General features: G+C 48.4%; 2 protein-coding genes and 1 long non-coding RNA gene across 3 annotated transcripts; 1 reads left to right on the top strand and 2 right to left on the bottom strand.

The window, feature by feature from the left end:
- Positions 1 to 18,826: 18,826 nt before the first annotated feature.
- Positions 18,827 to 55,514, bottom strand: LOC136470322 (uncharacterized). Its single transcript, XM_066468207.1, has 5 exons — positions 55,302 to 55,514; positions 54,592 to 54,876; positions 19,200 to 19,352; positions 19,003 to 19,116; positions 18,827 to 18,889 (listed from the first exon to the last, which is right to left on the bottom strand). Exons 1-5 carry the CDS (start codon positions 55,512 to 55,514, stop codon positions 18,827 to 18,829), a joined length of 828 nt encoding a protein of 275 aa, XP_066324304.1.
- On the bottom strand, positions 20,405 to 21,102 carry LOC136474285 (uncharacterized). The gene is made up of 3 exons (XM_066471877.1): positions 20,876 to 21,102; positions 20,552 to 20,788; positions 20,405 to 20,470 (listed from the first exon to the last, which is right to left on the bottom strand). Exons 1-3 carry the CDS (start codon positions 21,041 to 21,043, stop codon positions 20,420 to 20,422), a joined length of 456 nt encoding a protein of 151 aa, XP_066327974.1. The 5' UTR covers positions 21,044 to 21,102; the 3' UTR covers positions 20,405 to 20,419.
- On the top strand, positions 45,685 to 46,599 carry LOC136474284 (uncharacterized). Its single transcript, XR_010762891.1, has 3 exons — positions 45,685 to 45,986; positions 46,060 to 46,359; positions 46,448 to 46,599. It is a non-coding gene; the product is annotated as an uncharacterized lncRNA (long non-coding RNA).
- Positions 55,515 to 71,790: the final 16,276 nt, after the last annotated feature.

Raw genomic sequence — 71,790 nt, 5'->3', positions numbered from 1 at the left:
ACCTATGGCAATTGTAACTGGCTAGGATTAGTTTCCAGATCTGTAACCCTGCCCCCTGGACTATATAAGGCAGGTAGGGGACCCCTCTAAAAACATCTCTCATTGACATACAGCAATACAATCAGACGCAGGACGTAGGTATTATGCCTTCACGGCGGCCGAACCTGGATAAAACCTCGTGTCTGTCTTGCGTCACCATCTTGTTTGTAGCTTGCACATCTGTCTGCCGACAATCTACTACCTTGGGCATACCCCTAGGTAGACTACCGACCATATTTCATCGATAGTGGCGCGCCAGGTAGGGGGTGTGCGTACTGCTCTCCAAGCGAACAAGACGGTCATCATCTCCGGCTCCATGGCTAAACCGAACGGCCTCACGTTCACCATCAGCCAGATCACCTGGACCACTGGCTCCGACGACTTCATCGCCATGACCACGAAGGAGGCGCAGATTCAATCTACGTCGACCACTGCTTCACCCGCATCGGCTATGGCTCCGACCACGCCCGCATCGTCTTCAGCCACGCCGACAACCCGTTGACCGCTTCCTCGCTACAAAGGGAAGCACATTGACAACACCGACCTGCTCGACTCCATCGATCGGGTCGGCACCAAACTTGCTGAAACCCTAGCTCTAGTAAGTTCAATTCAAAGTCAACCTAATGAGCAGGTAACTGCTACCCACAACAGATCTACCCAACCAGCTCGGGCCAGTCGTCCCGCACGACTCGGTACGGATCTCGTGGTCACATCTACTCATGAAGGGCGTTCTGCTCGTCGCCGGCCAGCCTCCACGACGGGTCTCCGGCTCTCCGAGTACGAAGCCTCGATGGAGAACTACCAGGCCCAGCCCTACGGCCTGCGCAACTTTGTCAACATGGTCCGAATTGAGGATTATCAAGAAGGATCCATCCACACAGTTCAAGAGGGTGGCTCCAGCTCCTCGTCTGGCATCGCATCTAATGCCTCCGTCCACACCGAGCTCCAGCATCATGATGATGAAGGCGTTGAATACGATCTGGATATCCTAGACCACGCCCCGGGGTTCCCACAATTCTTATCTTTCCCACCAAGGCGAGGGGACTTGATCAATGTTGTCAGTAATGACGAACCACCGGCAGTTGGCGAAACAGAACAAGAAAGGCTGGCATGTGAAGCACGCAATATTGACCAGTTTAATCACCGACAAATTGAAGCCGAGGCAGAAGAGGAGGCATGATGCATAAGGGTCCAGCCAGGCGACCTTAACAATGCTTTCGACAGGGTGGGGGACAAACAGGTCTTCAGGACTCCAAGTGCCAACGTAGCTATTGCTATGGCGACAATGCAATGACTACCCAATACCCTGGAAACCCAGGCAGTTCGCGATGATATACAAGCTTACCTGACAACTGCTATGGCCTAGACCACAGAGATTGTAAATCAAGCCCGAGCTCCATCCGTCTCAATCGAGTCAAGCCACAGCCGCCAGTACTCAAGTCGCTCACAACCACCCAACCAACGTGGCTAGCGCAATGATGACCCCTCAGACAACCGTCAAGGCGGAAATGGTGGCCATGATGGTGGTTGGGACGACAACCACCGCAACTACCGGGACAACAACCATCGAGACAACCGTGACAATCGCCGTGACAACCGCAGTCGTAGGGCTAACCAGGGTGGCAACCGGGATCGCCGCGATGGCAATAACGATCTCCGCCATTACCTCGGAGAACATGATCTACGTGATCGCATTAACTAGAGAGCCCACGATCGTGCATCCCACAAAAGCTACCGCCGTATGGAGTACGATACTACCCACGGCCCTCTGGGTTTGAAGCAGTTTACTTCTCACCTTCGCCAAGTCATATGGCCCAAGAACTTCAAGCTCGAGAAACTTTAGAAGTACGACGGCAAGGAGAACCTCGAATTATGGGTTATGCTCTACAAAACCGCGTGCAGATCAGCCATGGCTGACGAGCACGTCATGTCTAATTACTTCCCAGTCGCCATCGGCCATGCAGGCCACCAATGGCTGGTCAGCTTGCCGGCGAACTACTTCGATTCTTGGCAGGAGCTCAAGCAAGCTTTCATCGACAACTTCATCGCTACTTGCGAGCAACTGGGAAACAAATATGATCTACAATGGATTCGAGATCGGAAAGATGAGCCACTGCGCGAGTACGTCCGGCGTTTCTCGGAGATGCGCATCAAGGTCCCGTCAATCTCCGACAACAAGGCAATTGAGGCTTTCATCACTGGCCTCCGCTTCCACGATGCCCTAAGGGACAAGCTCCTCCGCAAGGGACCTGAATCAGTCACAGCGCTCCTAGCCACCGCTAAGAAATATGCGGACACCGACGATGCTAAAAAGATAATCATCGAAGAAGCAGCAAGGGTTCCACGCTCCGACCACCCCCCACATCGCGATGACTACCGCGGCAACCATGGTCGGAACGACAATTTTGATCGCCGCAACCAGCGCAATGACTCCCGCGACCACCGTGACCAGCGTAATCAGCGGTGTAACCACCGTGATGATTATAGGGCCAAGCGTGCTCGGGAAGACGACAGCGAGGTCAACACTGTTAAAAAAGGTGGCGGATGTCGTAACTACGAAGAAGACTACGCCAAAGCATTGAAAGGGCCCTGCCAGCTCCATCCCAAGTCAAACCATACCATGGAGAATTGCCATGTTCTCAAGTCTATCTACACGCGTCAACAGGCTCCGGATACATCCGACAAGCCTAACGACGTAGGGGAACAGCGCAACGAGGACAACGATGATGAAGACGCAGATCCCCGTCACAAGTACGTCAAGCCAACCGATCGCGTGCACACCATCATTGGAGGCAAAGTGTCCATCGAGACCAAACGAGAACGCAAGCTGCTCACCCATGCCTGCTTGAATGTGGCCAACACCAACAACCTCATCACCGATCCATGACTCCCTCCTTGGTCTCACCGCAAGATCTCCTTCAGTAGAAAGGACCAATGGGCTGCAATACCCGAGCCAGGACATTTTCCCCTAGTCCTCGATCCTTGTATCAACAAGGTTCAGTTTGACAGAGTGCTGATTGACGGCGGCAGCTCCATCGATATACTGTTCAAGAACAGTCTGCCAGCCCTAAAGATAACCTAGGCGGATCTCAAGCCATACGAGGCATAGTTCTGGGGTGTTCTCCCTGGACAGAGCTCTACACCTCTTGGGCAGATCACGCTACCTGTGCAATTTGGTACCCTAGACCACTTCCGCACCGACTACGTTAACTTCATGGTCGCTGACTTCGACGGCACCTACCATGCTATCCTTGGTCGACCGTCGCTCACCAAGTTCATGGCCATACCTCACTACAGGTATTTGGTGCTCAAGATGCCTACCGAGAAAGGGGTTCTAACTCTCAGGGGCAATGTATACGCAGCTTATACCTGCGAGGATGACAACTTCAAAATAGCAGAGGCTCATGACCTCTCTATTCGCATGGCCGAGACCATGCTCGACACCAAGAAGACCTCAGCCGACCACCTGGAGATCCTAGAGCTCGAGGCTCCATGCAAGAACATCAAGTCCAAGGAGCACAAGGTGATCCAGCTAGTCGACGGTGATCCCAACAAAACGGCCCTTATTGGGGCCAACCTGGATCCCTAATAGGAAGACACGCTCGCCAGGTTCTTGAGGAGCAACGTGGATGTGTTCGCATGGAAACCTGCTGACATGCCCAGTGTACCTCGGAACTTGATCGAGCACTCCTTGAATGTCAATGGCAAGGCCAAACCTATCAAGTAGAAGCTACGACGGTTCGCTCGCGACAAGAAGGAGGCGATTAGGGTAGAAGTTACATGGCTTTTGGCAGCCGGATTTATCAAAGAAGTGTATCATCCAGAGTGGTTAGCCAACCCGGTTCTTGTACGCAAAAAGAATAATGAATGGAGAATGTGCGTTGATTACACTGATCTCAACAAACACTGCCCTAAAGACCCCTTCGGCTTACCTCGCATAGACGAGGTCGTAGATTCAACCGCCGGTTGCGAGCTGCTTTCCTTTCTCGATTGCTACTCTGGTTATCACCAGATCGCTCTAAAAAAGGATGACCAGATCAAGACATCTTTCATCACGCCTTTCGGCACCTACTGCTACATGACCATGTCGTTCGGGCTCAAGAACGCCGGGGCTACCTACCAACGCGCCATATAGGCCTGCCTCAAAGACGAGATAAAAGATGACCTCATCGAGGCTTATGTTGATGATGTAGTTGTCAAGACCAAGGAAGCACATACCCTTGTTGACAACCTAGAACGCACCTTTGCAGCCCTTAATACATTCCAATGGAAATTAAACCCAAAGAAGTGCATCTTTGGTGTTCCTTCTAGTATACTGCTTGGCAACGTTGTCAGTCATGACGGCATAGGCCCTAACCCAGAGAAAGTCAAAGCTATCTTAGACATGAAGCTGCCCAAAAAGTTGAAGGATGTTTAGAAGCTTACCGGATGCATGGCTGCTCTCAGTCGTTTCATATCAAGATTAGGAGAAAAAGGACTACCATTTTTCAAGCTGCTCAAAGCATCCGAGAAGTTTGAGTGGTCGGAGGAAGCAGACGCTACCTTCACACAGCTGAAACAATTCCTTACATCACCTCCGGTCCTCACTGCTCCCAGAGAAGACGAAACCCTCCTACTTTACATTGCGGCAACTAATCGAGTGGTCTCCACTACCATGGTGGTCGAGCACGATGAGCCTGGCCACACCTACAAGGTACATCGACCAATCTATTTCATCAGTGAGGTACTCAATGAATCCAAGACCACGTACCCATAGATTCAAAAACTGATCTACGCCATACTGATAACATCCCAAAAGTTGAAACATTACTTCGACGAATATCATGTGGTGGTCATGACCGAGTACCCTCTGGGAGACATCATTCGCAACAAGGATGCGAACGGGTGCATCGTTAAATGGGCAATGGAGCTATGCCCTTTCTCCTTGGAATTTACAAGTCGTACTACAATCAAGTCTCAGGCACTCGTCGATTTCATCATCGAGTGGACAGACTTAAGCCCACCTGCCTCTCAGGGGCTCGATGAGTATTGGAAGATGTACTTCGATGGCTCTCTCAACATCGACGGCTTAGGAGCAGGAGTCCTTTTCATGTCACCATCCAAGGAGCAGCTCTGGTACATTCTCAGGATTTATTTCCCAGCATCTAATAACGCCACCGAGTATGAAGCATGCCTACATGGTTTGCGCATTGCGGTCGAGCTCGGTGTCAAACGTCTCTATGTCTACGGAGACTCGGCTCTGGTCATTAACCAACTCAACAAGGACTAGGACACGACCAGCGAAAAGATGGATGCATACTGCAAATCGATCAGAAAGCTAGAAGGCAAGTTCTACGGCATCGAGTACACACATGTGGTCTGGGACAAAAATCAAGCAGCAGATGCGCTGTCAAAGTTAGGATCATCCTGAGCCAAAGTCCCACATGGTGTATTCATTCAAGACCTGCTCATGCCTTCCATCGAAGAGGAAGATCCCACAGTCGACAAGCCTCTAGACCAGCTATTGGTGGCTACGGTTCCAGCGTCAAGCACCACCGAGCCACCTCCGACCACTAATGAGCCCGACTGGAGAGTACCTTTCATCAAGTACCTGATAGATGGCAGCGGTTACACTGATCGGACAGAAAATGAACGCCTGATGCGTCGCAGTAAGCAGTATCTGCTCGTCGATGGCAAATTATGGTGCAAGAACGCAAAGGAGGAAATCTTGATGAAGTGTATAACCTAGGAGGATGGCGAACATCTCCTGGACCAAATCCACTCTGGCTCCTATGGCAACCTCACGGCCTTGAGAACGCTGGTTGGCAAGGCTTTCCGAGTAGGGTTCTATTGGCCGTCAGCTGTAGCCGATGCAGAGAAGCTAGTCCGCCATTGTGAGGGTTGTCAGTTCTTCACCAAGAGAATCCACGTACCAGCACACAAGATCTAGACAATACTAGCCTCTTGGCCCTTCGCATGCTGGGGACTGGATATGATCGAGCCCTTCAAACCGGCTCCTGGGAAATTTACATGTGTCTTTGTGCTGATCGACAAATTTTCTAAGTGGATAGAGTACATGCCTTTGGTACAGGCATCCTCAGAAAAGGCTATCACGTTCATCGACCAGGTCATCCACCGCTTCGGCATACCCAACAGCATCATCACTGATCTGGGTACTCAGTTCACCGGGAACGCTTTTTGGGACTTCTGCGATGAAAGGAGCATAGTAGTAAAGTACGTCTCGGTGGCGCACCCTAGAGCTAATGGATAGGTCGAGCGGGCAAATGGTATGATCTTGGACGCACTAAAGAAGAGGATGTACAAAGAAAATGACAAAGCTCCCGGAAGATGGCTTAAAGAGTTACCAGCCGTGGTCTAGGGCCTCAGAACCCAGCCTAGTCGCAATACCGGCGTATCGCCATACTTTATGGTTTATGGTGCCGAGGCAGTGCTCCCAGCAGATATAGCCTTCAGATCAGTAAGGGTAGATAACTTCGACGAAGACAAGGTTAATGAAGTGCGGGAGCTAGAAGTGAATAGTGCAGAAGAGAAGCGGCTTGATTCTTGTGTATGTATAGCCAAATACCTTGCTGTTTTGCGCAGGTACTACAACAAGAACGTTAAGGAGTAGTTCTTCATGGTCGGGGACCTGGTCCTGAAGTGGAAGATGAATCAGGCTGGTGTCCACAAACTCGCAACTCCATGGGAAGGGCCCTTCATGATCAAGGAAGTTACATGACCAATGTCTTACAGGTTAGCTCACCTTGACGGTACTGACGTACCCAATTCATGGCACATCGACAAGCTTAGGCATTTCTATACTTAACTACTAAGATATGTACTCCTCTTGTACTTTCGATTTAATTTAATAAAGCTATTATGATTTCTCCGACCACTCTAATGTGTCACTTCGAAGTCTATGGTTATTCTAACTCAACCAGTCAAAACTAACCACCATTCCTTTCTGGGTTTTCGGAGCAGGCCCTGTCTCCGGTTCCTCCCAATGCGTGCATGGGATCTGCTCTCTACGCTACGAGTGATCGGCAGGTCCACTCTAGTTTGACTTGTGTGCATCTACGTGTGCACAGGCCACGCACCTCACACTCCAACCACATGGCAAACCAGGGTCATACAAACCTTTCAGGATGACGTGTCGACTAAACTGGTACAACTAAATAGAACACTAACATGTTCTCACTTAGTTACACCAACACAAGTTCCAAGCTTAAATACGTTTTATACAAAACAAACAAGCTTATGCAGATATACAGTTATGTTATTACAAGCTTGCCTGAAAAGGTCCAAGTTTACAATAACACAACTACATCTTCTTCTATAGCTATAGCCTATCCTATTGGCTGGTCGGGGCACGCGGCACCTGCTGCTCGCTGGGCCTAACATCGTGCTCGAGCCTCGGGGACTCTTGTACTGGTCGAGCTAAAGAAGATGGCCCCACCGATGTCTGTCTGGTCGAGACCATAGGCTTCGCCGGTTGGCTTAAAACTGACAGCGCTTCCAGCTGATTTGTTGATGGCGTACCCTATACAGGTGCTATCCCGCCTCCACACAGGTTAATGTCACCAATAATTTTTGCTGACAAGTCTAGCTAGGTCATCCGAAGCTCCTCAGCCTTGTCTGGATCTACCTCCTTTGGGTATCCAGCCTCCAGGCGTTTGAGATCGATCAAGGGGTAGTGAGCACGCACCATGCTTAGCACATGTGCGCCTGTGTACTCACCCGCCTCCTTCACAAACTCCTGGAACCATCCCCATGCCTTTCGGCATCTATCAACCAGTCCGAGCTGTGGTGTCCTTGGCACGTCCTCTGTAAGTGCTGGATCGATAAGGTTGAGGACCAGCAAAATGCCTGTTGCCACTTCATGGCATCGGTTTTTCCATGTGTCCCGATCCTCGGTGATCTCTTGGCACTGCGCCTTCCAGCCGTCATGATCTTTTATCACGGCCTCCAGATGCTTCTTGGCATTGACTTTTAAAACTTCAAACCACACAAGCTATTAAAACGTCATGCCACGACAAGATAAGGCGGGCAACAAAAGTGAGCAAAGGGGTTTGGAAAACTTACTTTTCAGTTCCTCTTTCATCTTGGTCGTGTGGTCCTAGAGCTGCGACTAGTCTTGCGCTAGTTTTCTATTGTCCTCCTTCAGGCGATCACACTCTATGACCGCACGACTGTTCTCCTCTCGGAGACGGACCACTTTGGCTTCTAAGCCTACACTACAGCTATCACTACCAACAACGCAACAACACTTGTCATGCACTCATTATGATAAAGTGACTACTTACTTGTTCTTTCCTGCTCTTTGTTACTGAGCTAGACGACTAGGTTCTGGTTCTAGGACTCTTGCTCCGTCCTCTCATGGTTAGCGGCTTCAAGTTGATGGCGCAAGTGTTCCACTTCGGCCACCAGTTCTTTATTGCTTGCAGTGATCCCCTCAATCTGGTCGAAGCATTTCTTACAGTACCTTGCGGTCTTCATTAAGTCCTGTGTGTAAAAAGCTAAGTAAGAAAGTTTGGCTAGATAGCAAGATCATGTGGTGAAGCAAAGCATACCTAGACCTCCATCACCAGTCATTTCACCGCTCGTTCAACTTTCATGGTCTCTTCGACCTCTGGGATTTCCTCATGAACAACCCATTGGTCGTTCCGCCAGCGCGACACATATACATGTTGTCGCCTGTCCTGTGGACGGCCTAGGACCTCTTCTACTTCATCCTCTTCGGCCTCTTCTTTAGGTATCGGTGCTGGTCTGGAGTTAGCAGCTTCTGCGATCACTATGGCCTTTCCACGGGATGTAGCATCGACAAACGTGCTCTGTGCTATCACCTCCGGCCGTGGCTCCTTGGTTTGCGCCGTTACTCTTGGTGCTGAGGTGTTGCCCTCAGCAGGGGTAGTGCTCGGACTACTTGTGTTTGGCTCGGCTCTTCCCTCGACCACCTGCTCGAGGACTGTTGTCTGACTGCTTGTGTTCTGAGGCTCTGGCGGACCTTATGTTGTGGGTTCCTCCATGGACGGTTGCTGGGCAGTCTTCTCTGCAATTGCTGGTGGAGCCACGCCACTCCCGGCTAGTTGATCCTGATTTTTGGTGGACGCCGACCTAGTACATCTGAGATAAGTTCAGAGGGCAACCATAATCAAAACAAATTGCAAGCTTACATCAAAGTTACAAATACTTACATGTTGGAAGTGCGGAATGATCTGGCAAAGGCACGTCTCTTCGGTCGTGCTTGCTCCACGTGCTGTGCGGGTGACACTTGGTCTCCCTCTACATCCAGCACCGACACTGGGGCTTGGTGCTCGACCCCTCCGCCGCATGTCCTTTGCGCTGTAGTGGTCGGCGATGTGGGTCCCACTGGCACAGAGGACCCACCTTGCTCCGTCGACTCTAGTTGCCTCCTCCTCTTTCGAGGGATGAGTCAAAAGATGTCTGCGTTCTCTCCCTCCTCTGTGTCATCATCCGACAGAGTAAAGATCGCCTGACGACGCTTGCCGCCGACCGCTTACCAGCAGCTTTGGCCGCTGCCTCCTCTCCAACTCCGAGCACGGCCCAGTCGACGTCTTTGACCCTGGCGCTAGTCTAGATGGTTGGGTCAGCAACTTGCAGCCAATCTACACCAGGGGGTGGTGAAACAAACACTATTGCTCTATCCCGACCATTAATCTGGGAAACAAATAAGAGATAACACAGTAAGTTCCTATTACAATAAAAGACTACGGGTACAAGGCAAGATGAGTTACCTTTAGGGGAGGTCGGGCGAGCTTGAAAGCGTGCTCGATGTCGCTCAATCTGACATAATTTGGATCAGCTAAGTTAAATAGCTCTCTAATTCTGGCCCTGACTTCGATCTTGTCAAGCGCCCCCTGCCTCGTCCTCGTCGGGTCTGCGCTACCTTGGTATTCATAGCCAGGATGTACCCTCCTCTGGCAGGTAGGGCTAGATCTGTTAGCTGATGAAGCTCCTGACCATGCTCGGACCATCTAGTTTCTTCCACGGGATCATCCCAAGTATTTCTGAAATCTGCTCCAGGTGCTCGGGCTTCTCTGACCAGCTTGTCCTTTTCTCTGGAATGAATCCCACGTCGCACAGTGTGATCGTGTTCGGCTCTTCGTGGATGTAGAACCATTTCTTGTACTAGTCGTCAAGCGACGTGTTCCAAGGGCAGTGCAGGTGCTGGGCCTTCATCCCGTCATGGAGGTTGAGGTACACACCTTCGGCTATCTTCGAGCCGCCGCTTCCTTTCTTCTGTAGACAGAAAAGATGGCGAAAGAAGTCGAAATGGGGCTGGAAGCCGCCATATGCTTCACAAAGATGAATGAAGGTGGAGATAAGGAGAATCTAGTTGGGATGCAGATTGCAAATCCCAATCTCGTAGTACAGACAGAGACCCTGAAGGAAAGGATGTACGGTAACCCCAAAACCCCGCTTAAAGAAGTCTTCGAACTCCACGATCACACCTGGCTGTGGATCGGGGTACCCTTCGCCCTCCGGCGCACGCCATCCTGCTAGCTCCTTGTTGTGGATTACTCCCATGATGACGAGGTCTTTGATGGTCTGCTCGTTGCTTCTCGACTTCCACCACTCCTTCACCATGACTCCTGCTTTCTTCTGGGCGTCACTTTTCGCCATGAATCCGGCCTTGCTGATGAAGGAGGATACGGTGGAGGATTGATTGGTGATGATTTCCGAGGTATTAGGGTTGGCAAGAGGAAGAAGAAGGCTGTGGTGGAGAATGGTAATGGGGTTCGGTAAAAAGTAACTTACCAATTCTATACTATATTTAACCAAGAGTTCCGCCATTTCATCTGCCCGAGATTCTTGGGAGACGTGCGCACGCGCCGCAGATGGTTGTTTTCACAACCTCGAGATCTATGCCAATGTATGCGCCTCTTCGTTATCAGTGTATGCGCCTCTTCGTTACCAGTGTGAGAGGGCCCATGCAGACGCACCTACTTATAGGTGCCACGTAACAGTTTGCTTGAAAGGACAAGAAGGCAGTATGACGTGCTATACCCGTCTACTTTTTTGACCAGACGTGTTAGATTGGACTTGACAGAGCGAGTAAATAAATAAATACACAAAATAATAGTACAAGTGGCATTTGGTTCTTTGCCGCACCTCTCGTGCTCAGGGACTGTCTAGACCACTATCGTGCTCGGGGACTGCCTAGACCACTACCGTGCTCGAGGACTGTCTAGACCACTACCGTGCTCGGGGACTGCCCAGACCACTACCGTGCTCGGGGACTGCTCTGACCACTACCATGCTCGAGGACTTTTCTAACCACTATCGTGCTCAGGAACTGTTCCGACCACTGCTCGGAGACCGCTCTCCTCGGCTACATGTGATATGTACTCACATACAGTTGAGAGGCATTTATTTAGACCTTGCTACAAGGCTTATACTTCGCCTTCCAGCAAGCTCGGGGACTACATCGGTACGATGCACCTGCCGGTGCATCTCGTATTGCTTGCACGACGATTGGATTTTTAACTTCAGTGGAAATTCTTTTTAGACCATGGCACCACGTGCCTACGTCACCTACTACTAGGCTCGGGGACTAAGTGGGCACACTTCACCTTGCGGTGAATCTGCTTATTTTATCGACCCCTACGCTATGACTGTTCGCCAGAACTATTATTGTCCAAGGGTCACTTACATTTCTTTTCAGAAATACAAGTGGGCACACTTGATAAGGAAAGAAATATTTTTCTTTTTTCTTTAGAGCACCATGCATTCTTCGGACAACCGGAATCTTTGGCTATAATCGTGGTCTAATGCTCTCTGTTCTGACTAGAATGCTGGCACATTCGATTGGTCAAAGTTTCAATCAGTTGGAGATGACATGAAGACGGATCGCGTTAGTCGAAGGAGATCGAACGGCGTGTCGCAGCATAATACATGGTGCTCGAGGACTAGCTGTGGGGGTATTAACCCCTATACCCTTACGGCTAAGCTTGGGCCGGCCCAGATCAGGGGGTCTGGCCCACTAGAAGACGACACACGGCCCGGCCAAACTGTTCGGAATCCCACGCAAGGAATCAAGGTAGATTTGAAGATCAAGCAAGATCCTGGTCGGTTAGAATAGGAATCCTTATCCGGCCACCTATGGCAATTATAACTGGCTAGGATTAGTTTCCAGATCTGTAACCCTGGCCCCCAGACTATATAAGGCGGGCAGGGGACTCCTCTAAAAAACATATCTCATTGACATACAACAATACAATCAGACGCAGGACGTAGGTATTATGCCTTCGCGGCGGCCGAACCTGGATAAAACCTCGTGTCTGTCTTGCGTCACCATCTTGTTTGTAGCTTGCGCATCTGTCTGCCGATAATCTACTACCTTGGGCATACCCCTAGGTAGACTACCGACCATATTTCGTCGACAGATGATGACAGCACCCACACGTCCAGGCAACCGAAACAAGTGTCATGCACAAATTTTAAAGCGTTCAACACGACCAAACGGTTGCTCCTAAACCTAAACCGTCTTGACCATGCTCAAGATGGCACACGACACTACCAAATCGAGCTATAACACTACACCACCCTTTAACCCAATCTCTCATAATAAATTGCTAAACATAGCAATATTTAGCTGTCGGCAGACTTGAAAATTTCTAAGTTTTTGAGCTGGATTTGTTTTCCATTTGCAATTTCGAGGCTAGTGGAAATATTAGCTAGTAATATTATTTTTTGACTGCAAGTATTTTATTGTCATCTACAAAGTTTGTACTTCAAACTTTATTTAAGTATCACATACATGTTCTATAGCATTTTTTCTTAATAAAAATTGGTTTTAAACCCTAAGTGATATAACATGACTATCGAATCAACTTTCGTCTCGTATTTTTGTTGATCGTTTCGAGTTACAGGAATTGATCTACACACTTTATTACATGCATTAACACATAAACATGATGCTCATGACATGTTTTAGTAGATGATTTATGGTGTAACACCGAGGGTGTTATAAATCTAACCTCCTTAAATAAAATATCATCCCGAGATTTCATGTGCCTAGTGTGGGAAAAAATAAGACATAATTTCCGACAGGCTAGCCCGCGGCGGAAGGGAGCCCGCGCGTGGCATTTTTGAAAAAGCGCCCTTGCTCTTACTAGTATTAACACCGCTCTTATGCACACTATTCCTACAGTCGGGTCCTTTGCCAAAGGCCCTCGCCCACAATCATCTTTACATCCGGCCGGTCCCCAACACCACCGCGCTTGCCGGCGTGGCGTCGGCTGGCACGAGACCGCCACGTTGGTCAACCATGGGCCCTCTGACTCACCTCGGAGGCTGACCCCCACCTATAGGACGACGCATAACTTCGGGCAGTGGTTCGATGAGCCGGGACGTAGTAGAATGGCCTCTCCACGACGATGAGCGCCCTGCGGCGGCGGCAGCCAAGTTCTGGTGAGCTACGGCCTTACAGAAATTGTAGAGACAACGGGTGAGTACTAGTGACTCACCACAAGCCTGCCCGTGGAGATGGTTCGGCCGGAGATGCCCCGAGCAGGGCAGGCCACGTGCGACAGTGCCTTCCGACGGCGCTCCACGGTGGCACGGACGCGTCAGTGGCGAAGTGAGGGCGGTAGCACTTGGACGGAAGCGCGCAGGGCGAGGAGGGAAGCAGTGCGAGTGTAGTGGCGCAAGCAATTGGACGCGGGTGGAGGAATTGAGTCCTGCCCTCGGTCATGGCCAGGATGCGTCCTTAACGGCACGCCAGAGGGAAAACGCCTAATTAGCGCCTGGCCGGGCCGCCATTATGGCTGTGCGGGTTCGGTTGGCGATAAGACGGGAGGGCGAAAGTGCTGGCGCCAGTAATTGCTGAAAGGTGACCGCCTACTGGCTCACACGTGGGCGCGACGCAGCGGCGAGAACAGAGGAAGAGGAAGAGAGATGGTGCGGCAGGGCACCGCTCGGCTAGCCTTAGCGGCAAGCGGTCGGCCGGACATGCGGCTGTGCCTACGCCCGAGCTACGCGACACACGACCGGACCACGTGCGTGTGTGAGATGGACAGGCATGGCGTGTCCTATGTGGCTGCAGCTCCATTAAGGCGAGGCGACGACGCGAGCGTGGCCGAGGCATCCCACGTGCACGCGGGGGCAAGCGAGCGACCACAATGCAGCGTGGCAGTGAGAAGGTAGTGCAGCAGTGCACGAATCGCGACGATGAGGTAACGACGACGGTGTGGCTCCGCCGTGGCCTGGGCGGCCACGCAGTGGGGCAGCACGGCGAGCAGGCAGCGTCACGCCCGACGTCGCAAGCGACAGCAGCAACAGCCCCACACTACGAAGCTAAGGCGGCCAGGATGGGGCAGCCGAGGCCAGCCAAGCGTGGCAGCGCGCGCACGCGGCCGAGCTCAACGACGCTGGTGACCGCGCCCACACGTCTAGACAACTGAAACAAGTGTCGTGCACGAATTTTAAAGCTTTCAACACGACCAAACGGTTGCTCCTAAACCTAAATCGTCTTCACCATGCTCAAGATGGCACATGACACTACCAAATCAAGCTATAACACTACACCACCCTTTAACCCAATCTCTCACAATAAATTGCTAAACATAGTAATGTCTAACTGTCGGCAGACTTAAAAATTTCTAAGTTTTTGAGCTGTATTTGTTTTCCATTTGCTATTTCTAAGCTAGTGGAAATACTAGCTAGTAATATCATTTGTCGACCGCAAGTATTTCATTGGTATCTACAAAGTTTGTGCTTCAAACTTTATTTAAGTATCACATACATGTTCTATAGCATTTTTGCTTAATAAAAATTGGTTTTAAACCCTAAGTGATATAACATGACTATTGAATCAACTTTCGTTTCGCATTTTTGTTGATCGTTTCGAGTTACAAAAATTGATCTACACACTTTATTATATGCATTAGCACATAAACATGATGCTTATGACATGTTTTAGTAGATGCTTTATGGTGTAACACCGAGGGTGTTACATCAGTTCAGTCACTCTGCCACTCTACAACTCAGTCGACCTCTCAGTCACTCTGCCACTGTCACTCCATCGACTCAGCCAATAAGGCACTCAGGCAATCATCCACTTAGCCACTCAGTCATTTAACCACTTAGGCATTTAGTCATTGAGCCATTAAACCACTCAATCATTTAGCCACTTAGTCACTCAAACCATAAACCCGATTTTGCTGAGGTGGCTCCATTCATCCTTATGGTAAACCTTGTCAACCTACACATAGATAAAGCAAAGTTATATAAATTTAGTACTATTTATATTACCACACGGCAGTAACCGAAAGTTGGTGGTTCAAACATATCGCGTCACTCTACGAATGCGCATGCACAGACAACCTACCGATATAGATACCTCTAAAACTCGATAGAAAAACATAAATCATGAAACAAACAGAAGACACCTAACCGACTTATATTGTTTTATAGCTATTCAACTTGAGCTATAAAAATCCTTTGTCTAGCGCGTGTATTTCCTTTCTCCGGATTGAGTCTGGCTAGACTCCACCTTCCTTTATCTGGCACATGAATTTCCTTAGCCTCCAGACTGTTCGGTGAGTGCATCTTCTGTGCACTAAATCATTTTTGCTTTGTGTCTTCGTCGGTCTTTTGCGCCGCTTTTTTTTCTTGCATGCCAGGACCTATTATATCCTGTCTAACACGTCTTTATAGCTCATATTTCATGGACGGGTCGCGCTCTACGGTAGCGAGCGACCCCAGCCCCACGCCGCTACCCCAGCCACTCGTGCGTGACCCCAGCCCAATGCCGTTCCGACCAGCCTGACGTCAACCCCAGCCCCACGCCGCTACCCACTCGTGCGTGACCCCAGCCCCATGCCGTTCCGACCAGCCTGACGTCAGGCTGACAGTAAACCAAAAACCAAAACATTTTTCTTTCAATTGGTATAACTTTCGAATTTTGTATCCGTTTTCAATTCTGTCAGCACCGCTGTGTTCTACGTGACGAGAACCCCACTCCATCGATCCAAATCTGCTCCTCCTCTCACCGATTTGCTCCTTCCCGCAGATTGGTTGCTCCTCTCAACACTAAAACACATGAATGTAGAAATGAAACATAAAACTGAAAAAAGAATAACCAGAAACTAACTGAAATTAACAACTCTAAAACTGAAATTACCAGAAAATAAAACTGAAATAAAAAACAAAAAACTAAAGTAAAAAAAATGAAAAAAAGCTAGGAAACATGACTTGCTGCCAAACGGGGCATTTATTACAAATTTCAGAAAACATGACTTGCTGCGAACTGAAACAAAAATTGACAAACAAAAAATTTAACTGAAATTGACAAATAGAAACCGAAAACTAAAGTAGACACAATGAAAAAAAGAAAAATAACAATAAACTAAAATTACAAAAAAAAAACTAAAATTGACAACCACACAATCCAGCAAACATGACTTGCTGCCAACTGGGGGCATTTATTACAAAATCAGGAAACATGACTTGGTGCAAACTAATAGATGACATAATTTGTGGCAACTTATGTGTGCAATGGTTACTCATTTATGACAACTCATATACTGTAGGTGAGGCAACTAATATGCAGGGTTTAGGAAGGCATTCGAACCTAAAAGGTGAATGAAAACTGAAATAAAAAAAACAAAAAAACAAGACTGAAAACTGAAACTAAAAGAACACTGAAAAAAGAATGAAAACCTAAAAATATGCAACTTACACATTGTAGGTGAGGCAAATAATATGCAGGATATAGGAAGGAATTTTCGAACCTAAAAGGGTGACTGAAAACTGATCCTAATTTTTTTTTTAAAAAGACTGCAAACTGAAACTAAAAAACACTGAAAAACTAAATTTGAATTGAAAGTGCAACAAATAATGAAAACTGAAATTGGCAAATAAGTTGATACACGCTTAATACATATGTTGCTACACGTTTGCTAGTATGTATAATTTGTTGGAAGGTTAATATATAGGTTGCTACACGCTTAATACATAAATAGCTACTACATATATAACATAAGTTGCCGGTACATAAAAACTATTTTGAAACACATGCATCATAGTCTTATTTCATAGATCACATTACAAGTGGCTCAACAGTACAAATCAGTGAAAAAAATGAAACTGAAATTACCAGTCACTAAAAAAGAAATTAACAACCAAAAAACAAAACAAATAATTGAGAAAAATGAAATAATTTATTATACAACTAATATGTAGGGTTTAGAAGTGCATTCGAACCTAAAAAAGGGTGACTAAGAACAGAAACTAAAATACATTAAAAAAGAAGACTGAAAACTGAAACTAAAAAAAAACTTGACTGAAAACTAAAACTGGGCGGAAAATTCTTTTGTGGCATTTGTGTGTGCAATAGCTATCCTTTTGTAACAACTTATACATCGTAGGTGAGGCAACTAATATGCAGGATTTAGGAAGACATACAATTGAAAGTGACAACAAATAATGAAAACTGAAATTGATAAATAAGTTGCTACACGCTTAATACATAAGTCGCTACACATTTGCTATTATATATAATTTGTTGGAAGGTTAATATATAGGTTGCTCCACGCTTAATACATAAATAGCTACGACATATATAACATAAGTTGCCAGTACATACAAACTATTTTGAAACACATGGATCATAGTCTTATTTCATATATCTCATCACAAGTGGCTCAATAGTAAAAAACAGAGAAAAAATTGAAATAACTGAAATTACCAGTGACTAAAAAAGAAATTAACAACTAGAAAACAAAACAAATAATTGAGAAAAAAATGAAATAAGTTATTATACAACTAATATATAGAATTTAGGAGTGCATTCAAACCTAAAAGGGTGACTGAGAACTGAAACTAAAAAAACATGACGGAAAACTGAAATTAATAAAAAAATTTGAAAAAAAAACAAGACAGAAAACTGAAACATGGAGGCAAATTCTTATACATTGCAAGTGAAACAACTAATACGCAGGATTTAGCAAGACATTTGAACCTAAAAATATGACTGAAATCTGAAACTAAAAAAACGTGACTGAAAAATGAAACAAATAAACAATGAAAAAAAAACTACCAATTACGAAACACATTTGAACCTCCAATCTTCCTCAATTCATCACCATGTTTTTTCCCCGATCAGGATGGCAGAGACATTACATTCAGAATTTTACAAGAGATGCATCAGCACTGCAAAGAAAGATGCGGTAGTGTGCACGACTGAATCAATCAATGCTGAACTAAAGTTACAGCAATTAGAACACATGATCGAAGACGAAAACCATCAAGAAGAGCTCCGATATACTGGATGATACTTAAATATACTGAACTAATTTTAGCAGATCCGAATAGTAGCCTCTCCAATCTGCTACTCATGCCATGGGAAATCCCTCTCAATGCCCAAAAATCCTTTGGAGCATCAGGCGCACATCGAGCTGCGAAGGTCAGGCTCGGGTTCACCATGCGCACACCCATGTGTATAGAATACATAAGCGGGGCGAGCTTCGGTGGGCGGCTGGAGGCTCGGCCATGGCTGGGGCGGGCGCGCGTGGAGGTCTCACGGTCCTGCGACGGAGGTCCTGCGAGCTCCCGCGGCGGGCCATGGCGGTCTGCATGCTCCGGCGGCGGCCGGCGCGGCCATGGAACGCTGGCGGCCGGCGGCGCAGCCACGGAGGCGGGAGGAGCTCGGACCAATAAAAACTGAAATTACAAATTGAAATTACAAAATGAAATTAATAACTGAAATTGCTAGCTGAAATTAAAAACTAAAAACAAAAACTGAAATTTGGAACTGAAATCACAATAAAATAGGGCGAAGTTCTCATACCAATGCCGGATACTGCTTCGTTTGCAGTCTAACACGCCTCTTATATTCTGTAGGATCCTGCAAAGCCAAATAAAATGTTACAAACGTGATTGGCTATCTGAACTTCAAAACTAAGGAGTAAGGTTTTGGGCAAACAATATCTTTGTTGTGGTCCATCAATTTTGACTAACCTGGATAAAAAGGTGATAGCCATCTGTTTGAGCAGGGTCAGCAGGATTTGACTGATCTAGCAAGTCCTGGATACCGATGAAAACCTGCATAACAGTAATAGCTGGTCTCCAACCCTGACAGAATTTTTTTTGGAACAGTAAGGCCATGAAATCAGTATAGCATCACACAGGGCTACGAAAATGATTGCAAAGCTTACGCTGTCCTCGTTAAGGATTGAAAGGCAGACTATTCCAGAAGGATAGACATTTGGGAGGAAGAAACCCTGAGGGAACTTGCACTTGGGAGGCTTGCTGGGGTAATCCTCGCTGAAATGAAGTGTTAGAGGGAAGTATCCACCTTCCCAATCAGTCTGGCAAAGAAATAAAGATGGGAATCAGTTAAAAGTTCAAACTGCACTATCTTATTACAGACAGCTCAGTTAAACATCATCACAATAATATGGAAACAACTGCTAACTAAGTTGGTGAAAATCCTATCCTTGCACAAGAATTCAATGGTGTAACCTGACACAAATAACTAAAAGAATCCAATCACCACTGCAGACGCCCTCTTTGCTGAGTGCTGGGGGCACTCGGCAAAGCCAGCCAAGCACTCGGCAAAGGCTTTGCCGAGTGCCGCACTCGGCAAAGGTCTTTCGGCAAAGATTTTATCGGCAAAAATTTCTTTGCCGAGTGCCAAAAATCGACACTCGGCAAAGTCTTTGCCGAGTGCCAAGCCCGCACTCGGTAAAAAAATAACTGCCGTCAACATTTGACGCCGGCTTTGCCGAGTGCCTAGGGACTGGCACTCGGCAAAATTTGAATTTTTGCCGAGAGCCAGGGCTCAGCACTCGGCAAAGAAACCATTTTTTTTAAAAAAAATCTTTTTAAAAATAGTCTTTGCCGAGTGGTACCACCTGGCACTCGGCAAAATTGACCTCTTTGTCGAGTGCCAGGCTGTGACACTCGGCAAAACTGGGGAAGTGGCTGTTTTTGCAGCATTTTTTTCCAGCTTTGCCGAGTGCCACACCCCTGGCACTCGGCAAAGACTTCTTTGCCCAGTGTTGGCACTCGGCAAAGCTGGGAAATTTGCTATTTTTGTTTGTTTGTTGCTTTCCTTCGAAAGCAAACACGCAAAACTCATATATAATACATGAGACAGCACGCAGGCATTTAGCATCACACAAAACGCATACATAATCCATCACATACATCCATAATACATCACAAGCACATCCAACATCCATCACAAGCACATCCTCTTGCATAATCCATCACACGCACATCCAATGTGCAAATCCATGACAACATCTAAGAAGTCTTCATCCAACACAAGTCCTAGATCAAGAAAAGTCAATAAAACATGAAGGGGCACCACCTACTGCCACTGATCCCAATGGGAGCCTGAAGGGGCACCTCCGTGCGGTGGTGGACCTGTCTAGCCGGGGTGTGTGTGCTGAGGCGAAGGAGTCGGGTTCGAACCCGACGACTGTTGCTGCATAAAGGAGAATTGAATTCCTTAGTATCTACACAAGCTAAAGGACTTGATCAACCATATATATATACTCACCGGAGTGCCTAGAGCCAGAGGAGTAGGAGGCACAACTGGAGCGAGCAGTGACTGGGGCACCACCACACCCGGGAGAGTGGTGCCGAGGCTCGACATGAATGAGAACATGTCCTGCATCCTCTGCGCCTCGGCCGCCCTCTGGGCCCTCAGGACCTCCCACTCGGCCCTCTCGGCCTCCCTCTGGGCCCTCTCCCTCTCCCTCTCGACCCTCTCGGCCTCCATCCTCTCCACAGTGGCCTGCAATATTCAATCACCAACGTTTAAACAATGCAAATGCAAGATACATGTGTAAAAGTAATGAACGGCGAATGAAATAGAACTAACCTGGAGTGCCGCCATCTGCTGTAGTGTGCTCGCCTGCCGAGGTCGAATGGGGACGGAGGAGCTCGTGCTCTGTGCTCGGATCTGGGCGAGGTTGGGCATAGAGGTCGAGTCGACCATGTTGGAGGCCATCCAGTACCGGCCGTGCTGCTTCCCTCCTCCGAGCCTCATCACGAGGTCGGTATCAAGGGGCTGGGTGGCGGGGTCGAAGTCCTCCCCATGCCGCTCGCGGGCCGCTGAGGCGTAGTCGGTGAGCTTGATGTGGACGCTCGTGTTGTTGTACGCCTCGGGCCCGTCCTCCGGGTTGTAGACGGTGTCCGGGGTTGTTGCCTTGCCCTTGTGTGCCTTGGCGTACGCCATGAACTCATTGCATTCCTGGCCATCATGCGACTGGGACTGCGAGGAAAACACAAAGACGATTAGAAGTAATGAGAATTGAGCGTTAGAACAAATAAATAAATAAGTGCGTAGCGTGTACCCAGGCCTGGGCGTATGAACTGAGGGGCCGGTTGCCTTGGTGGTGCGCCGGCCCACCCATCTGCAGGCGGCACTCCCGACGGAGGGCGTGCCTCTCCCTCCACTCATCGGAGACCCACTTGTCCACGATGGCCGCCCAACAGTCTCTGTGGGTGGCGCACCAAGAAGGACACATCTGCATGCCATCAAGTATTAGAAATGTTAGAATATAAAATGAAGGCTACCTATTCTTCATGGAATGAGTCAGTAACAATGTTTTATAACTTACTGCGAGGTACTGCTCCCTGGTGAGTGTCATGGTCCTGGCCTCGCTCTTCCCTGGGTACCGACCAAGGACATCGCACGAGTGGTTGATGTGGCACTGCAGCCTCGCCTCATAGTACAGGTCCGTGACTCGGCCCCTGCATGCCCTGTCCTGCACCTTCGTCACCCAGGCGGGGTCATGCCCCTCCTCCAACGTGAAGAAGTCCTACATACAGACATCATGTGTCCTTTCATTATTTCAAGAACGTCTAATGAATTCATAGTATTGAGCAATGTAGTGTGATGTAGACTCACCCAGAACTCACGCCTGATCCGCTCCTGTACGGTGCCATACACGGCGTCCATGGCGGAGTTGAAGTGGTCCCACGTCCAGGGAGGCGACTCAACCTGGGCGTGGGTGACCAAACCAGGGTAGTGCAGGCGGATCAGGCCGCCGAGGATCCCATTGCACTGCTGATGATCGCCCCCGGACACAAGTTCCCAGTTCCTACAGGAGTCAGTAAGAAGAATTGTTAGTCCGCAGTTCGGTTTTCAGCATATGAACAAGAAGAGATGCAAAATGAACGGATACTTACTTGTCGCCCTTGGGACGAATCACCGGCCTCCTCTGAAACGGGATCGGCCACGCCGGGAGCTGCGAGGACCCGCGCAAGTACGGTACCGATGAGGTGCTCGAAGTGGAACCCCCTGCCACCCCCCAGAGGAAGTGTCACCCCCGCCACCCCCCAGAGGAAGTGTCACCCCCTCCTGTCTGGGGGGCCAGCTGCTGGTCCTCATCGTCAGTGGTCATCGTCCGGTCCTCCTCGGGCGGGGGGACGACAGACGACTGCACCGCCCTCCTCGGACGGCCACGGGGGCGGCGGGCCAGACAGCTCCTCACCGACGCCTCCGCCTCCGCCTCCGCCTCTTGAGTCGTCCTCGCGTAGAGCGAGTTGCAGGTCCGGGTCCGCCTTCCGCCTGGCATTTTGTCGAGTGCCTGCAAATACAAAGAGTAAACCAGTTAGCACAATATAGACAAATATAGAGATACAAAATGAATGAAACATAACTAGAAAATAATAATAATATAGTATTACATGAATTAGAAATAATCTTCAGGATCGGCAGCGGCCGGATCATAAGTGTCGTCATCACTATCAATATTGTCTAACATTTCCGACTCATCTCCATCATTGTCATCAATGGCAACGCCAAACCGTAATCGCTCAAGCAGTGCCCATCGTCCTCATCTCCATCGTCCTCATCAATGTCATTGTCTACTTCCATGCCCATCAGCGAAAACATGTCTATGTCAAACATGCCATCTAGCCCCTCAGGTTGATAGAACTCCCCTGTATATGTGTTTGGGTCAAAGTTGTAATCCTCATCGTTTGGGACAGGCACTTTGCCATGCGGTGATACCAACTGCGCAAGGTACCAACCCTCAAGAGTGGGATCTTTTTGGCACGCCCATGGAAGATAATAAACTTGCGTGGCCTATTGAGCCACAATATAGACATCGTCTCCTTGATAGAGGGAATCTTGTTGAATTTCAACTTGTCCAATCTCAGGGGCTCTTCTCGTGACATTGGGATCGAACCAATGGCATTTGAATACGACTGGCTTATGACCTCTTTGAAGCTCAAAGTTGAGCTCGTATATTTCTTCGACTATGCCATAGTAGTCACGGTCATCGATGCCGAGCGTACGAACTCCAGTATTCGTGGTTTTTCGATTGGGCCGACTGAGCTCGTGGCTTCTTGTGTGGAAGCGATAGCCATTCACATCATATACGGTGAATGACTTGACCCTATAGGGGAAGCCTTTGATAACCTGTTTCAACTCTTCATCCATTTCCACATCCGTGCGTGCCTATAAGGTGAGGGCGGATAGATCATTACTTGCTCGTAGGAGCAAAGTGGGATGTCACAGATGGAACGATGTAAATTGGATGGTACCTTCTTTTCGAACCATGAAATGAAATCGGGCACACCATCTTTGAGAAGACTATCTTGTTCTTGAGGGGAAGGATCCCTATTTCCTGTCCAGTATGTATTCAGAAATTCCCTAAAAAAGCAAGAGACAAGGGGGTTGGATAGATAGACGATAGTGACGGCGTATGTAACAAGCTCATTGAGAACTTACTGCACATAAGGGTTCACTTCGTCAAGGTTCAACAACACATACAACATGATAGTGCGCCACTCATCATTCCACAAGGTCTTGGTGCTCGAAGCGCTTGCCCTGCCAAGTTGACCTTTGAAAAGGCTGAGATTTGATGACCTCTCGTCGGTGTTGTAATGAGGGATTCGATTGTGCACGCTGGGAAGGCTATCCTTATAGTATGATGTTGTGAAGTTTGGCACCTCCTCAAGAATGAATGCCTCTGCCATGGATGCCTCAATTCTGGCTTTATTTCTACACTTTTTCCGAAGAACCTTTAGACATCTCTCGATTGGATAGCACCAACGGGCTTGCACGGGCCCCCCCATTCGTGCCTCGTGAGGCAGGTGCAAAATCAGATGCTGCATTGAGAGGAAGAAGCCAGGTGGGAAGATCTTCTCCATCTTACAGAGCAACACAGGTGCCACTTTCTCTAAGTCATCAATCACGGCCCGAGATAGCTCCTTGGCACAAAGCTGGCTGAAGAAATAGCTCAACTCTGCCAGGACGCACCACACATGCTCGGGGACGAAACCTCTGGTCATCGCTAGAAGGAGCCGCTCAATCCATATGTGGAAGTCATGACTCTTCATCCCTAACACTCGGCAAGTGGACACGTTCACTCCCCTCCTCAGATTCGCCGCATACCTATCAGGGAACATTAACGACTGAACCAACTAACATACTTCCCTCCTTTGGCCCTTCTTCAAAACGAAATCGACTGAAGTCCTTTTCCATTTCTTGCCAGGCGCGGGAGTCTTCATCACTTGCTTTGGTCTATCGCATAGTGCTGCTAGGTCCACTCTTGCCTTAACATTGTCCTTTGACTTTTCTGTGTCCATGAGTGTTCCCCAAAGCGCCTCGGCGATATTCTTCTCTGTGTGCATTAAATCAATGTTGTGTGGAAGAAGAAGATCGTTGAAATAGGGAAGCCTAGTCAAGCCTGATTTATGAGTCCCCATGTGGTACTGACCATATCCATCAAAACGACCTTTCTCTTTATCAACTTTGAGAGCCTCTATCTTAGCGTGGATCTCGGCAGCGGTCATCATCTGAGGTGTAGGATCGGTGACTTCAACACCTTTCGTGAAGTTCTTGATGTCTCGTCTGAATGGATGGTCAAGGGGGAGGAACTGATGATGTTGGCGAATGAAGAAAACTTGCCACCACTCTTCAGCCAAGTGAACCTCACACCTGCCTTGCATATTGGGCATGGGAACTTCCCATGAACACACCACCCGTAGAATAGCCCATACGCCAGGAAGTCATGCAGGGAGTAGTGGTACCACACATGCATTGTGAAGTTTCTCTTTGTAGCTCAGTCGTATGTCAGTACCCCCTTTTCCCAAGCATCGATCAAATCATCGAACACAGGCTCCATGAACACACCCATATTGTTCCCCAGATGTCCAGGAATTATCAGCGACAAAAATACGTTCTTGGGTTGAAAGATGACACTGGGGGGGAGATTCAGGGGTATCACGAACACGGGCCAACAAGTGTATGGGGCCGCGGACAATCCATACGGGTTGAACCCATCTGTTGCCAACGCTACACGTACATTGTGAGCCTCCTCAGCTTTAACAAGATGTATGCCATCGAAATGGGTCCAAGCGTCGCCATCCGATGGGTGTACCATCTTGTCCGAATTGTACCTTTTGCCATTTTTGTGCCATGTCATCTATTTCGCGGACTCCTCTATCATGTACAGCCGTTGGATCCTCGGTATGAAAGGAAGGTACCGTAGGACCTTCGTAGGGATACTCAGCTGTTCCTTCTTGCCATCACTAGTGTCGACCTCCAGGTACCTAGAGGATTTGCACTTTGGACAGTGTGTTGCTCCCTCGTGATCTTTCCTAAAAAGGATGCATCCATTCGGACAAGCATGGATCTGCTCATACGGCATCTTAAGTGCATGAAGAAGTTTCTGTGACTCGTACAAGTTCTTCGGTAGGATGTGATCCTCCAGAAGGAGGGATCCAAAAACTGCCAACATACCATCGAAGTTGTCCCGACTCATGCTAAACTGTGACTTCAACCCCATGATGCGTCTAATTGCATCCAGCTGCGATACCATTGTCTTTTCGTGCAAGGGCTTCTGCGCTGAAGACAGCATATCATAGAATGCCTTTGCGCTTTCCTCTGGCTTCTCCTCCAATCCTTCACCAAATCGTGCCTGCTGAATGTCATCCATCCAGTCTGCTACCCCACCATCTCCATCATAATCCTCGAGACGCTGTCTCACCACCTCCTCTCTAATACGATCGGCTTCACCATGGTGGATCCAGTGGGTATAGTTTTCTGTGAATCCATACTTGATAAGATCTTCCCCCACGAGCCTCTTAATTTTTCTTTTCTTGTTGCCACATCTGCTGCACGGACACGGCATCTGGGCTGACCCTTTAGCAGCCTCGCCAAATGCATGCTCCAGGAAAGCATTGGTCTTGGTCATCCATTTTGGGGTCATACTTGTGTGGCCCATGTACATCCACTCACGGTTATCCATCCTCTAGCACATGCATATGTAAGCGAGTAATAAAAACTGCAGGTAAATCCACAAGGCGTTCCTACTATACATCTAATAGGTGAAGGATAGGTCCTAATCCCACCCGAGGATGCATAGATGAGGTTGGCTTCCATGGTCCGCTCCTATCCAAGACAGAATTTCGACAGCACCTCCCCGTTGTTCTCCCGATACACGTCCTAGTAGGGAGATTGTGTATCAGGAGAACAACGAGGAGGTGGTGCCGTCACTCTGTCTCGGACAGGAGCGGGCCACGGAAACCAACCCATCTACGCATCCGCGGGCTGTCCAAAAAACGTGGACAATCCGAAACAGGTACAGAATTTGGTATGCAAAGATCTGCATACCAACGACTGTATCTCTTTCGGACGGGAGATGCCTAACTGGGGTTACACGAGATACAAGTATGGAAGATGGGTTATACCTAGGGTGTCGGTGAGGTCAGGCTAGTGGGGCAGTGGCGAGTCGCTGCAGTGGCGAGGCAACGCGGTGCAGGCACAACCGCAACGCCGACGAAGATGATCGGGGTCACCGAGTGCCTCCCAACGGTCCTCGTCCTGCAAAGAAAAGGCAAATGGTTAGACTCCATTGAAAATTTTGGTAGCACCTCCCCTGCACGGAGAGGTTCCCAAAACCTGTAGAAAACATTAGCACGAAGGCCAACAACCACATGTATACCAAACATAGGCACGAAGGCCATCAACCACATACATACAACAATAACTACTACTAACACTAAAACTATGAACAACAACTACAACTACTACTGTCACTACGACTTACTAACTAATACTAACACTACTAATTAACTACTACTACTAACACTACTACTTACTAACTAATACTAACATTAGGGCATACCTTGCCAGCGAGAATGTGAAGACCGAGGGCCGGCGACGACAACGGGGACGACCGCTACGGCGTGAGGGTCGACGAACCGAGGCGGCACCTTTCTTCTCCTCTCTTCTCCTCTTCTCCTCTTCTCCCCTTCTCCTTCTCTCCTCCCCTCCTCCTCTCTTCTCCCCTGCCTCCTTCTCCTCCCTTCTCCTTCCTCTCCTCCTCCTCCTCCCTTCTCTTTCTTCTTCTTCCTCCTCCCCTTCTTCTCCTTCCTCCTTTCCTTCCTCCTCTTCCTCCTACCTCCTCCTCCTTCCTACTGCGGGCGCGCGGGCGTGGCGGGCGCGGGGCCGGAGGCATGCGGGCGCGGTGGGCGCGGGGCATGTGATATCACATGTGATGATGTCCTGGTTTGTGAACACCATACGTGATGACGTCCTCCAAACGTTTTCAAATTTTTACCACCGCATATGCATGTGATATCACGACATCTCGCCAAGTTTCATGATTTTCGGGATTCGTTTGAATTTTATAGAATTAAATAACCACTCGCACGCAAGTTCGCGACGTTGCCCCGTGAGCACGTTGATCGAAATTTGGAGACAGTTCCTAGATTTAGCATAAAGTGACACTAACAAACAAGAATAACATTTTTGGAATGGATCAAAACTATTATTCGATGCACCTGCAGTTCAAACCTACATTTTCCGGAAAATTGCAAGAAAACAAAATAAAGTGAAGAAATATAGCAAACAGCAATGAAATTGTGCCAAATTTGAACATGTTGTTCATGGTACAAATACAAATCTAAGAAAAAAAGTTGGTGGCAAAAAACAAAAAAAATTATTTTGCCGAGTGCCAAGGTTTGGCACTCGGCAAAGTGAATATTTTGCCGAGTGCTAACCCTAGGCACTCGGCAAAGCCAATATTTTGCCGAGTGCCAAACAGAAGGCACTCGGCAAAGAGGACGGCGTTGGGTACCGTTATCCCCGGGCGCCTCTTTGCCGAGTGCCCAACTTTGCCGAGTGTCTGGCACTGGGCAAAGTTTGGCTTTGCCGAGTGCCAGACACTCGGCAAAGCCCTATTTGCCGAGTGCCAAGTTTCGCCGAGTGCAGCACTCGGCAAAGGTGGCCTTTGTTGAGTGCCCGATATTTGGCACTCGGCAAAGATTTGAGCACTAGGCAAAGTCCCAGTTTCCTGTAGTGAATACAGATAACAAGTAAAACGAAAAATGTAGTTCATCAAAAGAAAAGAACCTATTCAGACCTAGTTATACCTTCATTGCTCACACTTAATAGTGGAAAGAGCAAATGAGTCAAAATTGAATTGGCTATGATCATATTTCAGGCCTCACTACAAGCTGGCTGACAGGACTCACTAATTTACCAGAATTGCAATGAATATATCAAGAGATATAGAATACACATTGGAAAACCATTTGTTGAAACTGGCGGTTTCAGACAACGTGGGGGAGACTGAGACCTCCGCCCGTCGGACGTTGCCCTCTGGTGGAGGCTCGGGTTAGGCACGACAGGAGGGCGTGTGGTGAGATGGCACGGAAAACTAGGGTTTCATTGATTCATTCACCAACCAACCATTTACTGTTATAAGTGTTCCCTATTTATAGGGCTCAACTACCACATTCACAGAGTTTACAGTGGTATCCCTCAACTGCTACAGTACATTCTTGGGATATTCCTCTACTCGCCTTCCATCTCAGGGGTAATCTTGCCATGCCACCATCTGGTATTGGGCCTGCATGATCAACCGGCCCATCGGGCCTCAAGACTCGGCGATGGGCTTTAGGGCCTCCGCCGTGGGTTTCTGCTCTATCCGGCCTCAGGGTCCGACGATGAGCCTTCGGGCCTCCGCCTCTAGGAGTGCCAAAGCCGTGGGCCTCCGGCATCCCAGGATCGCCGATCTCCTGCTTGGGTCTTCGCCCCGACGGGCGGAGACCATGCTGGAGCACCCGCGCAATCCACGAGCGCCCTCATCCGGTTACCTGCACATACCCAAACAATGTTGGCATTTAATTAGTCTCCTGTCGGGGCGACCTCCGCCCCATCGGCCGGAGACGCCTATGATCCGGCCGGGCGGAGACTCCGTCAGGGCCGTCACCCACAACCTACAAGCTCAATCTAACCAAACGTTCTCTCTCTCGGTTTTGGAGGCATGGGAGCACAACCTCCGTTTTGGTAATCAGGTCGGAGACGCCTTCGTAACTTGCTGACTGCGCAGGTCTCCGCCACTCGCGGTGGCCATGTTACAACAATTCCCCCCTTTTGAGACCATGGTCGGACTGAGCGTGCCGTGAGCTCAAAACGCCCTAAGCAAGGACATCCGTGGGGGCAGAGACTGTGCATAGTCATGTCTCCGACCGATCTCCGCCGATTCCCCCCTGGCCCGCTCTGGCGCGGCCGTTGGTCATGTCTCCGACCGATCTCCACCGGTTCCCCCCTGGCTCGCTCTGGCACGGTCGTTGGTCTTGTCAAAGTAGCTATTTAGCTACAAATATAGACGTTGTGCATCTTTCGACTTATCCGAGGGTGACCGTTGTTTGGCAGGCGGGTTCTCCGGGGATGACCATTGTACAGCGGGAGGTGGACCGCCTGGCCGTGGCCTATATAAGGGCGTTGTTGGTGGCGGGGCCCCCCCCCCCGCATAGCTCGTTCGCTTTCGCTAGCTCTGAGTAATCGCTCTTTGCCCTCTTTGCTCTCGCCTTTCGTTGCCCTCGCGTGTTCTGCCTGTGTCTCGCGCTTAGGCTGCTGTCGCGGTGGCTTTCTCTTCTGCCTCTGCCCAAACTCACCGGCCCGCCTTTTTCGGCCCCTATCGCCATCTTCTCGGCGTTAGGGCCGTCGGCTAGGGTGCGCGCTTTGAGGAGTGCATGCTTGCCTCTGCCTCCGCGTTGGAGTTAGAAAAACTAGCGGAGGAGGATTTGGGGAGTGTCTCTACATCTATCGGAGACCTGATCGCCGCCGACTCCAGAGATATGGCGATAAAGTCTTGGGACTTCGACCCCTCCTCTATTACTGAGGATGCAATCGTGGAGATGTTGAAGGAGTCATGTTTTCCTTCTTCCAGGGTTAAAATCCCTCCGCCGGGTCAGACTGTTCCGGAGCCGGAGGAGGGGTACGCGGTGGTCTTTTGGGACTTCTTCACCTGCGGCCTCCGCCTTCCTTACATACCCTTCCTTCGTCGGGTGTTGGAGACCTTCAATGTCCAGCTCCATCATCTGACCCCTACTGCCTTCCTCACGCTTAGCAAATTTTGCTGGGCATGTGTGTCTTACGGTGCCGAGCCAGATGTGGATACCTTCTGCGCGTACTATGAGCTGTAGAAGCAACCAAAGAAGAAAAAGGAGGTGTGAGAGGGCAAGGAGGTGGAGGTGATCTACTAGTACGGTAGTTGCACCTTTATGTCTAAGAGGAACCAGGGTGCGGATCGCCTAGAGATCTCTTTCTGCCAGAAGGGCAAGTGGGATCGTGGCTGGCTTGAGCAATGGTTCTACGTGAAGGCCTACGGGGTCCATAGCACTGCCGAGGATGGCGCGGAGTTGTCGGAGTATCCATTGACTTCTAGGATGGTGGAGATGGTGCCGCTCACGCGTGTTGATCCGCCGGAGGAGGTATCTCCAACGAGGGAGTCTTGTGATGAGGCTTTTGCGGCAGCGTGCCGCTATTCCGGTGGTTGCGACCTGGTGGAGGAGATTATGGCCTCCAACTACTGGCCCCTGGGCAAAAACAACCTAGCCTTTCGGCTGGAACAGGTGAAGATCCCTATCTTTGGGCCGGAGGCCGGGATTCCATTTCCCCGTTTTGGTTGGTCTTTGGGGGAGGGGGTGACAGAGGACAGTTTTGTCTTCGAGGTTGAGGAGGCCGCCATAGGGTTGGTTGGCAAGATTTCCGAGCGTGAGTACATGTCTCGGATGGCCGTGGCGGGCACCATGCCGCGGCTAAATCGAGTTTTTGAGGAGGTCGGGATCGTCTACCGGGAGCGCGAGGTTCCCGTCGAGGTTCTGGCCTCGATTGAGAAAAAGAAGAAAAAGGCCTTCGCGAAGAACGTCACGGCGGAGGCCGAGTCTAAGAAAAGGAAGGGCACCGTTGTAACTCGGGCTCCCACAAAAAAGAAGAAGAGCAGTGTTCCATTGATTGCGCCGGCCGTGTCTTCTGCCGGTAGTGCGGGCGTGGCCTCCGCCGGCAGTGAAGACATGGAGAGCTACTCCGTCCCGTCTGCGGACGTGCGAGTTGCGTGCGGAGGGGATCGCGGCTCTCCCATAGCTCTGGTGTGCCCGACGAGCGGAGCTATGAGTGGTGCCGGGCGTCCGAAAACCAGTGCTGCCCCGGCGCGCTCCTCGCATGGTGCCACGAGCGTCGGCGAACAGCCGGAAGATAGCGCCGTCGAGCCTCTGCCCGATGTTCTTGATGGGCTATGCTCAAGCTCAGAAGAGGACACGGAGGTCGTCCTACGACATCCTCCTTCATCCACTGCCATTGTCGCGCCTTCGCCCGTGCCTACGGCCGACGTCGGTTGGTTGGAGGCCGCGCTTGCTGAGGAGGGCCCGGTGGCTCGGGCTTCTTTGAGTCCTCCGCCCGCCGGGCCGCTGGCTGAGGAAGTTTGGCCCTTTGGGCCTCTGCCACACGATATGGCGGAGACTTCTTCTCAGAGGGCGCGGCAAGCCGCCTAGCCTGGGCTTTTCATGAGTAAGTCCGTTTGGTGCACATCTTTGTGTTTATTGTCTTCGCCCGGTTCATTCCTTCGTGTACTGCACTAAGTGCTAATACTGTGTATTTGTTGCTTTGTAGGTGATGTCATGGCTGGACTCCTCACCTCGGAGGAGCGAGCCACCGCTGCGGGCGCTAGGTTCGGTCCGGGGCAACCGGGGCTGACGGCGCCGGGACCGAGTGAGTATAAAATGTTTTTATTTTGATCATTATTTGGTCTGTTTCTGATCTGCCCTCTGACCTGAGCTGCTGTTGTTGTTGTTTGTCTTTTTTTTATGTAGGCTCCTCCGACACTTCTATCTCAGGTTGGGAGGAGTGTTATCTTGCCGTTCTTGGAGACGTCGGAGGTGGTCTTTGGTTGTTGGTGCGTTTAACATGAGATTTACTTTTCTCACCTTATCGTTTCGTGTTTGTTTGTTCTTCTTTGAACAGATCGCTTCAAACAGCGTCTGAGGGACATGGATTTCTTCCAGCTTCTCCGCGTTCACTTGGAACACCAGAGCCTGGTGCGTCTCCGGTGGTTTTGCCTCTTTCCTTCTTTTATTATTATTATTTTTTTTGCATATGCTTGCCCCTAGACTTGTTCTTGATTCTGTTGTGGATTGCTTTTGTTTTTTTTTCTAGTCGCAGGGGTATCACACGGGTGTTGTTATGGAAGAGCGCTGCACCCGCAAGGTCTTCGACTGAGACGCCATGATCGAAGCGCTCAAGGCAGAAATCGAGCGCCTAGAAGGTGAAAAGGGGGGGGTCTGTCGGACTCTCTTGCAGCTCTCCGCCTGTCTTTGACGGAGAAGGAGCGAGAAAAGGATGGCTTGAGGGCCGACCTTGCCAAGGCCCATGAAACGAAGGTCTTGTCCGTCGAGCAGGCCCGCAGGGCGAGCGAGCTGACCGAGGGTCTCCGGCGAGAGCTTGCCTCCTAGAAGGAATCCGCTGCGGCAGTGAGGGAGCAGCTGTCTTTGATGATGAGGCGTTTGGACTCGGTCAAAGGAGTCCTTGCTGCAACCGTTGGCCACTACCGGGCCACCGTTGCTGAGCTCGGAGGTGAAACCTCCACTCCTCCGAAGGAAGACAGCATGTATGCCCTCGCCTCCTGGCTAAAGCGTCACCTTGCGAAGGTCCCCGGTCTGATCAACGGCTGCACAGACTACGGGGCGCTAGCGGGAGTGGCGAATTATGCCAAACTTTTGGCACGCGGCGGGTGTACGCGTACCGAAAGTATTCCGGAGGGGGTGCTGCCTGGTCCGGAGGAGCTTGGTGAGACCTCTCTTGGTTTGCGAAAAACCTTGAGAAATTTCATCGGGCACTTTTGGGCTCCATTTGGGAGATCTGCTGCCCGAAAATTGGCGGAGGACAAGAGGGCGAAGGTATTTGTAGTCTTTGTAGCCGTTTTTTTGTTTCTTTTTGTTTTTGGCGATGCTGCTAAGGCTTCTGTTGCTTTTGCCCCTGACACTCTATCCTATGCTGTAGGATGCACAGAAGGGTCTTGTGGGCAGGCCTCCATCGGTTCCGCACTCGGCGACTACGGTCGGTGCCTCCATCGCTGGTGGCACTCCGGGGGGATCTACGATAGGCGGTGGTCGGAGGCCGCAGGCGTCGTGCCCGCCCGCAGCTGATGCGAGCTCCGCTCCAGAGACTTCTGCTGCGGCTGATGCGCCGGAAGTCTAGGCTCTTTGTAGCACTTAGTTGTTCTAGCGTGTATTTTGCAGTCCAGCTGGACTTTTGGGAATAAAGTTTATTTTGTTCTGAATGGTTTTGTGGAAAATTTTAACCTTGCGCAGGTTCCGAATCGGGAGCCTGCGCATGATGTTGCGCCTTTGACTCTCTACAACGACGGTATTTTCATGAGCGGAGAGCTTTGGGAGTATTGGCGTTCGGCCTTTCCCCGCAGCGTTGCGCGCGACGTGTTTGAGTCAGTTAGGTTTGACATAGATAACGAGCGCGCTGGGTTTACTCGCGCGCTCGCTTGGCGCGGACCTCCGCCACAATAGTTAGGATTTTATTTCAAGTTGGTGTCCTGTAAGAATGTTTCTCGACGCTTTATGGAATACAAGACAGGTTCACTTTCTTGATTGTTTGTGCGGTGGCTTGAGCCCATCATGGTAGTTTACATATCTCGTCTAGTCCCGAGCTCGCACACCGTTGTCCTTTGCTTGGGCGAGCGAGCGCGATACAGAGGTGGTGGCCAAGATCTCCGCCCCATCTTTTCTCATTCTCTGTGCTTGCTTGATGGCTGGGGTAGAAGTCTCCGCAGTTTTTCGACCGGCGGAGGCGTACTTGAAGCCTGCCTGGCGAGGCTCGCTGAATTGTTGTTTGATCCGGCTGGAGGTTTGGCGCAGCTTGTGCAGATGGCGGAGACTCTAGATATTTCTTTAGCTGGGTGTTTTAGCTGTCTAGAGGTATGGGTCTCCGACGCTGCACACCTGTGGGACATGGTTGATCTTTGGAGATGGCAGGTTAGGTCTCTGGCACCAGGGGGATGTTATGAGTTTTCGTGCGATATCCCCCTTCTCTCATAGGCCTTTGCTGTTCATCATCGTACCGTGGGTCCTATCTCTTTTCCCACTGCCTCCGACTGTCTACTGTTGCCTCCGATTTTACGAGTTTTCGTACAATATCTACGGCCGATTTGGATATCTAAGGAGACCCCTGCCTCCATGGCTATCGCTATGGCTTTTGCCTGTGCTATGCCTTGCTCCCCCCTTGCGCCCTTGCGCCTTATGCTGACTGAGTTTCTTAAGGGCATGGGGGGAATCCGTTTTTATAGTGGGGTGGTGGCTTTCGGGTGTTAACATTTTTGTACGTTGTTGGTTGGATCGTATCCTGGCTTTAATAGCTTGTATCTTGCTTGAATCATTCGTTCCCCTTAAGATCTTTTGGAGTAAAGAAACCTGGCGCCGCATTGGTGGCAGTGTTTTGTCAGGCGATTTTTTTTTCCTATTTTCGATGGCGGAGACCTTGGGGCCTTCTTCCTGGTCTAGTGCCACAAATTTGTTGCCCCTGATGCTAGGGGTGTTTTTCATTAAGGTCGGAGGCCTATTTTGCCGAGGTTGTTTTTCCTTGGCGCCTGAATTTGTTCTTCGAGGGTCGGAGGCCTTTTTGGCTCCCCCCCCCTTTTTGACCTTGCTGCCTGGCTTTGTTCAGGTCTTCGTCAAGGGTCGGAGGCCTTTTTGGCCAAATTTTTTTTTGCCTTGATGCCTGACTTTGGACAGGTCTTTGTTAAGGGTGAAGGCCTGTTTTGGCTGTTTTTTGCTGCCTTGATGCCTGACTTTGGACAGGTCTTTATCAAGGTCGAAGGCCTGTTTTGGCTGTTTTTTGCTGCCTTGATGCCTGACTTTGGACAAGTCTTTGTCAAGGTCGAAGGCCTGTTTGGCCATAGAGGTTGTTTCAAATTGCTGGTGCCTACGGCTGGCACTTTGAAAGGACCTATACTTTATGTTTACCGAATATTGCGGCGCCTGAGCTGGCCGCTTTCGGTTTTGGGTTTTTGGGTCATTCTTTTGGGGAATTACCTCTTTATACTTGTAGAGGATTTTTACATTGAGCCTGCCTCGTTAAAAACCTCACCTCCGCTTGGAGTTCCCCTGTGAGGAAAAGAGTGCAGGCTCTTTTACATTTTGTTTTGATTGAAGTAAAAAAAACTAAGGTAAATGCATGGAGGGGCCTCCGCTTATATTTTGCGGAGGTTGCCCTTTGGTACATTGCCTAGATGTAATATCTGCGTAGGCTATCAATATTCCATGTGTGGGTTGTCGTGACACCTTCGCTGTCGGTCAAGTGGAAAGAACCAGGTCGGCCTGTTGCCGTTGCTGTGTATGGGCCTTCCCATTTCGGTTGCAACTTGCCGACCAGTTGTGCGTTGGGTTTTCTTCTGAGTACGAGGTCTCCGTGTTTGATGTCTTTCCTTACCACCTGGGAGTCTCTCCATTTTTTAGTTTGGGACCGATATTTTGCAATGTTTTCGACTGCTTGCAGTCTTATTGCTTCTATAGTTTCTTTTGCATATTCTTCATTTTGTAACATCAGCTGACTCGTTGTGCGGAGGCTTTCATGCTTTATTTCTTCTGGCATCATGGCCTCTTCTCCATAAAGCAGTTTGAATGGTGTGAATCATGTTGTTCTTGAGACGGATGTCACTACTATAGGAATCAATTTGCGCAGCGTGGCCAAAACACGCTCCGTGGCGGGCACCTTTTTTGCCCACCACGGTTAACCGGTGGCCGGCCAGCGAGGCCGGCCACCGGGGCGCCCGCTGCGGGAAACTGGTTTACCGCGGCGGGCAACCTTACCTGCCCGCTGCAGGAAATTGTTATTTACCGCGGCGGGCGGTATGAATAGCCCGCCGCGGTTAATACGGTTTACCATAGCGGGCTCTTTAAACTGCCCGCCACGGTAAAGACTTGATTTACCGAGGCGGGCGTTTTATGTTGCCCGCTGCGGTAAAGCCTGTACAAATACATACCTCAGACCCTCCTTCTTCTCCATGGGTCTTCCTCTCTCAAAACTCATGGGGGAGGCTTTGCCCTAAAATTTGAGGAAACTTTTGATTTGAGTTGAAGGGCTTGGATTTGAGGGAGGAGGACATCATAAGAGGTTCATAAAGGCTCTCCCTCTCTCCTTCCATCCTTTCTCTCTATTTCCATCACCTAGAGTTCTCTTTAGATCTAGATCTAGATCTAGATCAAATTTAATGAAAAAAATGATGTCATGTATTTCTTTAACTTTAGATTCATCATAGATGCATGCTTCATCTTTCACATCGTCATTTCCTCTCTTTTTCATGATTTTGGACATAAAAATCATCAATTTCTCCTAATTCTTCTTTATTTAATGTTGATTGTGATGGATAATGTTCGCAGATACGATGGATAGATCGGAATGGATGTACCGGATCGATAGAGTGAATGATCCGCGATACCTCTTTGAATTAAGGAAGTTTATTGCGGCTGGTAAAGCTCACCGTGAGAGACTGAAGCGGATGACAACCATATGTCCATGTTCTTGTTGCAAGAACCTGAAAGCCCACCGAGACAGCGAGGTGCAAACTCATTTGATCATGTATGGTTTCATCGAGGGCTACACAGTCTGGACATTTCACGGCGAAAGAGTTGGTGCGAGTGGCGCTGCATCTGGAGTTACCTCTTCGACGCCGACGACGACAGCACCACCGGTGAATAAAGATCCTTCTGCAGCAGCTGCGCCAGCCGACAGTGACAATAGTTGTCGTGATTACATCACGGTGGATGATGTAATGCAAGACATGGCCAACGAAGCCGGCGACGGTGGTGATGGTCAGGATACTGTGAGCCAACCCGAGGATGTGCAGCTTGTTGAAGATCTAGTCAAACACTTCGATGAAGACGACGTTGTGTTGGGTTGCCCAAAGTGGTTGGAGAATTTCAAAGAGTTGAAACAGGCGGCAGTTGATCCTCTCTATAAGGACGGCGGCGATTGTCCAAAGGAGTGCACGGCGCTCCGTTTTAACCTCCATATGTTGATGTTGAAGGCTCGTCATGGTTGGTCTGACACTAGCTTCAATGAGTTGTTAAGCTACCTTGCCACCACGTACCCAACGGCTAACAAGGTGCCCGCCAATACTTATCGGGCCAAGAAGCTGATCCGGCCAGTGGTGATGAAGCTTAGAAAGTTTGATGCATGGCCTAACCACTGCATCCTATATCGGGGCAATGAGTATGAGAATTTGACGAGTTGTCCGCACTGCGGCTTTAGTCGGTACAAGAAAAATGCTGGTTGTCGCGTGGATGCAGAAGACGAGGGAGGCTTGCGGGGTGGTCGGAAGAAGAACAAGAAGGGGGCAAAGAAGAGCAGTGTGGCCAAACAGATCTTGGCTCAGCAGGACGATGAAGAAGAGGGTTACACGCACAGGAAAAGTCCAGCACTGTCGGTGTGGTACCTGCCTGTGACCGATCGCCTACGTGCAATATTCGAGAACCCGGACGATGCCAAGCTCATGTCCTGGCATGCATCTGCTGACCGCCTGAACGACGATGCCAAGCTACGGCACCCATCCGATGGCAAGCAGTGGAAGGATTTCGACGAGGCCTACCCGGAGTTTGGCAAGGAGCCCAAGCATGTTAGGTTCGCGCTAAGTACCGATGGGATGAACCCGTTCGGTGAGCTTAGCAGCTCGCACAACACTTGGCCCGTCGTGCTCACCATGTACAACCTACCTCCCCATCTATGTCAGAAGCGTAGGTACCTTATGCTGACCATGCTTATCTCCGGACCGAAGCAGCCCGGCAACGATATAGATGTGTTCCTGGAGCCGTTCATGGAGGAAATGAAGATACTATTTGATGTTGGGGTCCAGATGGTGGATGCATCCCACAAGGAGAAGTTCACACTAAAAGCAATCATCTTTGTCACCATCACCGATTACCCCAGTCTCTTCTCACTGTCGGGGCAGATCAAAGGGAAGACCGGCTGCGTAATTTGCATCGACAGGACCTGCTACACTTACCTTAAGGGATCCAATAAGATGGTGTACACGAGGCACAGACGGTTCCTCGCAAAAAATCACAGGTATAGAAGAAGTATTATGAACAAATACTTTGACAATCAGGACGAGCCGCAGCGTGATCAACCAACACAGACTAGTTGGGGGACAAAGGTGTATGAGATGGTCAAGGACATGGATCAGGTGGAGTTTGGAAAGAAGAAGAAGCCACCTGAAGAGGGGAGCAAGCAGACAAGGAAGCGAAAGCATGACCAGACGGAGGAAGTCCCCTCCGCCGTTCCTTTCAAGAAGTCAATTTTCTTCAAGTACCTATCGTATTGGAAAACACTGAATACACCCCATGCCATCGACTGCATGCACCTGGAGAAAAATGTCTTCGAAAGCACGATCGGTGTCCTGCTGGACATCAAGGGCAAGACAAAGGATGGTATTAAGTCACGGACGGATCTTGTCAATCTGGGCATCAGGCCGGACCTTCACCCGGGACCGCCTCAGAACGGTAAAGTCGATATCCCGGGTGCGGCCTGCAACCTAATGCAAGACGAGAGGATGGCTTTTCTTAAGTTGCTTAGGGGTATCAAGGTGCCGACTGGTTTCTCTTCCAACATCAAGAGCCTGGTCTCCATGAAAGACCTCATAATGACCGGCTACAACTCACACGACTGCCATGTCATGCTGACGGTGTTCCTACCAATTGTGATTAGGGCTATCCGTCCAGAGTACGTGAAGATGGTCATCACACGGATGTCATACTTCTTTAATCGCATCACTCAGAAGGTCATTGATAAGGCTGAGCTGCCTGCCCTGAAGGAGTTCATCGCGGAGACCCTTTGCTAGCTTGAGATGTGCTTTCCACCATCTTACTTTGATATTATGCCACACCTAATGATGCATATGGTCGATCAGATCCATCAACTAGGCCCCATGTACCTACACCAGATGTGGACGTACGAGCGGTTCATGTCCACCCTCAATAGATACGTCCATAACCGTGCTTACCCAGAGGGCTCTATGATCGAGGCATACACAACGGAGGAGGCCGTGAACTGGTGTATGAGGTACATAAGAGATGGGAGGGTGATTGGGTTGCCTGTCCATCACCACGAAGGCAAAACCTCAGGAATGGGGTGCACAGGCCAAAAAGTGCACACCGATGTGGCAAACCGAATGGTGCAAGAAGCTCATTACAGCATCCTTCATCAGTTAGTGAGCATGGAGAAATATATTGAAAAGAACCTGGAAGAGATCCGCGCCGCTAATGATGGACAACGCACGGAGGCATGGGTCCAGAACCATCACAAGAGCAATTTCGTAGAGTGGCTCAAAGAGCAACACATACCCCTTGAAGGATGCCCTGATGAAGATACGGAGACCGTTAAGAGGCTTGTGTTAGGCCCATCTAGCCAAATCACCACGTGGCAAGGGTATGACGTCTAGGGCTACAGGTTCCACACGAAAGACAAGGACAAGAAGAGCTCGGCACAGAACTGCGGTGTTCGATACGAGGGCGAAGAAGAGTACACGGGCCAAAGGAGGCAATACTATGGGCAAGTTGAAGAAATATGGGAACTTGACTACGGCCAGAACCTACGCATAACCGTCTTCCATTGCCAGTGGGTCAAACCGAATGCGGTTGTAGTGGACAGTTATGGGCTAACCACCGTGGACCTCAAAAGTATCGGCTACAAAGATGACCCGTGGGTACTAGCAACCAATGTCGCACAAGTGGCCTACTATATATATGCAGAGGACCCAAAAAGGCATGTGGTTGTGTCCGGAAAGCAGCGGATTGTGGGAGCTGATGGGGTGCTGAGTCCCGAACAATACAACAACTACGCAGAGCTCGAGCTTTTTATCGATCATCCAAAGAAGATCAAGGCCGTCGAGGACCGATTCAACAAGTCCAGGATGATGCCGTGGGCCCGCCCCGATGGTGAGAAGAGGACGGTGAAAGCACCTGCACCAAAATGATTTATGTATCCCAGAGACATATATGTAATAATATAGCTCGATCTATTGAAGACAAGTTTTGTAACTTATTATTAATATCATGGAACCATACTACTCTACTAGTACTACTCAACCTACTACTACTATAGCATACTACTACTATCTATTGTACTAATACTACTCTCTACTACTCACATGTACTCTACTACTACACAGCACTACTCTACTACTACTACACAGTACTACTCTACTACTACACAACACTACTCTCTACTTACACAACACTACTCTCTACTACACAGTACTACTACACAACACTACTCTCTACTTACATACTACTTACACAGTACTAAATATCAGTGCCCATAAATTTTAGATTAATAAGTTTTAGATTGGTAATAAATAGCAGGGAGGAAATGAAAAAATATTAACCGTGGCGGGCACGTAACAGCGCCCGCCGCGGTTAATAGATTAACCGTGGCGGGCACGTAACAGCGCCTGCCGCGGTTAATAGATTAACCGTGGTGGGCAATTTAAGGTGCCCGCTACAGTAAACATTTACCGCGGCGGGCGGATTATATTGCCCGCCGCGGTTAATCCATGCGCTATATATGTGCCGCTGCTCGCACAAATTTTCTTATTGCCTCGCGCCCTCGATTTCGACCCGAAGGGCTACCGAAATATTGCGTCGCCGCCGCCATCCATGCCGCCGAGCTCCTCCGTGGTGACCCCCGCCCCCATCCTCCTCCCCCGTGCCCGTGCCCCGCCCCCGTCCTCCTCTCCCTTGCCTGCGCCCCGTCCCCGTGCTCCTCCGGCGCCCCGTCCCTAGAACCCTAGCTCCGGTGCGTCGCCGGCTCCGACTCGTCCGCCGCTGCTCCTCCGTGGTGACCCCCACCCCCATCCTCCTCCCCCGTGCCCGTGCCCCGCCCCCGTCCTCCTCTCCCTTGCCTGCGCCCCATCCCCGTGCTCCTTCGGCGCCCCGTCCCTAGAACCCTAGCTCCGGTGCGTCGCCAGCTCCAACCCGTCCACCGCTGCTCCTCCGTGGTGACCCCCGCCCCCATCCTCCTCCCCCGTTCCCATGCCCCGCCCCCGTCCTCCTCTCCCTTGCCTGCGCCCCATCCCCGTGCTCCTCCGGCGCCCCATCCCTGGAACCCTAGCTCCGGTGCGTCGCCGGCTCCGACCTGTCCGCCGCTGCCAAATTCCTCGACGGCCTTCTCCACCCTTCTCCTGTTCAGGCAGCACTACACAGCGCGCAAGGAAACAACGCCACCAGTGGTACGTGACCTAACCTCTGCATTTGGGATTTCATTTTTTTATTTATGAACTGAAACTATGAAAACAATTATGAAACCATGTCTGTTCATGAAAATTAGTAACTGCATAGATAGTCAAGCCTAAAATGACAGAGCCCGTACTTGTCACAAATATGTTCATATTTTTCAATTATATCTTAGCTCATTTTACAAGTGTCAGGTTGCATTAGCCACCCATCAACAATTGAGACAACTTGTAATGATAGAACAGAATCATTTAAAAAACGAAAAGAAAATGCACACACAAAAATTTTATTAGTAGCAAAAAGCACAGCTACTAAAGTTGCCAAGCAAGTGTTAGTCAACGAGCACGACTCACCTCCTGTAGCAGCATCAAGTCATCATGAATCAAGAACTTGACTAAACTGGACAGTTGAAAAAATGAAGCACAAAACAGTAGCAGTCCCACTTTGCCCTGGACTGGGTAAAGAAAATAGAACTTAGTAAATCAGCTTTGGAATTTGTACATGTCAGCCGTAAATTATTTTTAGACTTGAATTTTAAGATCAGAAATAATTGGACTTAGCTACTTAGAACCGAAAATTATTTAGCAGCTAGGCTATGAATTTTCAGCAACAAATTATTTCGCAGCTATGCATATGAATTTCCAGTAATAAATTATTTAGCAGCTAGGCATATGAATTTCTACAAATAATGAAATAAAACATGTACAGTTAAATGGCATATTTTTTCCTTTCATGTGAATACTTATTCAATCTGCTATCAGTTATATATTTTCAGTAATCAAACCTCCAATTGGGGGCATAGATACTGTGAGGTTATTTTGCAGTTGTATGAACTACTGAATGACCTTCATCGTATTTCACTTGAATCTGACAGGACACGCACATCTATAGCTTTTGCCTGTGAACACTACTAGTATACTGCCTACTACTACTCCCTCCTCCTCTACTCCTCTACTCCCTCCTATACTACTAGTATACTACTGCCTACACTCTATAGCTTGATGCAAATTTTTTGATTTGTGAAAGGTTTTTGTTTAATGGGGCTGGTTCCTTTTTGAGATGAATTGGTCACTCCCTCCTTTACTACTAGTATACTACTACTACTGCCTACCTCTACTCCCTCCTGTACTACTACTAGTATACTACTACTACTGCCTACTACTTTCTAGTAGTATACTACTACTAGTATACTACTACTACTGCCTACTACTACTCCCTCCTCCTCTACTCCTCTACTCCCTCCTATACTACTATTGTACTACTGCTGCTCCTGTTTTTGATTTGTGAAAGGTTTTTATTTAATGGGGCTGGTTCCTTTTTTGGCATATGCAATGATGAACTTTTTTTGCATTTGCCTCTCTTGCTTGTCATTGGCAGTTTGGCATTGCCAATTGCCATGATGCCCATTAATCCACTGCCTACACTCTACTACCTACACTCTACTGTCTACTGCCTACACTCTATAGCTTGATGCAAATTTTTTGATTTGTAAAAGTTTTTTGAGATGGCTAGCTACTACTTATCCCCTTACTGGTACTCTAGTGCTTGATGCAAAATTGTACTTGTATTACCTATTTCTCTCTACCACTGTTGTCTTACTACTGCTGCTGCTACTCTGAATTCAACTGAACTGCTATACTACACTTGGTGAATTTTGAACTGCTATACTACTGATCTATGATGCTTTTGGTGAACCGTAGCATTTGAATTCAATTCTTTTTGCTGCCTATGATGCCAAAGAAATTTATGACAAAATTCTGAGCATATGCCACTACCTATGATGCACCTTGCCTTTAAACTAATTCTGAGCTAAATTTGTGAGAATTTTGAGATGAATTGGTCACTCTGCTGCAATTTTGCCAAATTTGATATAATTTGTGAGAATTTTGAGATGAATTGGTCACTCCCTCCTTTACTACTAGTATACTACTACTACTGCCTACCTCTACTCCCTCCTGTACTACTAGTATACTACTACTACTACTGCCTACTACTTTCTAGTAGTATACTACTACTAGTATACTACTACTACTGCCTACTACTACTCCCTCCTCCTCTACACCTCTACTCCCTCCTATACTACTATTCTACTACTGCTGCTCCTGTTTTTGATTTGTGAAAGGTTTTTATTTAATGGGGCTGGTTCCTTTTTTGGCATATGCAATGATGAACTTTTAAACTTATTGCTGAGGCAGTGGCATATGCAATGATGTGAACCCTTTTATGCTGAGGCAGCGGCGATGATGATCGAGTGCCCCTGCTAAACTAGGATGGCTTGTATACCAGATACAAGCAACCAGTTTAAAAGCGATGTGATGACAATGGGGCAAATCGGAGCCAACTACTACTACTTTACTACTCTAGTACTACTCTACTTTACTACTCTATAACTGTGTCTATACAACTGAAATATGTATTCATTGTAGCTTTCCAATGGCGGAGGAACCGATAAGCGAATGGCGCGACCCTACCCCTAGTGCATCATCATCAACTAGCCTCGAGAGCCAAGTGTCCGTGACCCCGAGGCCAACAAAGAAACGTCGTATAGAGGACGATGATGATCCGACCTACCAACCGAGGGACGACGAAGTTCAAAGTGCGCGGTCTCCAAACCCTGAACAGATGCCGGTGGTGCCTCGAGAATTGAATTTCGAGGAGGAACAAGTCAGTGACAAAGAACCCCCCGCTCCATCTCCAACCACTTCAGGCAAGTCTAGTGGTCAGAGGACAAAGCTGAGAAGGGGGGAACACGGGAGGCACCGGAGGGAAATCCACGGCGAAGTCCATGTGATCCATGAGGTGGGACCAGAGGGAAACCCATTGTCGCCACCCACGGTCCTTGCCAAGTTCAGCAACCAGGTGGCATGTATAGTCAAGGACAAGGTGGAGATCACTTGGGCAGAGTGGAACAATGTCCCGGTCAACTACAAGACACATATCTGGGGTGAGGTGACGAGGAGCTTCCATTATCCCGAGGACACCGATCTGGACAAGTGCAGGGAGTGGGTCATGCACGTGGCAGGAAGAGCCTTTAGAAACTTCAAGTCCATGCTGACCAGGTACTACCTGAAGCTAGGCAAGTCACCCTGTGTCAAATACACTATGGTGAAGGAACATCACTAGGAAGAGTTCTGCAAACAAAGAACAACAAAAGAAGTAAAGGCAAAGAGCGCCAAGTTCAGCGCACTCGCGAAGAAGAACCTACATCCCCACCACTTGGGCATGACTGGGTTTGCTGGTAAGAGGCCCCAGTGGCGGGAGGAAGAAAGGGCTAGAGCTGCCGCCGGGCTTCCCGATCCGTACGACGGTGTAGACTTGAGGGCTAAGGACTTCATTTATGCCCGCAAGCCGAAGAAGCTCAAGGAGGGCGCGAGCAAGTTCAATGAGCCGAAGTTCGAGGAGGTGGAGAGGGCTCTCATCGAGGCCGCTAAATCCAAGGACAGCTTCGAGGTTCGCAGGGGCCAGGACTTGCTGACCCTAGCGCTGGGAACCCCCGAGCACCGTGGCCGCGTCCATGGCATGTCGTCGAAGATGAGCTGGAACTCAGTGGAGTCATGGCAATCCGACGCTGCCACATACCGATCAAGGCAGAGGTACAAGGAGGGCATCTTTCAGAAGGGCTATGATCAAGGCGTGGCCGAAATGATCAGTCGGTCCATAAAAGAAGCCTTCACAAGCAATGACCCAGATATGGTGTCGATGAGGTCACAGATGCTTCGCCAGGCTGGCGTGGCCGTGCCACAAGTTCCACAAGGGCAGACACAAGGGCAGCCACTGCCGATGATCGAGGATCGCCCAAGGCACCCCATCGACGACATCCGGCAACCCATGCGCGTCAACCTCAACATCCCGTTCGGTAGGGCAAAAAAGTTGACCGTGGGTGAGGGTTACATGCACCCCAAAGAAGATATCAAAGATTTCAACCAAGACCAGATCCCTGCCAACTATGCTGCCGTGATACTTACATGGTATGCGACCCAATATGAAGAATTTGAAATGGAATATCCAACTGCACAAGGGGTAACGATCCTTGGAGCTGCCATTGGTTCTGAAGTCCTGTGGAACAAGGATGACATAGAGATCATTCCCTCGACGTCGACTTCTACACCGATGGCGACACCAGCATCACAACCATCCGTTGCCGGATCTTGTCCCCCCGATGATCCGGATCACGGCGACGGCGATGACGAAGGCAATGGCGGGGATGACAAGGGAAGGAAGTCACCCCGAGGCACAAGCCCTCACCCTCGTTCTCCTCCTCCAACAACAAGTCCACCTCCACCTCCCGATAGTCCGTCTAAGGGCACAAGCAAAGGACCGGGAGGCACGGAGGAACCAGGGGCAAAGACACCGCCTGCTGCCATTGCGAGCACAAGCCACTGTCCTCCACCGCCGGCGAAGACTAAAGGCGACCAAGGGCATCTCACATACTCACTTGAGTTCGAAAGGTATGGTAGCGGCGAGCATAATTTGCTAATAACTTTTCTTTGCCATAATATGGTACTAACATTTCTATCCCAGGCCGAGATCACCTTTCCATCTATTTCCTGAATCGGATGACTGCCCCGGCCATTACGAGCATGGGAAGTTCATGATAACCAAGGCCCAGCTCGTCGACGAGGAAAGGTGGGAGACAAGGAGGTTTCATCTCTGGTACATGGAAGCGGCAAAAGCTGGCCTACATGGTTTTCTAGTCAAGGTTGTGGCGGAGTACTTCCACTTGCCCGGCAATGATGTAGAACTCCCCGTGGACTTCCACGACATGTACAGACTACTACGGGAACAAGACCTTGACATCGCCCAAGTCACCTTGTTCTCTATGTAAGTGATGAATTGCGAGTTTCACATATCACCTGCCTTTGAATCGGTCAAGACTACTTATATATGCCACGATGGCTTGTCCTTGCAGGTTGATGGCCTATATATCCAAGGAACTAAAACTTGATGTTATCTATCTATCTCCAATGCATATTGCTCAAAGAGTCATCATTGGTTACCACCTAGATGACAATCATCCAACCATGAAAGACTTGACCAAGCGACAGAGAGAGGCGCACAGGAAGAAACTGATGGACAATGAGAAGTTGAATATTTCAAGGTACATACTAGGAGCAATGAAGAAGATCAGGAGAAATGGGTGTATCGTAGCTGCCTACCACTTTGGGTAAGTCGAAGACATGCCTGTAGAGATAAGTGGGTAGCTAGCTAGTATTATTATTTCTCATTGTAACCTGTATTTTGTTTCAATGGCGCAGCCAAGGCCTCGAGGGTCACTGGGTTGCATTTATCATCTACCCTCAGGATGGCAGGGCCTGCGTATTTGATTCGTTGAGAATGCCAAACTTAAAAGGGTACAAGGCCTTTGAAGATTGCCTCAGAGTGTAAGTGACTGAACTGTCTTCTCATATGCGTTCTAATGCCCTGCCTAATACTAGTACATTTCATATAGCGCTTATAAGGAGTACGTGAAGGATCCTGAATGCTATGATCGAAGAACAGAGAATTTTAAGGCTAAGCATAAGAACCGCATCAAAATCAGACGCAACTTTCTGGTAAGTATTTGAAAGGTTTAATTGTGCTTTCTGTTCATAAGCGTTCTAATGCCTGTATTCTAATGCTTGTGTATCGATCATGCAGTGTGCCAAACAACCGGTAGGATCACAAACCTGTGGCTTCTACGTCTGTGAGTACCTGAGGGAGTGCAAGCAGTACAGCAGCAGTTGGAGGGTGCTCAAGAATGGATTGAACTGGTGGAGAGACGTGCAGAGCACCCAACACTCCTTCAAGCAGACAAAGACGGACATATGTAAGTTTGTCTTAGACAAATGCATGCTTGAAGGGAGCACGTTCTTCAATGAGAACAGCCAGCTAGCGATTTTACCGGAGTACGAGAGGCTGAGGAAATGGCCCACGATGATGCGTCCGCAAGATTACTCCTTAGGGCATGTATAACGACTTTAATATGTAAATGTAATGAATTAACGATGACAAGAATGACTAAGTGAATGTATATATATGTATATTATCTCATGTGTAATGCCTGCATACTTTTTAAGTTTAATCTGTGAAATCTGGATGTGATTTGAATTTGAATTTAATTATATGCCTACTGTATTTTTTTTAATTCAGGAAATAATTTACCGAGGAGGGCAAATAATAATGCCCGCCACGGCTAACGAACATAACCGCGGCGGGCGTTGTACCATATCCGCCGCGGTAAAATAATTTATCGCGGCGGGCGGTTCAACGTGACCGCCGTGGTAAAAGTATATTTACCGCGGCGGGCACGTTACACCGCCCGTCGTGGTAAATCGGTTAACCGCGGCGGGCAAAGCCGCCCGCCGCGGTTAAGCCACGATTTACCGTGGCCTCTAGGCCATGGCGGACGGCTTTGCCCGCCGCGGAAAATCAAAAACGCCCGCCTCCATTAAAGTTTGTGTAGTAGTGTGTGTTGTGTGACCAAATGACTCTAGGTAATTCATCTACCCATTTTCCTTTGCGTAGGCCCAGCAATGTTTTTGATATTGCTGAGAACACTATTCTGTTTGCTCTTTCCACAGCACCATTGGACTCTAGGTGGTATACTGAGGCGAAGGCTAGCTTTGTCCCTATGCTTTTGCAAAATTCTTTGAAGTTCTCTGAATCGAATTGTTTTCTGTTGTCTACTGTCAAAATCCTCGATACACCGAATCTACAGATGATGTTTTGCAAGAAGAATTTTCTGATAGTTTCTGAGGTTATCTTCGCCAGAGGCTTTGCCTCTATCCATCTTGTGAAATATTCCACTGCTACTACTGCGAATCTGTTTCCTCCTTGGGATGGCGGTAATGGGCCGACCAGGTCCATACCCCATCTTTGCAGCGGCCATGTCGGAGGTATGAGCTGGGTCTCCGACGATGGTTATAGCTGCCCTGGAGAGAATGTTTGGCATGCTTTGCATGTTCTGACTGTCTTCTCTGCGTCTTGTATGTGTGTTGGCCAATAAAAGCCTTGCCTTATTGCCTTTGCTGATAACGCTCTTGAGCCAATGTGTGACCCGCAAATTCCTGAGTGTATTTCTTGAAGCAACTCTATGCCTTCACTCTGTGATATGCACTTGAGGAGAGGCTAGACTACTCCTTTCTTGTACAGTACACCATCTAAGATTGTGTAGTTCCTTGCTCTGGCCTGTATTCTTGCTACTTTCACTTCATCTTCTTCGCTGGTTTTGCCTTGTAGGAATTCTGTTATCACCTTTCTCCAATCTTCACTTTGCAGGTGTAGTATTGCCTTTGGTGCCTTAGGTATCTCTGCGGTTGCCAAAGACTTCAAGATCTGGTAAAAAGTGTTTGGTGGCAGTGGTAGGTTGTTTGCTGCAGCCTTCGCCAATTCATCTGCCTCTGCGTTTTCTGCTCTTGGTTTGTGCTTCAGGGTGAAGCCCTCGAATCTCCACTCCAAATTTCTGACTACGGATAGGTATCTGATGAGTTCCGGCTCTCTTGCTGTGTATTCTTTCTCTACTTGGCCAGTGACCACTTGGGAATCTATTTTGACTGTCAATGTTTTTGCCCCTAGGGCCTTTGCTTTGCTTAGCGCTAGGATCAGGCCTTCGTATTCTGCAATGTTGTTTGTTGATTTGAACTCTAGCCTGGCTGCGTATTTCATTCTGACGCCGGAGGGTGCCGTTAAGACGGCGGAGGCTCTGGCTCCGGCTTGGCCCTAGGCTCCATTCGTGAATGCTGTCCAGCCTTGGCTGATTGGTTGTATCTTGGGCTCTGTCGGAGGTGTCCAATCTGCTACAAAATTGGCTAGTGCTTGTGATTTGATTGATGTTCTGGGGACATATGAGATACCAAATTGTGATAGCTCTGTGGCCCATTTGCCTATTCTGCCAGAGGCTTCTTTGTTTCTGAGCAGGTCTTGTAATGGCGGTGATGTTGGAACTAAGATTTCGTGTGCTTGGAAATAGTGCTTTAGTTTTCTTGATGCCACCAGTACTGCGTAGGCGACTTTTTCCACCTCCGTGTAGTTTAGCTTGGCTCCGGACAGTGCTTCTGAGATAAAATAAACTGGCCTTTGAGTTTTGCCTGATTCTTTTTCAAGCTTGTGAACTAGGACTGCGCTGACTGCATGGTCGGAGGCCGCCACGTACAGCAGTAGGTGGCTTTCTGATTCTGGGACGGAGATCACCAGTGAGCTTACCAGATACTCTTTCAGGTTGTGAAATGCTTCCGACTGCTTGGGTCCCCACTTGAAGTTATCTCCGCCTCTCAGGGCTTGGAAGAAAGGAAGGCTGCGTTCTGCTGATTTTGAGATGAATCTGTTGAGCGCTGCTATTCTTCCCGTCAGTTTTTGCACTTCTTTCTTGTTTTTGGGTTCTGACATTGTCATTATTGCTCTGGTTTTGTCTGGGTTTGCTTTGATGCCTTCGCTGCTTATGATGTATCCGAGCATCTTCCCTTTTGTAACTCTGAATATACATTTTTCTGGGTTGAGGCGGAGGCCAGCTGCCCTTAGGTTGGCGAAGGTCTCCTGTAAGTCGGAGACATGATCATTCCTGTTCTTGCTCATGACCACTATGTCGTCGACGTAGGCTATGATGTTTCTATCTAGCTATGATCCCAAAACCTCCTTTGTCATTCTGGCAAAGGTCGCTCCGACATTCTTGAGTCCCTCCGGCATTCTGGTGTAGCAGTATGTCCCGAATGGAGTGGTGAAACTTGTCTTGTCTTCGTCTTCTTTTTTCATCCAAATTTGGTGATACCTAGAGAAACAGTAGAGGAGAGAAAACCTCTGGCATCTGGCTGCCTTGTCGACGGAGGCATCTATTCTTGGTAATGGGAAAGGGTCTTTTTTACAGGCTTTGTTGAGATCTATGAAGTCTATGCACATTCTCATTTTGCCATTTTTCTTTGGTACCATTACCACATTTGCGAGCCATTCTGAATACTTGACTTCCCTGATGACTTTTGCATCTAGCAATCTTTGCACCTCCGCCTTTGCTGCCAGGATTCTATCCTCTGACATTTTCCTTTGTTTCTGCTTTCTTGGCCTCGTGTTTTCATTTATATCCAGTTCATGCTGTATGATGTCCCTACTGACTCCCTGGAGGTCGGAGGCTGACCAGGCGAATATGTCTTTGTTTCTTACTAGAGTTTCCATGAGCTCTTGCTCCTCTGCCTTGCTCAGTTCTGAGCTGATTGTTACTTTCCTGTCTGGTAGCTCTTTTTCTAGAGGGGTCAGCTTTGTCTCTTCTTGATCTGCCATGTCTGTTTTTCCTCTAGGCATATCCAGAGGCTCTAGTTCTTTGTCTGTCGACTCGACTGCATTGATGTTTCTTTGGGCTCTGTAGATTGCTTTTTCTATGTTTCTTGCTTCTTTCTGGCTGCCTCGGACTGTGATGATACCATGGAGTGCTGGTATTTTCATGCACAGGTAGGCCATATGCAGGGCTGCATTGAATTTGGTTGTGAATCCTCTTCCCAAGATGACATTGTATGGGTAATACAGATCGACGACGTCGAAGGTTATGTATTCGGTTCTGGCGTTTGCTTGGGTTCCGAAGGACACTAGGAGTGATATCTTTCCTAGTGCATGTATCTGTTTGCCTCCGAATCCTATCAAAGGTGATTCGGAAGGCTATAGTTGATTCCTGATGAGCTTCATTTGGTCGAAGGTATTTGCAAAGATGATGTCTGCTGAGCTGCCTGTGTTGATCAACACTCTGCTTATCTCCCATGCTGCTATGTTTGTTTTGATTACCATCGCGTCTATGTGGGGGTAGCTTTCTAGCTGGAGATCTTCTTCTGTGAATGTGATTTGGACTCTGGACCAATCTGTGTATTTTGCTGGGCCTTGGACTACTACGTTGTTTACCAGGCGTAGGTGATCTTTTTTTGCTTTTTCATTTGAAAACCCATTGATGATCCTCCGACGATTGGCAGTATCATGCCTATTGTTGGCAGTGCTCCATGAGGGTTGACTTGGTTTTCTAGGTTTGGCTCATTTTTTGGTGTTGGGAGTTGGTTGTGAGGGGGTGGCGGAGGCAGTTGCTGCATTTGCTGCTGTTGCAGCGAATACTCGAACCTGCTTTGGTTTTGTGGCGGTTGGTTTGTTTCGAGGTAGGTTATGTGGGGAGTTTTTGGGTTTATGTAGGTCAGGCTTGCCTCTGACCTGTAGTTGGCCGCCGGAGGCTGCTGTGAGGGCGCTGACCGCCATGCTGGTAGGAATTCTAGGTAATAGGTGGAGGCCAGTGTGGAGGGATGTATTTGGTTTGCATTTAGCGCTGGGTACATGGGGCAGTACTGCTGGTGGCCAGTTGTGTAGGTGTTGTTGACCTCTCTTGCATTCTGCTGTGCCGGAGGTTGGGCGGTCTGCTTGTTCTTCATTCTTTCCTGTGTGTCTTTTGTCTCTGGACAGTCTTTGGTGCTGTACCCTGCGCTTTCGCCGTGAAAGACGCAATATGGCCTGCGCTGTTTCTGGTTGTGGTTTTTGTTCCAGTTTTTTCCTTGGTAGCCTTGCCTACCTTGGTTCCTGGTCTGGGTCTCCGGCCCTGTTGGCCCTGTCAGTTGCCCTTGTTCGGGGTGAGGTTGTCCCTCGATGCTGAGCACCTGCCCCTGGCGTGGTTTCTGATTTGATGTGTTCTGGTCCGTATAGCTCTTCTGTGAGTTTTTGCTGATGTTTTGTTGTCTGTTTTGACCTTGCTCCTCCAGCCTTTTGCGGAGGTCATTGTCTGATCTGCAGTACTTCTCGAACTCGTCATACAACTGTTGTATGGAAGTTGGTTTCTTTCTTGCTAGGTGTGCTGCGAACGGCCCGATTCGGAGGCCTTTGACCGCTGCTTCAATGGCGATCTCGTTTGGGACATCTGGTGCCTTCGCTTTTAGTTGCATGAATTTCCAGAAATAGTCGTGTAGTGTCTCTCCCTGCATTTGCTTGCACTGGAACAGGTCTGTGGAAGTCAGCGGTTGTGCTGTTAACCCCTTGAAGTTTGCCAATATCTTGTCCCGGAGGTTCTCCCAGGAATAGACTGTGCTTGGTTTGAGCATAGAATACCAAGCCAGCGCGTCGCCTTCGGCTGCAATGACAAATGACTTTGCCAAGACGGCGTCGTCTCCGCTGGCGGAGGCTACTGCTGCCTCGTAACTCATAATGAACTGATGGGGTCTGTCTTTCCGTTGAACTTTGGTGGTGTGATTGGCTTGTACGCTGTTGGCCATGGCGACTGTTGTATGCCTTCAGATAGTGGGGACTTGGGATCGATAGGCCTCCGTATCACCCGGGATGGCATCGTCGGCTGGCTGATCACTGGCATAGGACCTTGAAGCATGGTTGCAGTTGGTGTTGCTGCGGAGGCTGGGATTGCGGAGGTTGACGCTGGTACTGCATGCTGCATACTTAGCATCTCAGCATGTAGGACTGTCAACTGCTGCCTTATTTCTGCTGCTTGTGCTGATGCTTGGATAGCTTGCTGATTAGCTGCGAATGCTGCTGCCATTCTGTCCCTCTCTTGCTGTGCTCTTTGCAACTGTGCTTGCAGCTGTTGCAGTTCTTGCTCGGGTGTTGTGGCTGAGTTTGGTTGGGCCTCCGGATCTTGAATCTCTAGATCTTGGGGTTCCGGTGGTTGACCCTGGGCATCTGCTCTGGTGCCATCCTCCGCTGGAGAGGTTGCGTAGGTGCTACGAGTGGTGCGCCTAGGCCTTCCTCTCTGACCCGTGGTCGTTGCTGCTCTGGTGGTGGTTTTTCTTTTCCCTGCCATCGTTGGTTTGTCTCGGCCAGACCACGGTGGGCGCCAATGTTAAAACTGGCGGTTTCAGACAACGTGGGGGAGACTGAGACCTCCGCCCGTCGGACGTTGCCCTCTGGCGGAGGCTCGGGTTAGGCACGACAGGAGGGCGTGTGGTGAGATGGCACGAAAACTAGGGTTTCATTGATTCATTCACCAACCAACCATTTACTGTTACAAGTGTTCCCTATTTATAGGGCTCAACTACCACATTCACAGAGTTTACAGTGGTATCCCTCAACTGCTATAGTACATTCTTGGGATATTCCTCTACTCGCCTTCCGTCTCGGGGGTAATCTTGCCATGCCGCCATCTGGTATTGGGCCCGCATGATCAACCGGCCCATCGGGCCTCAAGACTCGGCGATGGGCTTTAGGGCCTCCGCCGTGGGTTTCTGCTCTGTCCGGCCTCAGGGTCCGACGCTGAGCCTTCGGGCCTCCGCCTCTGGGAGTGCCAAAGTTGTGGGCCTCCGGCATCCCAGGATCGCCGATCTCCTGCTTGTGTCTTCGCCCCGACGGGCGGAGACCATGCTGGAGCACCCGCGCAATCCACGAGCGCCCTCATCCGGTTACCTGCACATACCCAAACAATGTTGGCATTTAATTAGTCTCCTGTCGGGGCGACCTCCGCCCCATCGGCCGGAGACGCCTACGATCCGGCCGGGCGGAGACTCCGTCAGGGCCGTCGCCCGCAACCTGCAAGCTCAATCTGACCAACCGTTCTCTCTCCCGGTTTTGGAGGCGTGGGAGCACAACCTCCGTTTTGGTAATCAGGTCGGAGACGCCTTCGTAACCTGCTGACTGCGTAGGTCTCCGCCACTCGCGGTGGCCATGTTACAACACCATTGATTGACAAAAAGTGACAACAAAAATAATGGAAATGAAATTGACAAATAATAACTAAAAACTAAAGAAGACAAAATGAAAACTAAAATAGAGCTCTCAAATCATAACGCAAGGTAATGCCAATAGCAATTGAGTAACTTGCCACAACAACAGGACTGAAATGAAAATTTCATTTTTATGTAACTTGCTACATGCTACGAAATTTCAATTTTCAAATGAAATCCTGCAGACTACAGCGTATACCAGCACAGATCAAGGCGCGTGGGTCGCTTGGTCCTATTAGGATAAGCTCTGTGCAATTTGGCAAATCCACAAGCGAAGCATCTTCAGAACATTCCTTTGCAGAGCAATGCGAGGTGCCTGCTTCATGTATTGATTCAGTTGACTATATGGATGTTGATACTGAAGCTGGCGTAGAAGTTGAGAGATGGGACGAACAAAGACCTGTCTTAGATGATTCAGTTGGAAGGCCGAATAATAACACAGCAATTCCCACTGCGAATGGGACCTCTTCGTGCGGGCATGGCGGCGCAGCGCGGCGAACCCGCGCAAGGAGGCACCGATACGGCCGGCCGAGGCGAGCTGGAGGGCGGTGAGGACGAGGTGGAGGCGAGCTGGAAGGTGGCGACCTCGACCACCTGCGGCGCTGCACGTCTGCCACCTGACGTGGCTGTCCTGGATCCGGAGCACGTGCAGCAGCAGGCTGGTGGCCGACGGGCGCAAGGATGACTAGCAGCCGGCGAGCGCAGTGGTGGTGGTAGCACACGGCTGACAAGCACGGGGTGGGTGGGTCGCTCGCCTGGCAACAAGCTCGGCGTCCATGCCTCGGGGGCGGCCGGCGAGCAAATTCCGCAGCGGGTTGGATGGAGGGAGGGGGGCGGGCGCGCAGTCTGCTGGGCCGACCCGTTGCGACCTGGTGTCGCGCGCTCGGCGCCGAGCGCGACGGGTAGCGCGTTAGACTTTGCGATATTTCATCTAAATCACCAAAACGAAAAAGAAAAGATCATGGCACATGATTCTTAGAGCAACTCGAGCCCAGCATGCAAATTGGGTCTCTATTTTTTCATTTGCATGCTGGCCTGCAAAAAATAGGGACCCAAATTTGCTTTCAACTCCAGCCCAACACCCTATTCCAGCCCAAGAACGCCCCGCACACGCGCCGCCGGCGCCCCGCACACGCGCCCCGCCCGCGCGCCGCCAGCTCCGGCGCCCCGCCTGATCCACGCCACCGACGGCGAGCCGAAGCCCCTGGACCGCACGAAGCCGCCTCGACGTCGACCGACGGAACCACCTCGCCGCGCGACGCCCTCGCGCTGCGCCGTCCCGGCCGTGTCCCAGCTCGCCGTGAACCGCGACCCGAACGACATCTTCACGAGCCCTAGTGAGCAACCCCCTGCCCAAGGCCCTTCCTTTCCTCTGTGTTGGACCTCCCATGCCTGTCCCGGCCTTCGCGCATCGATGCCCCTGTCCCGGCCTTCGCGCCCCTGCCCAACTCCATTTGTTCTTGTTTTTTTATTTGATAAAAAATTTGCATAGACGTGTGCTGGTTGGGGCTGAAGTCGCCGGCAACCTCATAGACGTGTGCTGGTGATGTTGTGGTGCTGCCGGCGTCCCAGGTGGCGGCGTGAGGCTCCGTGAAGGTCAACGCGTGAGGACCGAGTCGAGGCTGCTCGTTGGGGAGCCGAGGAGGTAAGCCGATGCCGCCGCCACCGGGAGAAGGACGTTCTTGGGACGAATGCGGCGTCGGACGGGGATGCGGCGCGACGAATGGGCGACGTCGCGTGGGAGCCACCGTCGGACGGGGAGGCAGCCCGCCTCCGGAGAAGCCACGGGACGCGTCGCCGTCCATGGGAGAGGAACCGGCAGCGTGGTGGGGCGTCTTGCTGGTTGCGCTGCTGCTGGTCGTCGGCGTGGTGGGTGTGGAGAGGAGGAAGAAGAGGGGCGGGCGCGGGGATGGAGGCCGGGAACGCAAGCGGGGATGGAGAGGAGGAACAAGGACGAGGATGGAGAGGCGGGGATGGAGAGGAGAGGCGGGGATGGAGAGGAGGAACAAGGACGAGGACGCGGACGCAGGCGAGGTCGCCGGACCGGCGGGAACCGGCGGGACGAGGAGGAAGAAGAGGGGTGGCGGGAACCGGCGGGACGACGCGGAGGCAGGCGAGGACGCGAAGGAGGGCGGATCCACGAGCTCCGCGGCCACGATGGAGTCCAGGCGACTCGCCGGACCGGACCTCGCCGGATCCCGCGGACGGCGGCGGCGGGGTGGCGGCGGCGGTGTAGCAGTCGGGGTGTCGGGCGTGGGGAATAGGAGCCCCTGGTTCCTGGGGGCCTCCAACTAAATTTTGGAAGGTCTCCTAAATTGGGAGTCTAAATAGGAGGCCCATTGGAATAGTTTTTTTTTTTTTGCTTGAGCTCCTAAAAATAGAATAGGGGCCTGTTTAGGGACTCCACTGGAGTTGCTCTTACACCTTATCATGGACTCCACACCGAACGAGTCGGCACAAGATATTAAATATATTCTATATATATTACGTGATGGCTTGTAGTTTTGGGGTCCCTAGAAATCACGGGCCCAGTACATCGCACAGCCCTCCAATGAAGCATTCCAACTTAGGTTTCTGTCGACTTTGTTTTGCAATATAGATAGTAGCTTCATGTATGCCTTAGGAAATAGCATCTTCGTAGCTTGATCCAGTCAAGGAATGTATGGCTTCTAACGATGATTATATATGTATGGTTAACTAAACGTATCCCTGACAATCACTAATCATAGGAAATCATTCTTGATAGTTTTTCGGACTTTGCCTATCGGTTTTGGCCCACGGGACATTTTCTAGGTAGTGTTCGGCCCAAAAGTATGTCTGTGTGCACATGATCCACTAGCCCACTGCTATCTTGCCCGTGTCACTACAAAAGGGGCCTCGCTTATCTCCTAGTACCGGTTCATTGGATAATAGTTTTTTTTTTATAATGGATATCATTTGGGCTTTAATCTCATCAAAGAGAGGAGTCCAACATTACAAAGAAGGTAGACATAGCTATTACAGTAACTCACCGTACCCACAAAAAAATTAAAAGACATCACGAAATAGAGTTCGACATCATTAACAAATCATAATAATATAGATGTCCATTTATAGGAGGCAAAAGAATTGCATAGCTATTGACTCTTAGTTCAGGCAAGCCAAAATCAGCAGCTCCTTCCAATCGGAGCCCCAAAACCAGTACATAACCGGCTAAATAAGAAGTGCAAAAACGGTTTTGATGATCGGGATTTATCAAAGGTGATTTTGTTTCTCGAGAGCTATAAGGCCCACAAATTAGTGGAGCACATATCAACAAATAGCAAGAGACCGATGAACTATGGCTTCTTGCAGAAGCACTTGCGGTTGGACAGGCCAAGCTTGCACTCGCCATCGGCAAAGCTCTCCTTCTTGCACACCTCGGCGCATTTGTCGCTATTGAGGCAGAAGCCCTTGAACTGGAGACTCTGCGATACGCACTGGCTCTCTTCCTTCCCCTTGCTTTTATCCTCCTCCTTCTCTTTCACTTTGTCCTTCAGCAAGGTCTGCTTGGCTACTCCCATTTTGGCATCAATGGTTGCCATCTCTGCATGCACCATATTGATCAGTAATCACATTTCATTTGTCCCATTTTGCAGATTTTGCAACATACAGATTAATCACCAAGAATAGGTCCGTGGTGACCAATCAATCTGCCTGGTACGAGTAAGATTATGGATGGCTAATGAGCAATTAACGCCTGACACCATAAGGCATAAGCTAATCACCTGCTGTGGCGAGGAGGAGAAATAAGAAGAGCACCGCTCCGCGAGACACGGCCATCTTTCTCTTGTTTCACCAGGAACGCCTGAACCTGCAGGACGCGATTTTTTTATTTCTAACACTTTTTTTAAACTATTTTTAAATCTGACATTGTTTAATTATTTTTTTCAAAACTAACACTTTTGGCCACGCCTATTGCCATGGCGTGGCCAAACAACACTGACGCGCCATGCATGGCGGCGCGGCAAGGGGGTGACGTGGCACCGGCCCGGGCCCTGACCGGCTGACGTGGCAGGCGCTGCCGCGCCGCAGATCTTGGCGTGTCAGTGCCACGCCACGCCGCACGGCGCGGCAGCGCTGACTACATGTCGCACTGCGAGCCCCCCTCCCTCTGTCTACCTTACTTCGAAAAGAGGTGCAGGGCGACCGTGTCGCCCCCTCCCGCCTCTCCCAAGGGCTGCTGCCACCCGGCCCTCCTTGCCCGCCTCCCTCCCTCCCTTCCATTCCCCCTAAGCTTCTCCTCGGCCTCGATCACGGTAATGATGCTCTTATTTATCATTTGAATGGTGGGTTCAAATATTATGAATGGTAGTTAGGGTTTGGAGGAAAATTATATTTGGGAACTATAGGCTAGGGTTTGGAGAAAGATATTAGTTTGATTTTGTCAATGTTAAGGTTAATTAGTTAGTTAGAAGTATGTTTACCATCTTTAGTGTAAGGTTTATTTTTGTTTCTATAAGTGTTGGTTATATTATTTTAGTTGTAATGCAAATGGTTATCTTTTATATTAATTTGCGATGTTTTGATTGATGTTAAATTACAACCGTTTATTAGATGAAAGACATGTTTTGGGAGCAGATGTGGCGAAAACGGGGTCGTCAAAGAGAATTGTACCCCAACGCATCTAGCAAAGATGCCCCCGTCCCTCCTAACCTCCCTGTCCCTAACTGTGACTGTGGTTTCCCGCCGACGTGTTTCAATCGAGACATCCAGACACAGCGGCGCGTTGCTTCTACACATACAGTCGTTTTAATGTGTAAGTAATTCTTTCTATACCTTTTTTCTTCTTTTGTGTTAGTATGTTACTAATATTTTGTTGGAATCTTGTTGTGTAGGCCCATGAGAGGTGCTTTTTCTTTCAGTGGATCGACGGTGCAGACAAGTTTGACCCAAGGCACCTCCTTTTCGACGATTGGTGGAGAGGAAGACATCCATATGAGCACTTTCGAGCGGTGCGTTCCACCTCTCCCTAACCCCCCGCCAATGACGGCTAAGGAGAAGCACCTAGCCGCAGTTAGACGACTCGAAGAACCTCCTCTATGCGATTGCGGAGTGTCTATTTAAATGTTTGGCTCTATGTGTTCTTGTACTAATGTCACCTCTTTTAGGTGTTTGCATTTGCGAAGTGTTGTTTCAAGGAGTGGCTCTATGGTCCTAAGAATCAATGGCCGAAAGAGCCGCCAAAGGCAAAGGAAAAGAAGAAAGAAAGGGTAATTTTCAAAGCACCTCCTGTCATGTGTGAATGTGGTGTTAAGGCCAACTACGGCCTAGTCCCTTCGAAGCTCGGAGTAGGCCATTATTGCGGACATATGGTTGACTATGATGAGGTTGGTTATTGTTGCGGAAAACATGAAATCATTTTTTCTTTTCCAAAGAGTTATGATCTATTTTTCGTTTGAACAGAGCACTAGGAAATGCAAGTGGGAATCTTATGATGGTCAAGCTAAGTTCTTGGATGACTTGAAGGGGAGGCAAGTACTTGTATGGAAGAGGGGATATGGACCTCAGTACGTCGTCCTCTTCGTTAAACTGTACATAAAGAAGATGCGTGGGTTTGCTAGACAGTGCGGTATTCGTAACCCGATCGGTGTTAGGCTTGACAAATGGGGGTTGGAGAGATGGAGGGCATTAGAGGAGGAGAGGGCAAGGAAGGAGGCAAGGGAGGAGGAAAAGAGTACAGATGCAGGTCTTGAACGACCATGTTGTAGCATTGTGTGTCAGTGAGTCATTGGAAGCCTTGTTATTTTCATTGCCTGCTTTTAAATGTAATATAATTACGTTGCTAACTTGTTGCATTTTAGACATGAAGGGATTGGATGCAGCGAGGATCATGCCACAGAGGTGGTCCATGCAAGATTTGTCAGAAAAGAAGTTACATGAGCACAGAACGCGAGCTAGTTGCACCGTTCTATCTCTGATTGTGTTGTCCGATGAGAGGGATGAGGATGAGGATGACACTGCCAGGTTGAGCGATCTCATCGCTCTAGCTGAGGTGAGCTTGTAGGCAGAGGAGGATGAGGACAACATTGGTAGACTGAGCAAGCTCATCACTCTAGCAAAGGAGGGCTTATAAGCAGAGGAGGAGGATGACGCGTTCTTCTCTCAGGCCACAGAGGTCGTAGATGAAGCGGATGTCGCTTACTATAGGCGACAAGCCAATCAGGGCAATGCAGGTGAGCCTAGCCACATGAATGAGGTAGAGGAGAATACGTTCTTGTCTTAGGCCATAGATGAAGCGGAGGCCGCTTACTAAAGGCGATAGGCAGAACAGGGCAATGCAGGTGAGCCTAGCCATATCAATGAGGTTGTGGTAAAGGATTGGTACTCGGATGAGGAGTTACTTACTCAGTATGTTTTTGACTGAGGATTTGTGATTGCGACATGTGTTAGTTCCATGCTTTAGATTTGGTTGTTCCATGCTTTATTAATGAACAATGTTGTTATGTACTAGAACTTTCAATGTGTTGTCTTGTGTATCATGTGAACTATTGATGTATTTGAACTGTCAGTGAGTAGCCTAAGTGCTTTCAAAGTGGTTAAGAAGAAGAGTGTTTCATTTGAACTATTGTTGTATTGTACCCATCCGTTTGTCACCCTCTGATCGATCCAACTATAACCCAAGTTTTTAGAATAATAACGTACATGAGTAACTTAGATGTTGGGACAGCAAGCTTAACGATCCATCCAACTATAATCCATGTACTTGTCTTTGTAAGACCTATAAGAAACTACCGTCAATCGTCACCTAGGCATTGTCTATGCTTAGCTTGGCCCAAGTTCTGCCGTGCCATCGCCAAAGGCGCCGCAAGCTTGATGCGCCAGGGAAAATGGCGCGGCAGCCTGACGCGCCATTGCTCACGGCGTGGTAAGGCCGCCACGCCATCCATCATGGCGCGGTAAGGCCTGGATGTTTCCAGCAGACTCGACATAAGTTTTACACATGCACAAGTGTTCAAGTTGCTACATAAGACTTGATTTGTTCGACTTAAATTCTACACGACACGTTAGTACATAAGACTTGAAGCAAATTAAGTTCATGACCACATAAGTTCGACCAAGTGCACAAGTTGGTACGTAGGTTTTCAATCACAAGTGCAACTAGTACATAATTTGGGTACTACATGAACTCCAAAATAAGTGCACAAGTTGATGGTCATCTTGATGACATGATCCTTCAAGATCTTGAGCATCTCAAGGCCTTGGTGAAGGTGTACCTATATTATTGTCAGAAGGGTAACTAAGGAGGCAAGATAGGAAGTTTTGCAATTCAGGATACTTGGAAAATAAAACATGGGCTATGCTTACCTAGACCTTACGTCCTAGGAGTGTAAGTGTTCCTTAGACGCATCTGTCTCTTCGGATTTGTAGGCAAAACATTAGGATTGTACCCAATGTTGGTGCGGTTGCGATGGCGGGGCTAACGGCCATACTATTGTGTATGGCTCGTACCCTGTAAGTATAAGATAGGCAAGATTAGTTACAATCTTTATCATTGCTAGTTCATATAGGCTAGGTATTTAAAAAAAGTAGGTTCGTTAGTACCGGTTCGTCTCCTTGGGTACCAAGCAGGGCACCACCTAACTGAGACATGCTAATCTCATCCTGCTTACAAGGGCCCCACTGGTGGTGGTGTATGTGGAAGCCTGGGGCGTCGCTATCGTCCTCGTCTGCAGGGCCCTTCCCAGCGCTATAGTGTGGTGATGTACACATAGCAGAAGTCGCACCTATCACCGGCCTAGAAGAGCTAGCTGGTGTCCTCAAAGAGGACAAAGCCGTGCCACCCAACTGCCCGAGGTACTCAGGTTCCTCCCATAGAGTGTCCATGCAGCTCAACTTCTGAGCTAGCTTCCTGCAGCTCTTCTTCACTTTCTGCATGAACAGACGTTAAAGATAATGCATTGAGACTAAAAGAACATTTTCATAATGGACAAGTTTATGTGTAACTCCACAAAGGCATGTAGAACGCCTAGGCCCTGCCCTCTAGACTCATGAAGTCAAAACGCTACTTCGTTGGACAACCTTGACATTTATGTGGCCTAGGTATAGAAACGTGGTTGGACCATTTTAGTACACTTACTAAATGCCAAATGGATAACAAATTGTAGTATTCGAGTATCTTACCTCGTATCTCTAAAGCGGGGCTCTCTATGGTTGTGTCTCCTCCCTAGTGGCAATTTCATACACATCTTCAAAGACATCTTCCTCTGAGTCCTCATCAATTGCGTCCTCAGTGTAGAGGGGCTTGATATGTGCCCTCGTAGACCTATGAAGTCACTGTAGGTACTCATCGAAGGTGTGCTGGTCATGTGGGGGACCCGCATCGACCGCTTGCCGCTCCCTAGTCTCCCACAGCTAGATGAACTCATAGTGCTTCACGCATCAATCCTTATCCTTGTACCTCTTCCTGCGGTCAAACCTGCAACAAAACGATACTTAGTTCTACCACATGCACACCACACAATTGTAACTTTGTGGTGTCCGATGATGCACCCATGCAATTTTTGGTTGGTGGAGTAAAGCGGTGGTGGGTAGCCTATAATTCTTCTGAACTGCCTGCAAACCATAAGAGGGACATGGAAGAAAATAAGAGGGATGTTGCAGCGATACTCGCCGGACTCTTCCCTAGTGATAGGACTCAGGTACTCCTGGAGCTCTAGAGCATCCCAAGGACACCAAGTGACCTGAACATTTCATAATTGAGTTAGCTTGTGATATAGTGTACATCCAACAAGGCACATGTATGATACGAAAGAGAGCATAACCTGGTGATGTGTCAGGACGTCAAGATAGTCCGTGTACTCCCTGTACTTGTGCCTTGCATTCCCTCTAACTAACTCTGCTTCCTTCTAGATATACAGAGCAGTAGGCAGTGTATCCTGCCCATTCCAATGCTGCATTGAACACGACAATGAATTAGCCAATCATAATTTCATGATATGTAACAGCTTTGAAGTAACTAGTGAACCGAAGTACCTATAGGCAAACCATTAAGAAGGGTCCTCCCAACGGGCCATCTTTCCCAACACCAAACCTGAAGTAGGTAGGAGCAACCACCAAGGCTCGCAAACCCTGAGGTGTGATGGCAGGCAACGCATAGCTGTTGATACGTCCATGCTAGGACCACGCTGCCCTAGCTATATGTCGCTATGTTCTCCCACGACTGGCGTAGTATGTCAAGGAAAATCTAGTTGATGGTGTTGCCCAACGTGTCCGGGAATAGGAAAGCGCCAAGGAAGTGCTAGAGCCACACTCTAGCAAACCTATCAATCTCAGCCTCATCAGCTTATGGGTGTAAGTTATCGAAGCGCTCTATGATCCATGACGACGAAACACCATAAGTTTTCCTGAAATTCACCAAAGACAATGAGATGCGATGGATTTAGTAAAGCAATGCAAGTATTAAATAGGGTTCAATTGCTTACTTATTTTTTTGCATCCTCATCGTCTGGTGGAAGAAAGCCACAGAACTGAGCCACCAGCTCTCTCTAGTGATCGTTGTCAACTATACCTATCACTGGAAGTCCCTCCAACCGAAGGCCAAAGATAGCCTTCACATCCTGCATGGTCATGGTCATCTCACCGCAAGGTAGGTGGAATGTGTGGGTCTCAGGCCTCCACCTGTGAGGTTGCATCATGAAAATAGAACGACGGTTAGTTACCTCAATTTTATTATAAGAATGTTTATGGAGAATGAAGGGACTCACACCTGTCTACAGCTATAGTGAGAAGTGTGGGGTCAAGGGCTAGAAGACTGTAGTTGACAACATGGACAAGCTCGAGGAAGCAGGCACGCCATATGTGTAGCGTGTAATGCTCGTCCCACTGGTGCGCCCTGCTGTGCGTGTGTGGCCTCAAAGGAGGCAAGGCCACCTCTGCATTGATGTCGGTCAACACGTGAGCTTGGTGCTTATCGTCGTACTCCACCTCAAGAAGGGGGTACAGCGAGTGCTGCGTGGGAGGGGCCATCCTAGTACAAATTGATAAACAAAGGGTTAAAACAGACATGATGAATAATACAATATTGAAATTAACATTAAGTAGCATTGCAAAATTTAAACTACATGTTATGCAATAGGAACACAATATGAAAGCACATGTACATATTGAAAGTAACATATCCTCAAACATGCCATCTTCTTTCATCAAACCATTCCAATTCTTCTTACATATCCTCAAATATACCATCTTTTCTAACACTTCCTCTGTAAAAACTCGGACACAACAATCCATCTACAAAAGCATTTGAGGAAACTTCATCAAGTCATTGAAATCATCGTATCACGCACTATAAAGTACCAACACATGAAAACTAGTATCTATACTAACTACCATTACTACTAGAAACTAACTAAACCCTAACCACCTAACCAATCCCTAAACCCAAAGTCCTAACTAACAATAGCCTATATCCTGAACCACTAATCCAAACTAACAAAAACCTAAACCCTAAATTATAAATGAAACCCTAAATCCAAAATCCTAACTAACAAAAACCTAAAGGCTAACTACCTAACCATACCCCAAATCCTAACTACTTGACTATACCAAATCACTAACAAATAATCAATTGATTCAAAATTTAATCACCAAAATGAGGGTCTTGGAGGGGGGAATACCTTAGCAACATCGGGGAGAGCTCCTGGGGGTCAGCCTCGACGATGGAGAGGGCCATCAGCGTCCTCGCCGGTGGCGGCGGTAGCCGAACGGCCACCCACCAAGGGAGGCGGCGTGGGCGGTCAAGGGGCTGACCCCCAGCCTATCACTAGGGGAGGCGGCACGGGTGTAGGTAGGGAGGTGTGGCCGACGATGGACGAGCCAAGGGAGGGGATGATGGCGGGCACGGACAAACTAGAAGGGAGGGGCGTGGGCGGCCAAGGGGGTGAGGCCTCGCCTAAGCAGGGGAATGGGGAGAAAGAGGGAGCGATGGAGGCGTGGTGGAGGGCCCAAGGCCGTGGGTGGGCACAATGGGAGGGTGGCGGCGTGGTTGGGTGGGTGGCGGTGGTGTTAGGCAGCGGCGGACGAAACAGAGGAGATAGAGAAAGGAATGGAGAGAAATGGAAGAAGAGAGGCCTTGCCATGGGCCTGAGATGGACCTTACCGTGCCATGCAGCGGGGCGCGTCAGTGCCGTGCCCAAATCCGCAGCGCGGCAGCCCCAGCCACGTCAGCGTTCAGCGGCCCTGGTCGCTACCACATCGCCGCTCCTGTCACGCCCCCATGCATGGCACGACAGCATTATTTCGCCATGCCATGTGAATAGGCACGACCAAAAGTTTTAGTTTTGAAAAAAAAAATAAACAGTTTCATATTTGGAAATAGTTTCAAAAAAGTGTTAAAAATAAAAAAAATCTAGGGCACAACCTTGATGGGCGACAATACAAGTGGGTGTGGAGGAATTCTCATGGATACTGTACATTGGAACACAGGAGCACCGAATTTAATTTATATGAACAACGTTGGTGTCGAGCTTAGATTAGTCAATGCTTAATTTGGGAAGTAACAAAATAATCTTGAGGCAATCTCTCTCGCTCTCACGCTCTCTTTGTAACGTAACTAGGGATGACCTCACCAAAAAAAACATGCCCCTAACCTTGATAGATGATGACTTTTTCATGAAAAGTGCTGGTAGGGTATTTTTCAAAGTTACTAAAATTGGCTAAGATATATTTTAGTCGGGACAGTGTTTTGAGATGGGCTACTTCGAGTAGCTAGGCCTTGGCCTTGTAACCGGGCTAGGAGTGATAGCTGACTTAGAGACTCTCCATATCCTTCCTAAATGCTAAGAATAGTGATTTTGGTGAAAACTACCCTCCAATAGCTTATCGAAAAGGTTATTCAAATTTAGCCATCTTCTATTCTGTATTTTTTGCTAGCCAAAAATAGAAGACGAGAATGGCTCTCTAGAGTGTGCATCAGATATAGAAGAACTATTGGAGAATAAAAAAAATGTAGAAAACAATTATTATGCAAATGACTCCCCAAATGATGATTTAGCGAGTGAGATTTAGAAAGGCTTTTGGAGATGCTCTTAGCGGTCGGTGTTGTGCAGTTATAAGCATGCGCAGTCACCGCCTAGTCATTAGGCATCAAAGAACAGAACTCTACAGTACATGTTCCCCAAACTATCTAAATCCTACAGGTGTCAGCCATGATTTCTATCTGTTCTTCCCAAGTTCTTGCTATTTTAGTAGATTACCTGCGCTACAGCTAGATTCTTGCGTTAATAGTCGATCATGGCATCATCTCTGGCTCCTCCCGTCGCTGCGGAAGCAGCAGCACATGCACAAAACCAGTTAGACGTTGCACATAACCGTCTCCTCTTCGTGACGCCACTGCCTCCGATGTCTTCCTCCCTCCACCCTCGTCCGTCGACCTCCACCTCGAGTTTGGAGATCGATCCGAGGTGGTGGTCTCCATGGAGCTAGGAACTGAAGAAGATGGGGGTGGTCATCAAGGTCTTGCTCGATTTTGCGTAGCTTTCCTGATGATTGCAGAGAGTGCAAGGGCTCGATGGAAGACAAAGAGCGTTAGATTTCCGGTGGATCCCTCAGCGAAGGGATTCTCCCATGGTTTTGAGAAGGATTCCTGTCCCATTGAAGCAATCAACAGAGAGGAGGTGAAGTTGAAGTCCATCCCGATCTGCTTGCATTGGGCCTCCAATGGCGGTCCTAGTGATCCTCTACTACCTGCGAAGGTGGGCGGGAAGGCTTTGAAAGGATTTGTGCTTCAAGGGCCTACCTGTCAGAGACCCTAGTTTCGTCTACTACTCAAGGTTAGGATCGTCCTGGGGATCCTAGGGTGGGCACCTAATTCTAGGCCACGCGTCGAGCATCAGGGGGGAGGGGAGGGAGGTGAGCCTAAGGTTAGAGATGACGGATCATGTCACCTCCCCAAGCCTATTCCCCATCCCCCTGGTACTCCAACGCCTCACTTTCAAATCTAGGGGTCACCAAACCCTAAGATCGTTTCCCCTCCTCCACATCTTGATCTAATCCCCAAATCCAATCTCGCAAAGTTTGTTGGCCATCTATGGAGTGGATCCCCCACCAAGTCATTTGTAGTTGTGGTTTGATCTGAACCTACGGCTATAGTTCGTGTGAATATGTACCAAGGCGGTGGTCGAAGAGGTGGGTATGGATGGGGAGGTGGCTATGGATGGGGTGACGGTGAAGGCGGGCAATGGCGCGGTTAGGGTGGGGGCGGTCTAGGTGGAAGAGGCCGCAACACCTAGGATCACAAGAGCAATCAAGATGGTGAAGGCAAGAAAGAGATCATGAAAGAGGTCCCGTCTGCTTAAGAATCTGATAAGGCCAAATGGGACCAAGCTGCTAACAAGATGGGTGGTAACCAACTGAATGAAGAAATCATTGATCTGAACAGTCAACCAGAGGTGAATCAAGGGCCTAAGCTTTGTGCTATGCAATTAGAGGATCAAAGCTTCTTTTTCATTGAAGAATGCATTGACCCTAGAGTGTCAAAGGAAAATAAATGTATTGGTGTTATTAATGTTCTACAAGGTCATGCTACTGCCAAATAGGTTGAGGAATAATTTATGCATTTGGTTGGATCCAACTCCTAGAAGTGGAATGCTAGATAGGTGGAGGATAATAGATTTGTGATGAGGTTCCCCAATGCTAAGATGGTGAGTGACTGGGGGAAGTTCAAAGCTCTTGCAATGAATTTTGTTGATGCTCAGATAAAGGTAGAGCAGTGGTCATCCAGAATTGGTGCCAAAGGAGTTCTTCAGTAAGCCTGGTTTAGGGTGTAGGATATTCCTAGGGATCAGATGTCGATAAGGACAATAGCCAAGGTGGGTGTCTTGCTTGGGAAGGTTGTTGAGATTGATGAAAAGACTAGGTACAGAGCTAATTATGCAGAAACGTCCTTAAAGTTCCCAAGACTACTGAAGGGGCCTTGGTGATGTGCATCCATGACTTTATCTTTGAGAGGGAGAACAAGAAGATGACACTGTGAGGACTCTCTCAAGTGGGGTAAAGGTTGGTGAGAAGGAACCTCCACACAAGAAATACAAGGCTGAAGATCAGCCAAAAACTTCTGTTTTGATCAGTTCTTCTAATGTGAGTGGCCCCAAGACTACTAAAGCTAGCTCAAGCAAGAACAAACAACAGATGCACTCAGTTTAGACTTCTAACTCTACCCCTCCAAAGGTGAATGCCAATAGCTGTGTGATTGGCAAAGAACCCAAAGATGATCAAAGGCAAGTCAAATAGAAAAACAAGGAAAGTATGACAAATCAGGCTAACTTATCCAAAGAGAGTGATATGCAAGTTGATAGAGTTCATATCCCTGACAACTTTGATGACTCTGATGCTAAAAGTGAATCCTTGAGAGATAGGTTAAGGAGGATTGGTGCCTATACTAAAGTGGGGCAAGGAAGTCAGCAAAATGAAGACAAAGAGAATCATCAGGTTTGGGTAAAGGAAGTAGATGAGAGTGCTGATCCTTCTACATAGATCATGGGGAACAAGGAACAAGAACTTAGCATGAAGATCTTCATGTTTATGGAGGACAAGATGGCAAATACAGAGGTTCTTTCTCAAGAGGAATCTCAGATTGAGAAGGACACAACTAATGAGGCCTTGATTAATTCTCAAGAAAGTGTCTTGACTGATGATGGATTGGGAAAGCTCTGGTGCCTCTCAATATAAAGGGGGTTAATTAAGAGCAGATGGCTAAGGAAGAGGAAATGACTAAGGAAGTTATGCCTAAGAGAAGAAGGAGTGAAAGGTTGATGAAGGATGTTCATCTTACTACAATGGAGAAGAATGAAGCTTTAGCTAAAAAGAGGTCTTTAGAAGGTACCACTAAACCATCTCAGTCTTTGTCTGATATTGATAATCTTGAATTGAACAATCTTCTAAATGTATGGGTGTTTTAGTTCATGAGAATAATTTTGCTACTTTTGATATGCTTAAGGACTTGGAATCTGCTAGAAATTGTTTATATGCTATACATCAGAAACAAACTGTTAGTTAAAAACCTAGTGAGATTGTTGAATTTGCTATTGATAAGGAAGTTCTGACAATTGAAAAAATCGATGAGGAGGAATCTGAGTTAGAAGAATTTGTGATTCAAAAATCATTGATTAAGGATAGGCCAGTTAAAAAGAAGTTCACATTCTCCCCAAGTGGAGGAAGAAAGACCAGGAAGATCTTGTCTTGTTAGATTCCAGGAATAAATGTATTCGTATGAATCTAAATAAAAGAAAAAATGGTAGTTCAAGGGCTTATTTGGAACTGCAGAGGTCTAAAAAAGAGAGGTGTTTCTACTTTCTTGAAGAATCTTATTCTTGAACACAAATTTCACTTCACTGGTTTACAGGAAACTATGATTGCTGAATGTGAGGATTCTTTGTTAAGAAAATTTAATGTTAATCAAGATTATTTGTGGCTTTGGAATTCTTGTAGAGGCAAATCAGGTGGGATTTTAGTTGGTGTTCTATTAGAAAGATTTGATGTGGGCTCTTTCAAAAAAGGAGAATTTATGATCCAATTGAATCTGTGGGATAAAGTGTTAAAATTCAAATGGAATATGCTTGTGGTATATGGAGCAGCTCATGAGGAGAATAAAAATGTTTTTCTATCTAAATTGTCTCGTTTTTGTGCTAATAATGATGAGCCTTTGCTAATTGGTGGTGATTTTCATATTATTAGATATTCTAAAGAAAAAATAACATGGATGGAGTACATACCTCTTTTCAACTCTTTGATTCATTTCTATGAGTTAAGGGAGTTGAACATGAATGGGGGGATGTTTACATGTTCAAATAATCAGGATCCCCCTACTCTGGTTAAACTTGATAGAATTTTAGTAACCAAAGAATAGGAGGACATTTTTCCTCAGGCAGCGGTTAGAAGACTGCCTAGAGAAGTATCTGATCATAACCCTTTGATTGTTACATCTAGGAAGTGTGATGGTATGCCACATATACAGTTTAAATTTGACTTGAACTGGTTACAAAACCCTGACTTTTTTGTTCTGGTAGAAAAGATATGGAGCAAACCGTGTAGAGCTAAAACTGCTCTAGATAAGATTCAGCAAAAATTGAAATTGATTAAGCAATTTTTCAAAGGATGGGGTTTCAACCTCTAAGGTGAATTGAGAAAGAAAAGAAAAGTTCATCAAAACAAATTGGCGGAACTAGAAGCTATTGAAGAAGGGAATGGGCTGTCTAATGATCAATTGGATAGAAAAACTTGGTTGTTATGTGAAAATCATAAGTGTCTTGAACAAGAAGAAATGTATTGGTTTGAAAGAATTCACCAGACTTGGCTTCTCAAAGGAGACAACAACACCTCCTACTTTCATAAGTGTGCAAATGGGAGAAAGAGAAAAAAATAATATTATTAGTTTAGAAAAAGATGGTCAGGTAATTGAAGGTGATGATAAACTATTAGAACATGCAACTGAATATTATTCTAAGCTATTTGGCCCACCCATTGAATATGAAGTTCAAATGGATCCCTCTATTTGGGAGGATGCTCCAAAAGTCTCTTCAAATGATAACAACATCTCATGTAGGCCTTTTATTGAAACTGAAATCAAAGAAGCTTTGTGGCAAATGGAAACAATAAGGCAGCTGGACCAGATAAATTTCCCATTGAGTTTTTTCAAAGTTGTTGGGAGATAGTTAGATTGGATATTATTCAGTTGTTTGATGATTTTTACAACCATAATGTAGATGTTAGCAGGATCAATTATGGTATTATAACCCTGTTACCAAAAGTGAAAGATGCTAGTAAGATTCAACAATTTTGACCAATCTATTTATTGAATTGCCTATATAAACTAATCACTAAAACTCTGACTATCAGGCTGGAAGCTGTTGCAGATAAGTTAATTCACAGTACCCAAATTGCCTTTATGAAAAAAAAGAAATATTGTGCCTAGGATAATGTGCTTGCATAAAATTTTACATGAGACCAAGAGAAGGAAAGAAATAGGGGTTATCTTGAAAATAGATTTTGAAAAGGCATATGACAAGGTAAACTAGAACATGTTGTTTACTTGTCTGGAAAAAAGAGGTTTTGATAAGAAATGGTGTGAGTGGATAAAAAAGTGGTTTCTGGGGGACTGTCAATGTGAAGGTTAACAACAAAATTGGTTCATACATTAAAAGCTTTAAAGGTGTTAGGCAAGGTGGTCTATTATCACCAATCCTATTCAATTTTGTCGCGGACTGTTTAACTAGAATGGTGCTTAAGGCTCAAGAATGTGGTATGATAACTGGTCTAATTAGTCATATCATCCCTAATGGTGTGGCTATTTTACAGTATGCGGACGATACCATTATTTTCTTGAAACATGATCTGAGTGGAGCAATACATATGAAGTTACTCTTATATCTATTTGAGATGCTTGCTGGTTTGAAGATTAATTTCAACAAGAGTGAAATCTTGATGATCAATGATGATAAAAGTTGGGGGAGTCAGTATGCTGACATTTTTAACTGCCAGGTGGGCTTGTTTCCAATTGAGTACCTAGGGGTACCTGTTAATCCAAGTAGGTTAAAAGTGATTGATTGGCTTCCTTAAGTTGAGAAAGGGAATAAAAGGTTAC

Source organism: Miscanthus floridulus, chromosome 8 (assembly GCF_019320115.1).
Source record: "Miscanthus floridulus cultivar M001 chromosome 8, ASM1932011v1, whole genome shotgun sequence".
Classification (NCBI taxonomy): domain Eukaryota; kingdom Viridiplantae; phylum Streptophyta; class Magnoliopsida; order Poales; family Poaceae; genus Miscanthus; species Miscanthus floridulus.
The sequence above is the reverse complement of the archived record's forward strand: the minus strand, read 5'-3'. Positions and strand labels throughout refer to the sequence as shown.

What these genes read in the sequence shown, in the direction of transcription:
- LOC136470322 (XM_066468207.1), bottom strand. Translation starts at nt 55,514, where the DNA reads ATGTCGTTCGGGTCGCGGTTCACGGCGAGCTGGGACACGGCCGGGACG. An exon ending in CAATCCTTAACGAGGACAGC is followed by an intron (nt 19,117 to 19,199) that starts GTAAGCTTTGCA and finishes AAATTCTGTCAG; the next exon opens with GGTTGGAGACCAGCTATTAC. An exon ending in GCTATCACCTTTTTATCCAG is followed by an intron (nt 18,890 to 19,002) that starts GTTAGTCAAAAT and finishes TTGGCTTTGCAG; the next exon opens with GATCCTACAGAATATAAGAG.
- LOC136474285 (XM_066471877.1), bottom strand. Translation starts at nt 21,043, where the DNA reads ATGAGGCTCGGAGGAGGGAAGCAGCACGGCCGGTACTGGATGGCCTCC. An exon ending in AGCAGATGGCGGCACTCCAG is followed by an intron (nt 20,789 to 20,875) that starts GTTAGTTCTATT and finishes TGAATATTGCAG; the next exon opens with GCCACTGTGGAGAGGATGGA. An exon ending in CTCTGGCTCTAGGCACTCCG is followed by an intron (nt 20,471 to 20,551) that starts GTGAGTATATAT and finishes ATGCAGCAACAG; the next exon opens with TCGTCGGGTTCGAACCCGAC.